Raw genomic sequence first — 72089 nt, 5'->3', positions numbered from 1 at the left:
TAAATCGTATTTAATTAAATTATACTTTTTGAACTATATGTTATAATTATATATCAACAATATATAATAATGATGTCTAAATGCTAAAGTGTGTGACCCCATAGACCTGTATATGAGCGGTAGTATAGCTTTGTGTTATGACGTGCACATTAAACCAACACTTTAATATCTTTATTATGGGTATCGTGAAATTATAAATTGTTATAAAAGTCAATTATGGATGGTAATTTTATTATTATTATATATATTGTATAGTAGATTTTTATTAGTATAAATATATATGTTATGTAAGCTCATAATGTACACTTTGAGAATAAATAAGAAAACACATACTTCTTTCATATTCCCTCTATATACTTATTAGTAGTCTACAGTCAAGAACCAGGCCACTAAAGGTAGTTATAAGCCTACTGAATTATAACACGTTATCAGCACGAAGTGCTCCGTATAATCAAGGTTTATCTAAGCAAGCACACGTCACTAATCAAGGTAAGAAATTATCTAACTTTTATTAACTTCACTAACATTTATATGTATGTTAAGTTATATATGGTCGGTTATACCGCCTGAATTATATTTTCTGTAATCTAACTCTTATTAACTTCACTAACATTTATATTTATGTTAAGTTATATATGGTCGGTTATACCACCTGAATTATATTTTCTGTAATCTAACTCTTATTAACTTCACTAACATTTATATTTATGTTAAGTTATATATGGTCGGTTATACCGCCTGAATTATATTTTCTGTAATCTAACTCTTATTAACTTCACTAACATTTATATTTATGTTAATAAGACCTCATGATTGTACGCAACACGTCATTTGACAACACGGTACTTTATGTACGCAACACGTCATTTGACAACACGGTACCATGGGTCGAGATTAATTCCGATCAATACGAATACGATGGGGTCTTTATATGTTATCTAACATTTATGATTACTTATGCAATTAATCATTATTTATTTCATGCATACTAATGTTTATTCTTAAATTTAAAATCTTAAAAGTTAAAATAAGAAAAAGTAGTTTGTATTTTTATTAAAAGTAAATCTTAAAAGTTAAAATAAAAAAAAGTAGTTTGTATTTTTATTAAAAGTAAATCTTAAAAGTTAAAATAAAAAAGTAGTTTGTATTTTTATTAAAAGTAAATCTTAAAAGTTAAAATAAGAAAAGGTAGTTTGTATTTTTATTAAAAGTAAATCTTAAAAGTTAAAATAAAAAAAGTAGTTTGTATTTTTATTAAAAGTAAATCTTAAAAGTTAAAATAAGAAAAAGTAGTTTGTATTTTTATTAAAAGTAAATCTTAAAAGTTAAAATAAGAAAAATATATTATAATAATATATATTATAACTTAATATATATTATAATAATATTATTAATAATATAATATGAACTTATATTCTATCTTTCCCTTATAGTTTTATTATTTGTAATCATACCATTATTCCTTTGTTTGCTACTTATGAATCTAAACTAATTCTAATTTCATGTTGTTATTTGTCTATGAAAAAAAAATTGATTATGATTATGATTATGATTTATGTTGTTCATCTTTCTGAAAATAGAAAATGTCAAACTTATCAAAGCTTGAGTTTGATGCCTTAGACGTATCGGGAACAAACTACACATCATGGGTTATGGACGTAGAAATAAATCTTGGATCATTGGGTATTCTAGAAACTTTAAAAGAAAATAATACTTGTTCCGATCAAGATAAATTAAAATCAATTGCTTTTATTCGCAAACATATTGATACCACTTTAAAACATATGTTTCTCACTATCAAAGATCCACATGTTTTATGGGAAAGTATCAAGAGTAGATTCGATAATCAAAAGGAAATATTACTCCCAGCTGTGAGGGAAGAATGGAGAAATCTAAGGTTCCAAGATTTCAAAAAGGTAAGTGAATACAGCTCGGCCATGTTCAAGATCCGTTCAAAGCTTCAATTCTGTGGTCAAGAAATAAGTGATGCTGATATGATGGAGAAAACTTTCTCCACAATGCATTCTGCAAACATAACTGTGCAAGAAAATTTAAGATTGCAGAATTATAAAACTTTTTCCAAACTTCAAACTTATCTCTTAGTTGCAGAAGTTAATAAAGAATTACTGATGAAAAATCAAGAATCTCGTCCTACCGGTGCGCTAGCATTTCCTGAAGCTAATGCTATTAACAATAATAATAATAAAAGAAGAAATGCACATGGACGAGGGCGTGGACAAGGTCGTGGCCATATTGGCCAAAACCATCATCATGGAAATTACCATAACAATAATAAAAATCATAACTATGTTCGAAATCACCCTTATGGTAATGGTCGTGGTGGTGGTCGTGGACAAAGAAATAATAATTCACGAAATTATAAAATTCAAACACCATACAATCCCACAAATCACAATGTTGAAGAAGGCTCTTCAAGGAATGTTGAAGATTCTTGTTACCGATGTGGTAAAATTGGCCACTGGTCTAAAAACTGCCGAACAAATCAGCATTCTGTTAATCGGTATCAAGAATCCCTAAAGGGAAAATGAAAAGAAGCAAATCTTGTGGATGACCTTGATACAAAAATCACTGAGCCAACTTGTGACTACTTTAATGAATAAATTTCTAATATCTATATATATAGATATTCTATTATATGTTTCCGTTAAATAAATGGTTGTAGATTTTCAATCTACACCATATCTAGTTTACTACATATTTTCTTATTATCTGCTATCGTTTGTAACATGTTTTGAATGTAATATATTGATGAATTATGTACTCATTATTTGTTTCTCATATTTTTTTTTTGAAGTTCATGATGTATACTGCTGGAGTAAAAAATCAGTCAAATGGTGGAGATATTTGTATTGCAGACAGTGGTGCCACTCATACCATACTCAAATCTAAAAAATATTTCACAGACTTGAAAGAAACGGAAGGAACTATACATACTATATCAGGTCCTGTGGACTTAATAAAAGGAATGGGAAAGGCAAAATTCATGTTACCAAATGGTACGAATTTTCTGATAAATAATGCCTTATTTTCTCCCATGTTAAAGAGAAATTTGTCAAGTTTCTCTGACATATACCAAAATGGATATGATTATCAGTCAGTGACAAAAGAAAATGAAAAATATTTAAGTATCACTGATAAGAATCGTGTAATTAAAAAACTACCAAGACTTCATTCTGGTTTACATTATACACATATAAATGTACCTGAAGTAAATGTGGTAATTAAAGAAAAATCATGTGATCATGTAATGATCAGTTTGTGGCATGAGAGATTAGGCCACCCAGGATCAACAATGATGAAAAGAATAATACAAAATACACATGGACATCCATTGGCGGATCAAAGGATCCCTCATGATGCACTTATCCCATGTACATCATGCTCACTTGGAAAGTTGATAATAAGACCATCACCTCTTAAGGTTGAAAAAGAATCACCAATGTTTCTTGAAAGAATTCAAGGTGATATATGTGGACCAATTCATCCACCATGTGGACCATTTAGATATTTTATGGTTCTAATAGACGCATCTAGTAGATGGTCTCATGTTTGTCTATTATCAAGTCGAAATATGGCATTTGCAAAATTTCTTGCTCAAATTATTAAATTGAGAGCACATTTCCTGATTATACTATTAAAAGGGTGAGACTAGATAATGCCGGTGAGTTTACGTCTCAAGCATTTAATAACTTTTGCATGTCTATTGGGATTATTGTTGAACATCCCGTTGCCCATGTGCATACACAAAATGGTTTAGCTGAATCATTAATTAAACGATTGCAGCTAATAGCTAGACCATTGATAATGCGAACAAAACTCCCAGTATCTGTATGGGGCCATGCAATTTTGCATGCTGCATCATTGATTCGCATTAGACCAAGCGCAAGTCATACATATTCTCCCTTGCAACTTGCTTTTGGCCATCAGCCAAATATTTCCCACCTTAGAACATTTGGTTGTGCGGTTTATGTCCCTATCGCACCACCACAACGCACTAAAATAGGTCCTCAAAGAAGGATGGGAATATATGTTGGATATGAAATATCTTCAATAATAAGATATATTGAACCCATGACGGGTGATGTTTTTAGAGTACGTTTTGCTGATTGTTACTTTAATGAAACATTATTCTCTAGATTAGGGGGAGAAATAAAAAATAAAGAAAATGATGTTTCATGATGTGAACCTCAATTAATGTATCTTGATCCTCGCACAAAAGAATGCGAGACCGAAGTTCAAAAAATAATGCATATGCAAGAACTTGCGAATAAATTGCCTGATGCATTTACAGATACAAAAAGAGTGACTAAATCATATATACCAGCAGCAAATGCTCCAGCTCGAATTGAAATTCCAAAAACTGGCAATAATGTCATTCTTGAGTCTTTGCCACGCCAGAAACGTGGGAGACCAATTGGTTCCAAAGATAAAAATCCTCGGAAAAGAAAATCAGCTGATAATGAGGTAAAAGAAAGTGTTCAAGAAGAACTACAAATCAATACTCCTTCTGCAGAGGAGATTGATGATGTCAATACGGAATTTTCAATCAATTACGCACATTCAAAAATATTATGGAACCGAAATGAAATGAAAAATCTTGATGAGATATTTTCATATAATGTTGCATATGACATCATGAATGATGATGATGATCCAGAACCAAAATCTGTCATGGAATGTCAAAATAGACATGATTGGGATCATTGGAAAGGAGCAATACGAGCTGAATTTGAATCACTCAATAAAAGAAAAGTTTTCGGATCTATCATTCTCACACCTAAAGATGTGAAACCTGTGGGATATAGATGGGTTTTTGTGCGAAAAAGAAATGAGAAAAATGAAGTTACAAGGTATAAAGCTAGACTTGTAGCTCAAGGTTTTTCTCAAAGATCAGGAATTGATTATGAGGAAACTTATTCTCCTATTATGGATGCAATTACTTTTAGATACTTAATCAGCCTGGCAGTTTCTAAAAATTTAGAAATGCATCTCATGGATGTTGTGACTGCTTATCTTTATGGATCACTTGATAGTTATATATATATGAAGATACCTGAAGGATTTAAGGTATCAGAAGCAACCAATGCAAAACTCAAAGAAATGTACTCAATCAAGTTACAAAGGTCTTTATATGGGTTGAAACAATCGGGTCGCATGTGGTATAAACGATTAAGTGATTACTTGATAAGCAAAGGGTATACCAATAATCTTATTTGCCCATGTGTTTTCATTAAGAAAACAACATCCGGATATGTGATCATAGCGGTTTATGTTGATGATCTTAATATCATAGGTACAAATAAAGAGATCCATGAAGCCATTCAACTTCTAAAGAAAGAATTTGAAATGAAAGATCTCGGAAAAACCAAGTATTGCCTTGGTTTACAAATTGAACATATGCCTAATGGTTTACTTGTACATCAAACAACATATACTGAAAAGATTTTAAAACGTTTTAATATGGACAAGGCAAAACCATTAAGTACTCCTATGGTTGTTAGATCACTTAATGTTGACACTGATCCATTTCGTCCCTGTGAAGATCATGAAGATATCCTGGGACCAGAAGTACCATATCTTAGTGCAATTGGAGCTCTTATGTATCTTACAAATTGTACAAGACCTGACATTTCTTTTGCAGTTAATTTGTTGGCAAGGTTTAGCTCAGCTCCTACCAAAAGACACTGGAATGGGATCAAACACATATTTCGATACCTTCGAGGAACTACTGATTTAGGATTATTTTATTCTAACGAATCGAAACAAGATTTGGTTGGTTATGCAGAAGCAGGTTATTTATCTGATCCACATAAAGCTAAATCTCAAAATGGATATGTATTCCTAAATGGAGGTACCGCAATATCATGGCGTTCTCAAAAACAAACACTTGTTGCAACATCATCAAATCATGCCGAAGTGATTGCATTACATGAAGCTACTCGGGAATGTTTTTGGTTGAAATCAATGACACAACTCATTACTGATTCTTGTGGACTAGAACGCGATAAAAGTCCAACAACTATCTATGAAGATAATATAGCTTGCATAACACAGATGAAAGAAGGGTATATCAAAAGTGACCGAACAAAACACATACCTCCTAGATTCTTCTCATACACTCAAAATCTCATTAAGGACAACTAGATTGAAATGAGATATGTTCAGTCCAGCAAAAACTCTACTGACCTTTTCACCAAAGCACTTCCAACTGCTATTTTCAGAACACACGTTCATAATATTGGCATGAGACATGTTCAGAAGATGTAACAATTCAGGCGTTGCCTACTTGAGGGGGAGTCAACTCTATGCTGCACTCTTTTTCCCTTAGCTAAAGTTTTATCCCAATGGGTTTTCTTTAGCAAGGTTTTTAACGAGGCAGTACTAGTTAGTCTCTAATAAAATTGTCATCCAAGGGGGAGTGTTATAAAAGTCAATTATGGATGGTAATTTTATTATTATTATATATATTGTATAGTAGATTTTTATTAGTATAAATATATGTGTTATGTAAGCTCATAATGTACACTTTGAGAATAAATAAGAAAACACATACTTCTTTCATATTCCCTCTATATACTTATTAGTAGTCTACAGTCAAGAACCAAGCCACTAAAGGTAGTTATAAGCCTACTGAATTATAACATAAATCAATTTATCTTTCAATTATTAGAGGCATATACACCTATGTACACATTTTCAAACGCCGATAGTATTAAACAAAGGAAATATCAAATCAGTCTGGTTTTGCTTTTTTGGTTGTGCGGTTTGAGTATAGTCAAGAACTACAGAAGAAAAATGGGAAAATATATTGCATTGTGTTGGGCGGGGCCCACATGACAAATATAAACATGATTACATGAACAATCAAGATTCAAATTTAACAATAACAGGGAAACAGGAAATAAATTTCATAAACACCTCGTCTTAAATTTTATCATTGGCCAGTATTCAATATCTACGGATGGCACCAAAGTTTCTTTAATTCCATCCGTTTTTTAAGAAAGAAGTCATATAATCAAAGAGAGAGCATCGACTTTCTCGTGAGGAAAACTTATGAGCTTGTAAGCTACTAGTTTGGAGTGATCAAGTTTATAGTATTATTCTTGTGACAATAATACCATCCTAGTAATCCAACTTTCTTAAATGGACTTGAAAAGTTTATTGTTTTTTGATAAGAATAATACTTATCTCATTAAAGGTAAAGGTGATCTAAGTAGGTATTGATCTTTTGACAGTATAGAATGATTGTGTTGGTATTGCTTATCAAAGAATAAGAGTTGTAACCGGATCTCCATCGGATTTGGAGAATTTCTTAGTGAAGTTAACTCTTGATAAGGTGTATTGAGGAGTGGATTGAGGAGGATTATTTAGCATTCTCCCCAACCACTATAAATCCTTGTGTTCGTGTACTTTTCATTCATTATGGTTTCAAGTTTAAAGGTGTGCTAAGTGGTTGTTTCAAGAGCATTTATGGAAGAATGGTTTTTGGTTCAAATGCACAGTTTCAATATTTTGGTAGGATATTTGGATTTGTAATGTTTGTAATTTCCTCTTTTTTAACTACTGTATGTGATTTTGTTGGGTGGTTAGGAGTAATGTAAATCCACGCCTCTATGCTTGTATCCTCTTCTTTTCACAACTTAGTGAAAAGTGTTATTAATTTAGTTTTTGTTTTTTTTTGCCAAAAATACAAAAAAATAAAAAAAATAATTCATTACTTAATTGCATTAACAAATACAATTGCTTCCACACGTAAAACTTATGTTTTAATCGTTTAAAGATTTCGAAAAAGTTTTAAGAAATTATTATGTAACTATTCACCATTCTCTAATTACTGATGTGACGACCTGTCCAAATCCATCTGGACGAACACGTCATTCATTGATTTCATTGCGAGGTATTTGACCTCTATATGATACGTTTTGTAAACATTGCATTCTTTTCAAAAGGTACACAATAAATGAATATCAATTTCTAAGGTTTTTAACGTTCAATGATTTCTACATATAGACAATCACCATAAATAATAGTTTACCATAATACATCCGTTGACAATGAAGTCAAAATAAGATACACGGTGATGATTTTGTGAATGCAAAGTTTTCTTGAATAAAGCATGTATGACTCCATGCACATAGCTTGTATCACATATAAGCAAACAGCGGAAGACTTCTAGAAACCTGAGAATAAACATGCTTAAAAGTGTCAACACAAAGGTTGGTGAGTTCATAGTTTTAATGTTGCGCATAATCTGTATATAAAGATGAATCACAAGTTTTTAGTTGTTTCATCCAGAAACGTTTATCAAAATATTCTACGAAATTGAGCACCCTGGTAACTAAACTTAACGTATATATATTTTATACCTTTTGTATAATCATCTTAATAATACACGCAAACCAACGTGTACGCTTCTCAAATAGCATACGTCCGTTAAAAGGCTAGCGCTCTAGCTCGGACGGGGATATCAAGCCCTATGGATCCATATACTACTCGCGCCCACCAGTTCTTATAACTGGCAGTTACTAGTTACCAAAGCTAAGGGATTTTGGGTTCAAACTCAGTGTAGAATTTAGTATGTACTTGTATCCATTGCGTTTAAAATAAAGTGCATGTATTCTCAGCTCAAAAATATATATTGCAAAAGCAATTAAAAAGGGAGCAAATGAAACTCACGCATATAAATATTGTAAATCAGTTAATAAAGCATTTGCATGTATTCTCAGCCCAAAAATGTAAAGGGTAAAAGGGATCATATGAAACTCACCTTAGCAGCATATAAAGTCGTTCACCAAAATGTGACCGAAACTCGGATTACCAAATAACCGTATATCTCAACCTAGAGAACATATGTTGGTCAATAAATGTCTATCAAGCTAGGTCAGGTCATAGTGTATCACAATCCTAATGCTCGAGATCGACATACAAAAGTTATCCAAAGTCGTTTCAAAAAGTCAATTTTGACAATAGTTTAACAAAACGAGACGTGCCTTACATAAGGATTCATTTACTCGGTTGGTAATATTCAAAAATCTAATTTATCAATCTTACAAACAAGTTGTTTAAATATTAATTGCAGATTCAAAAGCAATTCTAATTAACGTCAATCATAATTCAGTTGATCATATCTTTTGATTCGTTCACCGAAATTACGCGATTTCTAAATGAAAAATTATTGATTTTTCGCCAGCTTTCCAAAAACATGCATATCATATACCTTTTATCAGTAATATATGTATTTAATTCGTGATTCATCATAAACTGTTTAATGATGAAATTTAGCATACAAGCATGCATAAACATATATACTCGAGTACTAGACATGGATACATTATTAATATATAAAAGATAAGATATGAATACTCACGTATCAATATTGTGATTCAATATTGCAGGAAAGTACGTAGACGTAACAGAGATGATAAACACTAGGTTTGACTTGCAAAATAATACCCACGAACATTACCCATAACCTCCATAGCTATAACCCATAGTTTCCTTAGCTCTATCCTGCTCGAAAACCATTTTGAAGGTGACACGCTCATAACCTCGTCGTAGTATTTTATGTATAATACTAATTAATAATACTAATAATAATAAGATTAATAATAATATTAATCTTAATAATAATAATAATAATAATAATAATAATAATAATAATAATAATAATAATAATAATAATAATAATATAAGTAAATACTTACGGAGTAATATTAAGAGTGGGAGAAACACATAACTGAAATCGTGCAATTTATAGAACCTTTTCTGAAAAAGTACCACATGCGATCGCATGGGATTTGTGCTTCAAGGCCATGCGATCGCATGGCCCTCTGATCCAGCTCACAAACTTTTATTTTCTTGTTAGTCGACATATTTAAATATAATATATATAATTTAAATAATTAATTATATATTATATTAAATTCATGTGCATAGTTGACTTGTAATTTTTGTTCCGATGACTCGTACGTTGTCACTCGACCTATGTCCCGGTTCCGGTTTCTCGAACGCATTTTCGTACGCTTAGAAAACTCGCAATTTACGTTTTGTGACTCGTATCTTTGTCAAAATATAGTCTTAAATTATCAATAAACTATATCATTCAAAGTGTATCTTAAACTTTCGAGTGTTTTGGTCATTTACTTCTATAAATCATTGTCTCGCTATTTGTTAATATAATAACAAATCGTTTTATGACCAAGCTAATATATATTTTCAACATTCATAAACACGTTTTAAATATACGTCGCAAGTTATTCATACAATTAATATTCCAACTTATCATATATATTCAAATAAATATTTAAACCAATAAGTTTAATGTACGGTATCAAACAATTAATACATTGTTGCGTTTTCAAGTTATAGTATATATATATATCTATATACATATAATTGTTCGCGAATCGTCGAGAACAACCGAAAGGTATTTGAATATATGAAAGTAGTTCAAAATTTTTGAGATTCAGTTTTACAGACTTTGCTTATCACGTCGGAATTATTAATCATACAAAGATTAAGTTTAAATTTGGTCAGAAATTTACGGGTCATCACAACTGACAACATATATATTTCCTAACATGCAACAATTTATATTATGCACTAAATAAACATGTAATGGTATGTAATAGGATAAAAAATGAACATATCCTTATAACCTCGTACTATCTTGTCTGTAAAGCTGAAAAGTGTGCGTGATCCCCAACGCAGTCTGTCAGCTGTCAGCCATAGCTGTCAGCCACAGCCGTCAGCCTACACCACCACTTAACAATTGTATAGTGTTGAGATCGTGCCAACCACTTGTGATGTCCCTTGTTGGTTTGTACTCCGTTTGTTAACCGTACATTACAAACCTTGGTTTAGCTTTCTGGTAGCGCAAGTTTAGTGTTAGTAGCGCCAGCTTTATGAGTGTGTCTACTTGTGGCACCAGCTTTATGAATGCGCATGTTTGTAGCGCCATTTTTACGAGGGCGCCTGCTTGTAGCGCGCTATAATGGTGATGACATAGATAGCGCATTCATGTTTTTACTTAATAATTCGTTGATTATGCAATGTTAGACACGTGATGGTTACGTGTGATGCGTTTGTATGAAACATGCGAGTATACATATAATTATTCGCTCTAATACAATCATTCAAATTACGCTCCAACTACGTCGCTCGACAATGGATAATACCGTTGGTGAAGAAATTAAGTAACATTCTGTCTAGTAAATTCATTATATATAAAAAACATGTTGTGGTCCTAAATTCGATAATACTCATAAACCTTATTCAATCACATTGGTCTTGTTTCTTACCTTCGAAGTTTTCTCAAATTAAGATTTGAGATCTTGTGCAATTTATATTATAGTGGTCCTTTTATAGACTCAAGTTATTATGTAGATATAATTATACGTTTTTTTCCTGTACGTGGTCCTTTTACTTTAATTCTTTCTTGTACCAAACATTGTGTGTGTCAATCACAAAAAGTAAATTAACTTATAAACATATCGCTCTATCAAAGGTACTTATCGAGCTTTGAAACTTGGGCTTACGCATAGGATTCCTCATGACGATAATCAAAGGGTCCAGTCTTTTGGACCAAGGTGGTCTAAAGAAGTCCTTTTTTAAAAAAAATTCGTGTAAAATTTATAAGTCTTAATTAAGAGAGAGGCTAAAATATGACGGAGTATTTAGAAAAAATAAATGCATACTTTCAAAGAAAAAAGCTGCAAATTTAATAGTCTCTCTCATCATCATCATGAATCGCAAGTCAAGTTGGAAGGGATTGAACGATCGATTTAAAAAGCGTCTCTTAAATTGGAAGGCTAATTTTCTTTCGATCAGCGGTCGCTTAACATTAATTAAATCGGTCCTCGGAAGCATTGAGATTTATTTTCTTTCTTTATTTAAGTGCCCCGAATGTGTCATTAAGGAGTTAGAAGGCATACATTCAAGATTTTTTTGGGGTTTGTGTGATAGTACCCGCAAAACACATTGGGTAAGCTGGGATCAAAACACTTTCTTCTCTTGAAAACGGTGGTCTAAATATTGGTAATTTACGGGCGCTCAATTACGCATTTATGTTTAAATGAGAACGGTGTTATGTATCTGACCCGAAAGCTAAGTGGGCTGAGGTAATCACGTCAACTTATGGAGTGGCGGCATGTGTTGATGGTACAATGATAAGGTCTTGGTTTATGGTTTAACATTATTAACCTCTTTGGCATATCAATCAGCAATGGCTTGTTTCCTTCCAATGTGCTACGAAGAAAGCTAGGTAATGGAAATAATGCTTATTTTTGGCTTAACAAATGGGTTGGAAGTGGGAGCTTGAAAGACAGATTTAATAGACTTTACCACTTAGATAATCATCAACTTTGCAAGGTGGCTGGCAGAATTGCATATGGATCGTGGAGATGGGCCTGGTCGCGATCTGAAAATGGGCCAAGGAACTCTCGGCTACTAGATAAAATGATCACAGAAATTGGTCAAGTTTCATTCTCAAGAGAGTTATGATTCGTGGCTATGAGAGATTTCGAATGAGGCTTCATTCAGTGTAAGTTGTACTCGACTATACATTGCCAATATTACTGCACCACAAGCACTTTTGAGCACTAGATGGTGCAAATTCAGTGGCGATTCCAGAATGCAACCTCAATGGGGTCCTAAATTTTTTTCCAGTACTAATTATATTTTAATGCTATTTTAGTGGTTGTTTACTTTCAAAGAACTAGAAGTTCTGAAACTATATTGGGCCCGAGTAGTTAAATATAGGGGTGTCCTATATGTTTTAAAGGAAAAACTATAAATTCGAAAAAAAATATGGGGTCCTCCAGTTAAATTTAGCGGTGTCCTATACAATTTACAGGGTATTTTCTACTAACAATTTTCAAATTAGTGGTGTCCCGTGACCCTATGGGACACTAGGTAGAGTTGCCACTGTGCAAATTGATCCCAAGAAAGATCAATATTTTTATATGGAGAGTGGCGTTAAATCGGTTACCCGCGAGATTAAATTTGTCGAGTAGAGGCATCGAGATTCAAGATATTGGTTGCACGTTGTACAGTGGGCACGTGGAATCCCTCAACCACGTTTTGTTCTGGTGTGAAGTTGTTGTTGATCTTTGGAAAAAGCTTATTTTTGGCCAAAGTTGCGTTTATGGTCCGACATCAACATTCCTACGTGTTCCTCGTGGGATTTTTGGATTTTGTGGTTCAATAGCTTTCAAGCAAACACGGAGATGAAACAAAGATTAAATGTGATTGTCACAAGTATACTTTGGGTCATTTGGAGGTTCAGAAGTAGCTCATTATTTGAAGACAATCCCCCAGTAAGAAGTGCTCGTTGTTTGATTACATTCGTCTTTTGTCTTTTAATTGGTATTGTAATAGAGACAAATTTAACATTAGTTGGAACACATGGCTAATTAAGCTATTGTAATTACCGATGTACTTGAAGTTTGGTCTTCTCTAGCTTCTTGTTAGAGAGCCTCGTGTAATAAAATTTAGCTGTTAAAAGAAAACACATACACTATCCACAACTGTAGGTATTGATATAAACTCGAGTTAAAAGAATACAAAAATTATATACTACATTACATTAAGGCTACCAAAAGTTGTAGAAAAAGTTTACTAATTGTAGGAGGTTGAATATGAAGCAGTTAGAGTTCCATGGTGGGGTGTGCTGTTAGTCTCTCGACAACAACAGAAGGCTTATGGACACAAACAATTTGGGAAAGTTTATGAGTAGAAACTCGATTCATATATTTGTGACACTGCAATACTCCTCTTAACCACCCGCCTCAGTAACACGGAGGTATGCACAAAGCTAAGGTTATTGGTCATTACCTCTAAGAAACTCACCAGGCACACGTGATATTTCCTAAATTATACATATTTTCACACTACTTTTAGGGCAATATCTTTCTCTTTTTATCACCATTTGTAATTGTGATCTTTTTCATATACTTGTATGTAAAATCAAATAAAGAGATTTCTTACGTGCTTGGTGAGAAAATTATATTAGAACAGGTAAAAATTAGGATGAAGTAGCTAAAATTGGAGCAAAAGTGCAAACTTAAAGAATATCATCCACCGAATCCATTTCATATCAACCACCGTATGAAAAATTTATGTTCCTGACAAGATTAAAGCTTACCGTTGGCTAAAGACCTTTCAGCCCCCGGCTATGGCCAAAACAGTGACAACATGCATATTTCTACTCTTCCAAGCCATAAACATACAACGGTTTTCTTTCTAGCCGGCGACTATGGCTTCGCTAGCCGGCGGCTCTTGATGTATGTTGAAACTGACGTTTCTAATTCATGTTTAGCCGGCGGGTGTTGGGTACTTAGCCGGTGGCTAATGTCTTCACCTGCAATGTATGCATTGAATGTAAGACTCTCCCCGACGGCTGAGGTGATTTAGCCGAAGGTTGAAAAGAATCGAGTCAAAGGGTCTTTAATGTCATCAAATGCTCCATCTATTTCATGAAATGCATATGTGCGATGGTTAATCACGACTCAGTTTTAGACATCCAACAAGGTGAACATATTTTCTATAATTGGATTTAAATTTATATTTTATCCGTATTATTAATATAAAACAACTAAAATAGTGTCTTTTAATTTGAATCTCTCTTTGATCGATTAATAATTAAATAACCAAAAACCAAATATCTGTTATTTCTTTTATTTTATTTCATTGCTTTAGCCAATTACATCTAGTAAAATTTTGAATTGCTATATACTGTCATTGGAACGATATATGAATTTTATCATTTGCTATACTGCTACACGATCGGGACACTGTCTATGAGTGTGTTTAAATCTAACAATCTGTATTTTTTTTTATTATAAATTATAAACGCGATTTTACACATCAGGTAGCATGTTGCCTCTTAAGGATTTTCTTATGATGCCTCTAAAGGCTTTTTCCTTGCTGCCTCTTCACGGGTAGCACCAAACATTTAGCCAAATTTCAGCTGACTAATAAGACTTAGCACATAAAACACTTAGTCAAGTTTTAGCTGACTAAGAAGATATAGCACGCAAACACTTGGTCAAAATTTCGAGTAGACCAAGTCATGATAGTAAATAATAAAATACCACTTTTGAGTTCGAGTAGTCTATCACTTAATGAGTGTACTCCGTACCTCCTAACTCATTTATAAATGTAAACTAAATCTCTCTATTACACTAAATTTCAACGATAACTAGCCTTATTTTTAACAATTTCCATAGTATTGACGGTGGTGAGGGTGGGTACAACAGCGATGGTACGACTTGAGTCAGATTGCATCAAATCTTAATTAATCGACCGAAACCATAATTTAAGCACATATGTTTCGTCGATTCAAATAAATTAGGTAAAACCCCTAATTTTGTTCCCATCAGAATACTGACTATTTATGCCAGATCATTAATAAATAAATAGGTTCTCTTTTTATCGCATGATGGTGACTTTGTATCTCGAGCAGTCGAGCTGATTTAGAAAAATCAAGCTGTGAAAAAAGTACTCTGTAATACTGAGAAGGCAAATTGCATGTGTGAGCGAGCAAACAATTAAAAATAATTGAAAAATAAAAACACCCTAATAAGCATGAAAGGAACACACCAACCTAAATAATCCACTAACCGAATGTTATAAATACGACAATTAATCAACACCAAAATAAAACCTAAAACGGCAACTACCTTTTTGTGGTTATATATTAATTTAATTTAATTTAATTTAATTTAATTTAATGTTAATAAAATGAAATGTATTCTAAAACTTAATTCAAGGAAACTTTCAATTTTTACTCTTTTGACTCTAAATGAAAACTCATATGAAGTTGACATCTCTACTAACGGTGCATTTGATAAAACTGAATGATTAAGCGCTGAATAGTTCATAATCTAAATGATTTAAAGGTTCTGAATGTAATTGTTTCCGAATGACAATAACCTGTTTGATAATCATTTTGACCGATAAATGTGAATGATGTAAAATTACCCCATTAACCTATTACACAAATAAAAACAACAATATAGTTGTTTAATAAATGTTCTTGATATAATTTACAGAGAATATTACATACATTTTAGGTGCTTAATTGTTAAGAGAGAATTTCAGCTTTGAATGGTTCAGTACTGAATGTTGAAACATTCAGCTGTGTCATTTAGAGGTTAGAAACAAACTCTCTGAATCCTGGATGATTGAGCATTCAGTGCTAAACCATTCACTTAAGAAGTAAACAAACGCACCCAAGTATATATGACGAGCCTTTCACTTTTCATGCTAGAGAATCAATAGCCCATTACCATATAACTTATGCGTTAGATTAGAGCCCATTACCATATAGCTTGGGTTACCGTTCGTTAGTTAGATTGGCCCGGTGTGACATGTATTGAAAATTCGCATGTTTTAGTTTTTTTTTTTTTTTTAATTGTTGTAGTTTATGTCGAATTACTAGTTGTGCCTCTAAAGTTTTTCACAATAGCAACATTCTTTATTGACAGGACATATAGTTATGTGTGTTGTACAAAAAGTTTTTAAATGTTTAATACTAGCTAATTTATCAAGCTATTCAAATAAATAAAAGAGTAAGGATTTACTAATACAATGTTTTTAAATCTTTCTTAATACTAACGAATTTCACAAGGCATTCACAACAAAAAGTAATACTACTCTATAGAAACAAATAAAGCAATTTAAACCTCGGAGCATTTCCAATAGCTCCGCCCTCGAGAGTACCATTGACATTCTCATGCCTTCACTTATGTTATGGCTCTGCACTAAAACTTCGCCCTGCACAATTTTCTCGGATTGCATACTGAAGCACAAATCTCTCTCCTACACGTGCTTTATTTATTTGTACCCAAAGCTCAAACAATTGTAACATATTTAATTAATTAATTTTTGTGGGTATGTGATGAAGAGAAAGTATTAGTGGTGTGTGATGTGTATGTGATGAGAAGAAAAATGTGAGAGAAGGCTGATATGACGCTGATGTGACGGTCTGTCTTAATGAAAAAGAATGTCATGACTGAGAATGGTCTTATCAAATTCTAAGAAACCCGATGCATACAATTTTAATCCTTCTAAAGACTCAAGATATAACTATGACACTATGTAAAGTCTAAGGACTGAAAATGATACTTTATCGATAACTAAGGGACCATTTATAAAGTTTTGCTATACAGCAAAAACCCTGTTGTTGATAATCCTATTACCATTGCAATTGCTATCGGTACGAGAGAATTTAGGGTTTCTATTGGTAACACTTTGCCCTGTTACACACAATTTGAAGTTTCAACTATCAAATTGTAACTAAAAATAAGGTTAGCTAAAAAATTATTGCTTATGTATTTGTAATTTTTAGTTTAATCGTTTTGGATTAAAAGTTGAGTACATTTACTCTCTTTTCCCTAAAATTTTTGAAATTTTTATTTCAATACTAGTTGAATTGTGGGTGAAACCTGAATTTATGAGCTTAATAACAGAATAAATAGTTATTTTTTGTGGATAATGGTTTATAGGTTTTTGTTACATGAAATTTACATCGTTCTATATGTTTTTTGTGACTAAATTTAGGTTTATTATGTTGTTTTTTCTCGATATTTTCAGGCGTAATGGCGCGTGAATGGAGTGGGATTCAGAACTTTCCTCTTGCTACCCAGACCAAGTTGCTGGAACTATTGGGAGAATTTAAGAACAAGGTCTAAATTAATCCCTCTAATTACATTTGATTTATGTCATTATGTAAACTAGTTTTTGGGCTGAAATGGATTTAATTAAATTTTGTGTTTTATCTTGTAAAATCTGCTTTCCAACTAAGTTAGCTGTTTGGTTGGCTCAAATGACGATGTTGTTTTAGACTTTTAGTATTATACCAAGAACATTAGTTGGTGAAAATTGTAAAAAGAATTGTTGGTGTTAAAAAAGATGATGACTGATTGAATTTTTTTTACCGCTTTTTTTGATTGTAAAAGTTTATGTAATGCCACAGGAGAGGCAGAGTTTGACGGTTCTTGTAATGGGAAAGGGAGGTGTCGGGAAGTCTTCAACCGTGAACTGTATTCTCGGGGAACGAGCAGTTGCAGTCAGTGCCTTCCAGGTATTTCCTATATTCATTTATAGTTCTAGGATGAAACCCGCATGCTTATAAATGAAGCTAACGGGTAGAAAGTTACCTGAACCATATTTATTAAAGTGCATACAACCTCGTTAATCACTTTATTCAAAACTTTTGGTTATTACTGGATGTTATAGATACTTGATAAGTTGATTTAAGTTCAAATTGAACCTGAGTTGACCTTGTAGATTCTTACTCAACACAGTGACTTACCCATTTTGCCACTGTTAACGATGATGCTCTTAATTTTGAAGTAATAATACAGTTATTTCATTTTGCAGTCTGATGTGCCACGGCCCGTGATGGTTTCACGCGAGCGTTCAGGGTTCACGTTGAACATCATTGATACACCTGGAATTGTTGAAGGAGGATATGTCAACGATCAGGCCCTGCAACTAATCAAAAGGTTTACACTGACTTTTTATACTTACGTATGTAAATAAGAATAGCCTGTTGTGATATTAGCAATGTGTTTGTGTGTGTCAATACTAGCCTTCAATCGTATTTTAGATTCAAATTACCTAATTGTACACTAACGGTTTTGGAATGCCGATGGTTTATAAAATGCTACTAGTCAAATCACAACACACTTTTCTTAAGATGATGACAAGTACCACGATATATAAATTTTATATTGTGCTAACGTGGCTATGTAAAATGGGCGAGGAAGAATCATTCCGCAATGGGTCGAAATGGGCGCTCTTTGTGGTACGGGATGTTTGACCGGGATTGGGTTGAGCAAGCAAGTTTTATTGTCTAAAGCTCTAGAGTTTTATAAATATTTGATTGCAAAAAAGACACTTTTACAGTTATAATCCCATTTCTTTTGTAAAATGTCTTAGGAGGTTTATGCATAAAATTGCACTTTGGGCTACCTTTTTCACCCCAAAATCCATTCAGATATTTTTTTTTCCCATTCTTCTGATACTACCTGTTAAAGTAACAAAACTTTATTTCATGCTTTCATAAGTAATCTGGCTGAAACCGATACCTCTAGGCTCTTATAAAGATTTGTGATTTCATATGAACAGGTTTCTTTTGAATAAAACGATCGATGTTTTGCTATATGTGGACCGTCTGGATTCATATAGAGTGGATAACTTGGATATGCAGATAGTTAAGGCAATAACTGAAAGTTTTGGTAAAGAAATATGGCATAAAGGAGTGGTCGTGCTAACACATGCTCAGCTTACACCACCCGATTGTCTTAGTTATGAAGAGTTCTCTGCGAGACGATCTGAGGCTCTCCTTAAAGTTTTGGACTCTGGATCTCGGTTCAAGAGACGTGAAAGTTTGGTATTATTCGTTAATTGTTCTGTTTGATTTACTTATGTAACTGAATCTTAATATTTGAATAAAACAATCTAGTAGCTTGTATGCATTAAAACTAAACGTGGGAAACACAACGTAATTTACTCATTTGTTTGACATGACTCATTCCTTATTCAGTTATATTATCTTTTTAATTTGACCCGTTTAGGATAAAATAAACTCAAGTCAACCCATTTAATAAGATGTACAAATAGAATTAGAAAGAATGATCTCTTCTGCGTCCTAACTTCCTTAATGTTGCTGCTGCTGTTGTATATTGCAGGCTCATTATGTTCCTGTTGTCTTGGTTGAGAACAGCAGCAGGTGTAATAAAAATGATAACGAAGAAAAGGTTAGTCGTCTTTGTTGTCCTGTTTTACTTGGAAATTTATATTTTTTTATCTTTAATTTTTCATTATTTTTGTGCTAGATTCTTCCAAATGGAATTGCTTGGATTCCCAATTTAGTAGAGACGATTACAAAGGTTGCTACCAACGAAAGCAAAAGCATTTTGGTTGACCAAAAGTTGATTGATGGTCCGGATGCTAATGCTAGGGGGAAAGCGTTCATCCCTCTCATCTTAGCTTTCCAAGTAAGCTATAAAACTGATTTTTTGAAAGTCTTATATAACGGTGGCAATATGGGCGGGTTAAATTGGCCGGTTTAATGGGTACATTCATATTATTTTTAAGTGGACAATAGATAGAAAAGTGAAGATTCTATTGTGACACTAAATTGTATTTATAGTTTTTTTTGTTTGATCTCCAGATACGGAGTAAAAGATAACTTAAATCAACCGATATTTAAATTACTTTTTTGTCAAATTTGCCACCCTTGCTTTCGTAGTTTATCTAAATTGATCGTTCTACATTTTCTGCATCTTTTTACAGTACTTCTTTATCGTAAAGGGAGTTCAAAAATGGATCAAGGATGATATTGCTAAAGAACCAAAGTCATCTTGGGAATGAGCGCTTGTTCTTCGATTAAAACATGTTTTTATTGTTGAGTTAGACTGTTGTTCGTGGCGGTTATTATTTTGTTTTGTATCTTTGAAATCTTGATGCTATATTAGACATTATTTTGTCGGTTCCAATAAGTATATGTGCCGTTTAACTTGTACATGACTTCATGTGCAGGAAGTATGATATCTGTTTGTTGCATTTCTGTTCTTTATGTGTGAACCTGAAGTTTTAAATATATAAGAGAAGTAAAGTAAAAACTGGATCTTGAACTGTTTTGGATCCGAATTGGATCTTGAACCAAATAGGAATTCAAAACAAATAAAAATCAATTTGGATAAGTAGATCTATGTCAGACTTTATGAAGTTTAGTTGCATATAAAACTATTTAGAACCAAATCAGATGATAAACAAAATACAAACATGAGTTTTATTAGATTGTAAATATGGAAAATGATAGATACACCTAGGCTAAATTGCCAAACTTGAGAGTAGGCCTAAGAAATAATTGATATTCGTAACTGATTCATTGACAAGAGCGAAAGCCCTTCCACACGAGATTCCTGGATCACTGTGGCCGAATTTCGACTCTTGATCACTATGGCACTTGCGTATGGTATTTTAACAACTCTTCGTGTACCGATTAGGATCGCAAAAAAATTACATGTGTGCTGCAAACTTATTATATGTTATGTCTGCGCGTCCGTCAAGTTTTTACTACAGACTGTTTTTCTGAAGAGTGAGATAAAATAATATCTTATTTTGTCTGCATTTGCAGACTTAGAAATATACTTCTAAGTACTTAGTGTTGTAGTCTTGTAGACATAATTAAGTTATTTTGCAGACATAAAAACAATCAGTCTTCACTATTCAATATACTTATATTTAGGTCACATCTTCTTTACAAAGGTGATCTGCAAATTTACAGACAAAAACATTTTAGAAAAAACAAACTGCACCCCCATGTCTTGAGTCATGGATTCAATAGTGTTTCGCCCTTTCTAATTTCTTTCGTCCAAAATAGTGTTTCGCCACTTTTTCATATAAGCTTTAGTTTCTTTAGAGAATAAAAGACAACCGTTGTGTGGCGCCAGTCTCCTTTTGGTAGAGCTTTCCCCCGGTTCAAGTTTGTGCAACAGTTGACTCGATTGAAGACACTCAAACATAAAAAAGTTGCAGCTCGAGCAATCGAAAACTTTGACTCCATTGGTTTGATGGCAGACATTCATCAACTCTCTGAACCAACAATATTACCAACTAATTTCTGGCAATTAATTTGTGAACTATATTTTAGTGTCTACTAGAGTCCTAGATATATGTCACTACATTTGTCACTGAATCACCAACACTTCACGTGTAATAACTGACTATTTAATAATGTAGGCAGTCATGTTAATTATTTCAGCGTCTCCTAGATATGTCATTACATTTGTTACTTGATCACCATTCACCAACACTTCATCTGTTATAACTGACTATTCATTATTCTCGTGAACAATGGAAGAGTTATACCAAGCAAATATGTTAAAATAAATTCCTATTTACATAAATTACATTACAAATTACATTACAAATTACAATGATGCTTATAGCAAAAAGATTATGTTACTTGCACGAATCTCTTTGCAAACAGATCGAAAATAGTTTATATTTATTTATATATTTATAATAATAGTATAATATATATATAATAAATTAATTATAATTATAATTATAATTATAATTATAATTATACTATAGATTGAAAAAGAGTTTACGATATTCATTGGATATTTAGTTTGTTACTGAGAAATTAGCAAAAAATCATTTTTCTGTAAAGTTTTTATTAAAAAATACATTATATTAAAATTACGTGCCAAAATACAGTATTGGTTCGAACTAACTATATATGTATATATACAAATTCCAAGAATAATTAATCAGATATACCTTCCAACTTAAAAATACCGATAAAAATGTTTCAAACCCCTCCCTAAGGATAAATTAAAATGACCATCTTATAACATTACTACAGTATTATTTATATTAATTAATTTGGAGATTGAGAGAGATAATAGTGAAATATGTGAAGGTGTGATCAATAATCAAACAGAACAATAAATATATTGGTGGAAACAATCTATTCGTCTCTGTTTTCAAACATCCTCTCTTTCTTTCTCTATATATACATGTTATGTATATATTTATATTTTGTTTAGATAAACTTTCAAATTGAACTATCTAAACATTCCAAGAAGGAAAGATTTATATACCATAAAAGGGGGTGAAATGGTAAGATATATCTTTCTGGTTGTTTTAAACACCCTCTTGATCATTCTTCCTTTAACGGTTTCAAACGATAGTGTACCAATCCCACGAGAACGGGCCCAAATTAAGAAGTGGTTTGAAGAGAACGTAAAACCTTTAAAAGCCCGGAGAGGGACCATTGACCCGGAACTAGAGGCTGCAGAGGCCAAGCCGAAGGTCATACGGGTCATGAAGAAAGGGGGTGGCGATTTTACAACGATAAATGATGCTGTAAAAAGCATACCTCCGAAAAATGATAAAAGGATTATCGTGTATATAGGGCCAGGTGAATACCCTGAGAAGATTAAAATGGAGAGGGATAAGAAGTTTGTTACATTCATTGGAGACCCAAAAAATATGCCTACGTTGGTTTTTAATGGAAATGCAGCAAAGTATACCACAGTCGAAAGCGGAACTTTAACCGTTGATGGTGATTATTTCATTGCTGCTAATCTGCATATTAAGGTCAGCGCAATATTAGATTCTTCTTCTCCTTCAAGAAATTGTATTTATGCATATATAGTCTTGAAGGTGGCAATTTCGACCCATTGGGTTAACCATTAGATGATTCGGATAATGTTTCATGTAAGGCTCAAATTAGCTTTAAAAAGGGTGAAAACAAATGGGTCAAGAGTCAATTCAAGTGTAGCTTTAGTGCATAAACCTCCTAAATCAATAACACAGGCTATATCACATTCTTGATAAATTTATGTTGAAAAATTTAAAATCTAATGACAGTTTTTGGGTCTTGCAGAATTCTAGCCCAAGACCTGATGGAAAAATGAAAGGGAGTCAAGCGGCAGCAATGAGGATCGGAGGTGACAAGGCAACGTTTTACAATGTCAGATTCTACGGGTTTCAAGACACCTTTTGCGATGATCGTGGTAGGCATTTTTTCAAAGATTGTTACATTGAAGGCACTGCAGATTTCATCTTTGGTAATGCAAAGTCTATCTACCTGGTACGCTAACGATCTTGATGAATCTATAAATTTCAAATGTTTATTAAGTTCTATTCTAAAAGTTAATCGTACAAGGGAATTGCAGAACACGGAGATTCATTGCATTTCAGGAGAATTGCAGTCATGGATAACTGCAAATGCTCGAGAAATGGCTGAATCAGAAACAGGGTATGTGTTTGTGCATTGCTCGGTTACTGGAGTCGGGCAAGGGTGGTACTTAGGACGAGCATGGAAAGGGTATTCAAAGGTGGTGTTTGCCTACTCAGAATTGGGCCCACTTGTTGACCCTAAAGGGTGGAGCTCAAGTAATCAGCCTTCACCTAATAAGTAAGTTACATAATCAGTTGACTTGTTCCATTCAAACAGAACAAAAACATATTACCCTAATACATTAAAAAAATCGATTTAACACTTCATTTTGATCTATTACTCAACTCGACCATTTCACAACCTATGATATTTAAACTAGCTTATAGCTTAGTTTTATGTGGACTGACAAGTGGTATCTATGTTTGTGTAGGAACCTGTTCTTTGCAGAATACAGGAACAAAGGACAAGGTTCGGATATGGTTGGTAGAGAAGACTTTGTAAAGAAACTTACAGATAAAGAAGCAAAGTCTTATCTTAGCCTTTCTTATATTGACGGTTCAAAATGGCTTCTTCCACCTCCAAAAATACCACGAAAATAGGTTGAAAGGTTTAGTGGATATAAAAGTTGCAAATACTGTAGGAGGGAGTGTGTATATGTACAACTAATTTTTGCTTTTTGTTTGTAAGCAATTGTATGAATAAAACAGGTATAAAAAGTTTAGTTTTCTTTACGCACATCACTTCGCTGAATCATAGATACAACCATACAGGTTTAAACAAGAAACAAGATGACATACCTGAAGTAAGGCCAATCGACAAGATACACTTTCATCAACCAAGGCTGATATTAGGGAGTACCTGGCAACTCGGGGAGTACTCGAATGTTTGACCAAGTTTGACTATATCCAGTTTCGACCGATTTTGACTGATTTGCCGAGTAATCCCAAGTTTGACTGATTTTCCGAGTTTGGCCGAGTTCTTGCCAAGTACTCCCCGAATAATTCCGAGTTCTGCGCCAATGCTAAAAAACAAAAGACAATAATTGTCTTACACTAGACGATTGCATTGTTTGTTTTCTTGGATAAACGTTTTAGATTTGGATTATGATTACACGATGATACTAATATTCAAAGAAACTGAAGAAAAAAGTTTAAAGGTCATTTTTTGGACTGATGACTATGAGTTCTGGGTTTAAAAGTATGTTAAAGTGCATACAATATAAATCTTAAAAGAGAAAGCTAACGAAGAATCCAAACAATACTACATAATGATACATGATCTAAGACTATAGAAACCATCTTTTAGACTCAGTATGAGCATTTGCCTCTTTCGGCCACTAGAAAAAAAAAACACCCGGAGACTTGATTAATATGGCCGGTACCGCATTGGCCTTCTAGCTCTTGGAATCCTTCTGCACAGTAGCAAAAAACATGTTGGTTTCTAATTATAAGATGCTATTAACTACAAATATCACATTGATAGTAACTATTAATAAAGTAAATTCACAAAATTTCCCTAACAGGCGTGGAATTGAAATTAATTAACTAGTCCATAAAAGTTAAGAAAGTTGAGGCTAGTATCTTGTTTCACTACCAATATCTTATGTTAACTAGTAATCAAAATGGATTTAGATGAATATAGACAATGTCTAGATAATAGTAGGGAGCCATATGGAATTTAAGCATATTTGGCCTTTAAAAACTCATCTGCTTGATGCTTTGGACTTGTAAAGTCACAACAATCAGGGCTTTATTTATTCTCATTAACATCTTCATCAATATATATCCAGATTTCAATATATAATTGATCTAATGTTAGTTCTAACGTTAATATTACCATTGGTTTACAGTAAAAATAAAACTACACAACTGATGAGGATAGATCCTGATACATACCCATAACCATAAGGAGAATACATTGGGCCACCCATGTAAGGTCTTCGTGGATTGAATCCAAGATATGGGTTGGGACGCCTCCCTCTAAATTGTTTCAACCCAGGAACATTGGTCCTCTTAGCAGCAACCTGCACAGTTTGAAAATTCAGTAATGAACGTTTGATGTCAGATTTTATAATATCACAAACTGAATAGCACGAATATAGTTGGGACCTTGAGTTGACGACCATGCAACTCTGATTCATTCAAAAGAACAGCATTCTGAACAGCTTCAAGTTCCACAAATTCCACATATGCAAAACCTTTTGGTTGACCAAATTTGTCTGTTAATATAGTCACCCTATTTACAGTTCCACATGATTGAAAATGTTGCTGAACCTCCTCAGGTGTACATGCATAGTCTACCTGAAATTCAGAACATGTAAAATGAAGTTTAGTCCAAGTATCTAAATCACTGGTAAGAATAAACAGGGCCGTTGAAATATATTGATTTAAAGGGGGATTGGATGTAATTAAAGGGACTAATTATGTATTTCAACCATATACACAGTGAGATCAACATTCAATACACTTTGAAACACCCTTTCATTCTTGTTTTTGAGTTGATAAACAAGAATAAATCAATGCATCTTTGTTTAAATTATAAAGGATACATCCTTTTGTATTAGAATAATGCATAGACACAAGCAAGGTCCTCTGGTCTCAAGCCTGCTTAGCTTATCGTGTGATACATTAAAAGACAGACTAACAGATCATACTAGATTACAGTATATATATGTTTCATACTTTCATTCCTAAAGGTATCTTTCTTTAACCAAAAAGTCCAACCTTTTGATTAACACAAAGTTAAAGTGTACGCCGTAATGCTCTCAACAATAGTTGTGAAACGAAATATTAATCAAACCATAGCATTTTGTTCATATAAAGCATAGCCACATTCTTGTTTTTGTGTACACCATACCATGTCAAAAAAAAAAAAAAAAAAAAAAAAAAAAAAGGAAATAAGAAAAAGAGAAAAGGGTGAAAGTTCATAGAAACTCACATTACCAACATATATTGAACGGGCATCCGCCTCCTCTTTTTCAGCCTGAGTTGCAGAAGCCCCGTTTGTATCATCTAATAATGCCAATCAAAAGCTAATAGTGTCAGGAAACACATTATCTAGTATAGATAATGAATCATTGTTGATGACAGTGTTTATGTTTTACAACTCATAACATTGCAATCTTGCACAAATAGCAGGAAAAAAATGGTACAGAGCAAGATGACCTATCAACCAGGCATCGGTTTCTGTCTTCTTAGAAATCAAGAATACAAACATACGTGCCTATAGAAAAGATCTTGATCCATAGATTATATCGATGATTCCTTTCTTTCTAAATTGTAATTTTGTAAATGTTAAACAAGCACAGACGAAAAGGGTAATTTGTGTAATTATCCGAAATAGAAAACGTTTGTGTAGCTACTATATCAAGTGCTGGATTCACCAGCCTAACAGAAATAGCTTAAGAGGCAATAGACAGACTATATAATCCACGCGAACTTTGCTCGCTATTCTGTTAAATGATTAAAATAAATAATACTTTTATTGTTACAGCCTTCGTTTCAGTTCTACTAAATAAATATTAGCTATAAAAGCCATTACATATGATTCTATGATCTACATCCAATATAATATAATTTTAATTCGATATGATTTTGATGCAGTGGTATGTAACAAAGTCCTTATTAATAAGTATAAGTCCAAATTTTCAATAAGTACTCATAGAACATAACAAAACTATAAAAAAATGAATCACAGAAAAGAAAATATAATGCAAAAAATAGTAAAACTAGAAACAAAGACCTTGAACAGAGCCCATCTCCTTCTCAACTTTTGCTTGCATTTCTCTAAGTGCTCCTGCTTCTTCTTCAATCTCTTTCAATCTCTTCTTCATATCCTCCAACTCCTAATTCAAAATCATAAAAACCTAATTAGCCAAATTAGGGTTTAAAATCACTTCACACAAACACATTCAATCGGAAAACAACATACATCACTACATCAACTTTTAATGTGAAAAGATAAAATAATTGACAATTAAATAATATAAAAACCTAAAAGAAACCTTGGAGTTATTATTATCTTCGACTTCCGTATCGTTTCGTGACATCTCAATATCAGCATCCATTTCAGCTTCATCAGGTATATCTTCTCCGTACACTTCGTGTTCTTGATCTTGATCTGTTTGATCCATTACTTTTAGCTTCCGATTCGGTAACTATATGATTGTGAGTGCGTGATAAACACACGCAGTAGGTTGTTGAATTGTGATTAAAACGAGATTTTTGTGAAGATGATGATATAGAGGGTAATATTGTTATTAGAGTTTTCGATAGGGGTATATATGGAATTTTAGACATAAATTTAAACCGTGTTTCAAGTAATTTATAAGCCCATTTCAAGCCCAATACTATACATTTTAAGCCCAATACTATACCTTTTAAGCCCAATTTGTGTGAATATATTCTACTTTACTCAGTTTTTACTGACGACGTTGACAGTGGTGATTTCTCCGGCGCCGGCTACTTCACCGGACAGTTATCCAAACCTTGTAAGTTATTATACGTATTCACATAAGGTCTTTTTTTTTTGTCCATGCTCGTTGGTCCTGAGACGTGTGTTTCTGAAGCTAAATTTGAATTTGGATGCCGAAACCCTAACTTTAAATTGTTATTAGCTTTTGAATTGAAACCCTAAATGAAACTGTGGATCGTAAACTATGAAATTATGATGTGTAAGTGAAGGTTGAAATGTTAGAAAAAAACTTAGGAATTTAGGATGCAGGAATGTTAAATTTGTCCATTATTTGTATATTTATATGGTGATTATTTAATTTAATTTAATTTAATAATGCTGAATTCTGTGTATAAAGATACAATCTTTTTTCATAGTATTCTGGTGGCGTTTATTGTGAATATGAAACTTCAAATTAATAGGACCTTCTACACCATAATTTGAAATGTGGCTCATTATATTTGTAGCAATTAGCTGGTATTGTTTCTTCTATTATTTACTGAAATTCTTAAATTAATTTTACATCTAGCTACTGATGTTGTAGAGGTCGTTATCTTGAAATTGTAGGCCCGTGAATGCATGGCTTCAGGTCAAGAAACCAATGACTCCTTGAATGATCACAGCTTGTAAGCTTCTGTTTCTCATGTAATCTTGATATGTGATCAATTTTATTTCCATGGAATCGATATAAATAGGCATGTGATATTAGTATATGACTATGTTTCTTAACTGAAAATGTTTCAGACCTAAAAAGGTATACAAGGATCCAGATGATGGGCGACAAAGATTTTTGCTTGAACTGGAATTTGTACAGTGTCTTGCAAATCCAACTTATATTCACTGTAAGTTTGAGTTATCTTGAATTTTACATATACCATCGTATGATGTGGTTTCCACGTTTTAATATGAACAATGTTTAGGAATTTTAAACAGATAGTATAAGTGGTAACTATTTGTTTTAGGAGAATTATTATTCACAAATATACAGATTCGGAGTAAAACGTAGATGATGTTTGAATGTGTGTTTTGTTAGTGAATATTCAATATTAAATGACTTTTAAGTTGAGTTTCTGTACCCTTAAAGTTGTAGTAATCAGAGTATCTTGTGTTTAGCAAATACCGATTTTTATGGAGTGAATAGATTAAATTACTAAAAAGGGATATTTCTTTGAAGACGGAAGGAGGGATGCTTTAAACGTGACCAAAAGTCTCTTAAATTATTATTACACTATAAAAGTAGGTGTAAATAAGTAACCCTAGTTTCCCCTAAAATATCATTTTTTATATTTACAGTTAAGAAGATGCGAGTTTTATTGATTGGGCATAAATAACACTTATAAGTATTAAATTAATGCAGATTTAGCTCAAAACCGTTATTTTGAAGATGAAGCTTTCATTGGCTACTTGAAGTACCTTCAATATTGGCAACGACCAGAATACATAAAATTTATCATGTACGTTGTACATGCATATTATGCTTATAGTCTAACAATTTAAAGTTTTATAATATTTATATTTACAGTTGTTCTTGATTTAGTTAAATAGTTTGTTAAATATGCATATTTTATTGTTGGAGAAATACAGGTATCCTCATTGTCTCTACTTTCTGGAACTTCTCCAAAATGCAAGCTTCCGTAATGCAATGGCACATCCGGCAAATAAGGTTTCAACATTAAAAATTACTTGTTTATTCATTTTTCTGGTCAGTTCTTGCTCATTTGTTATGAAATCATGAATCTTTTCTAATGTTTCTAATGACTATAATTTCTTTGATAACAACGTTTGAATTGATACTTATAAACCATATGGATAAATAATCAAATATGTATAAAATTAGAAAGGAAATGTGAATATTTTTGAGTGTATGTAGCTCTGCTAGTTGACTTTCTCCTATTGCCTTGTGTTGTTTTCCCTTTTTTGTGTGTGGATAGCATAGTCATATCAGAGGTTTAACATTTTTTTGCCAATCTTCTTTAATTTATATAGAATATATAGATAGATAATTAGGTTAACAAATGTGATCGTAAAAACCATGTTACTTAAAAATAGTTTGAAAACATGGAATATGCCCATTATTATTTATTACTTGAATTTACTTATTTTAAATTGTTCTGATTTTCTTTGTATGTCATGGATTTTTTAGGAATTAACACACAGGCAGCAGTTCTATTTTTGGAAGAACTACAGAAATAATCGGCTAAAACATATATTACCAAGACCCCTTCCCGAGCCTACGGCGGCACCGCCATCTAATGCGCTTCTACCGCCACCTATGCCGCCTGCCACCAACACCATGGCCGCCGCTTCTTCTGTTCCTGTGTCTGCACCTCCTGTACACTCACCAATGCAATATGGGATACCTTCTGGCCCACCTGTAAAAAATGACCCAAGGAGTGGGATTGATAGAAGAAAGAGGAAGTAAAACCTTTTCTCTGTATGTTCATACTGTTGGCATAAACAATCTTCTGTGTTGACATTTTGTTAGACGTGGCAAAATGGGTAGGGTGAGGTAACACGGGTCGGGTTGAGTGAACACACAAACATTTCGTCGTCTATTATACACCCTTGACTCCTTTTTTAAGTATATAATGAAGAAAAAAAAAATCGTATATCCAACTTAAAAAATTGAATGATTATGGAGGTTTGACCAGTAAACATGTCGAGGCAAAGTAAATTTCAGATCAGTTTGACCCCTTCACAAGTAAGTGGGTCAAAATTGGCACCTCTACTTTATTTTCAGCTCTTAAAATGTGTTAAATATAACTCTTTTGTTTACAGGAAAGAAGGATAATTTGGCAAGTTAATCTGTCATATTTACTGGTTGATGAAACTGCATACTTGAAGTGGTGTGGTTTCTTACATCTTGAAGCTGAGCTGGCAATGTATGCCCTAGTAGTGTCTTTAAATCAAGAAAGAAAACACCATATCCAGATTTTGTAATTGATGGTTTATTGGAACAATATTTATAATATGAAAATAACTGATGGACTTTTGAATCGATTGAGTCATAACTTGTATGGTTTACCATTTAAGCATTATGTTAATCGTTACCCATTAATTCAGAACTCTTATTTGATTTATCGGCCAGAATACTAAAGAGTTTAATGCGATTAAAAGGTAATTACATTTATATACGCGATTACTTAGAGCGATGGAATTCTGAAAATGTTAAGACTTAAGAGTTAAGTATTGAAGAGAATGAAGATGTTGCAAATAAGATGGTGCTTTTCTTGTGCTTATTAAAACATATTTTTGTTCGATTTATGAGTCTAATGGGGTACATAAGATTGTTCGATTACATTAACATATTTATATTTATATTGCAATATATCAAAACAAATTATTGTAGTCACTGTTGTAAAAAGCCCAATTACTCGCCGATTAATTCTCGATTAATTATTTTTAGGAGCAATACGTTCTGATTTTTCAAAATTCGTTTAATTAATCAGTCAACAGGTAATAAAAGTCGGTGAAAGTTAAGACTTGTTAACATTTTAACATGAATTTAAACTAGAACTTTATATATTTTTTGAGCAAAATTAACAATTTTAAAAAAATTTGTTAAAATATATGTTTATAGATTTTTTCTATGTTTGCACATATAATTTTTGTAATTTAATATTTAAATTTATAAAATACAATCCGATTAATCCCTGATTTAATTTCCGAATTGCGGATTACTCGTTCCAAAATCCCGACCGATTTATATCCAAATAGCGAATTTTGCAACCTTGATTGTAGTTATGTTAGTACCAATTACAGTTTTTTTAGCGAAAAAAGGAACATATTATTAAAAAATCACCTCATCAAACTGATGATGGATCTGATGAAAACGTACAAAACATACACTTGAGAAATAACAATTACAAGTACAAAACATTGAAATCATAAATAAAACAACTAATTTAAAACCTCTCTCGAACTTCTGCTCCGTCGTAGCCCTAGATCCGGCCACAGTTCAGCCACCGTTCAGCCACCACCGAAAAAAGGGTAGGGATCCAACATTTGAAGATGGATTAGAAAAGGCTTGAAAAGGTTGGGATGGGATTTTTAAATTTTGAATTTGAATATGGACGTTAGAAGCGTTCATAACCTAAAAAAGTCTTGAAGTGCAGTTATTGCTTCCAAACCCTTGATTATTAAGTTAAATAATTAAATCACCATAAGACAAATAAAGTAAAAAATCATTAACGATATACAATACAAACTCCTTACAAAAAATTTAGAATTCCACCATTTTCAAACGGTCGATTCTATTAACTCGTTATTATCTCTTGAGTGTTAATTTTTTTTTTTTTTGAACTGCGTCTTTGAGTGTAACCAACGGCCATTAATTTGTTGACCGGTAACCAACGCTAAGATTTCGTTATATTATATATACGAGTAGTTATAGTTATAGTTATTTATTCTTTCGCTCTCAATTTCAAACAACATAATCAAGGATCAAACCTGAGAAGAAGCTAGAAAATTTAGATATACAATAATAATAACTCAAGTTTAGAGAATATGGCTTCACATTGCAACAATAAGTTGGTGGACTCGAATAACTTTCGTGTTCAGAATAACAACAGTAATTTTGATTTTGATAGAAACATTCCTGTTGGCGGTTGTAAGTCGCCAGCCGGGAAGGTAGTATATTGAGATCCCAGATCATCAAAGCAAGGTTGCTCCAAAAAACCAGAAGTCACCGTGGGTGTTGTTTCTCGGAGGAAGCCGTTTAACAACTTGACAAATGTTTGCGATCGCAGTCCTTTAATGGTGACGCCTGAGCAAGTTATCAAGCGACCACTTTACAATGTAAATGGTTGCAAGGTTGATGATCACAAAAGGCCTAAAGCATTAATGTCAAATTCTCTAGGCGAAAAGCCAAAAGTTACCACCAATCTTTTAATCGCGAAGAAGCTTTCTATAAATTCAACCGATGTAGACTCGAATCTTGATGAGAATAATAAAGTTAAGAGGTGCGAGCCAAGGGAATTGGGAAGAAAGACTTATCTCGACTCAAGGCCAGCCAGCAAAGTTAAATTTTGGGACCCAAGGTGTTCAAAAGATGGTAATGCCCAAAAGTGGAAAATGGATAATGTTGCAAATACATCAAGTAATGAGCTCGCTAAGCGTGAAAAGATCAAAATAGCTATGAGCTTATTTAATGAAGTTTACGACTCTCGTTATCAAGAAAAAAATAGGTTAAAGCCGAATGAAGACAAGATTGCAAATTGGCGATTTCCTCAAGAGGTTGCGAAGATAGTTAAGCAACGACTAAATTGGATGGATCATGAAAAGGTATTAGGACCTGTATGTGGGGTTCAAGTTGGCGACAAGTTTAGGTTCAGATCACAACTTCAAATGGTTGGTCTTCATTGCCAACTACTATGTGGTATAGATTATACCAATATTCAAGGTAAAAATCTTGTTATCAGCATTGTCGATTCTCAACGTTACTCGAACGAGAGTGAATGTGGTGAAAAGTTAATTTATTGTGGTCACGGGGGACATGGATTTTTGGGATGTAAAAAGCCACAAGAAGATCAAAAACTTGAAAGGGGTAATCTTGCTTTGAAGCATAGCATGGTTGAAAAAAAACCGGTTAGAGTAATTCGCAAAGTTGGCAAAAATCAGCAGGTATTTGTTTACGACGGGTTGTACATTGTAAACCGTTGTACACAAGAAAAAAGTGAAGGAAAGTTAGTGTTTAAGTTCAAGTTAAATAGATTACCTGGCCAACCATTAAGTTTGCCAAGTGTTCTGTGTTAACTAGGTTATGATTATAAGTTAATTGTTTGATTAACTAGAGCTGGAATTACTATTTCTGTTTGTGTTTCTTGCTTTTTGTTTTTAGAAAGCGTTACATAAGTATCTCTTTATGTGTAGGGTTTATAGCTTAAACCAAATCTTTTCATGTGTGACGACCCAGAAATTTCCGACCAAATTTAAACTTTAATCTTTATATGTTTCCGACACGATAAACAAAATCTGTAATATTGAGTTTCGAAAGTTTTGAAATCCATATTCATGTAATCAATTACCCTTTGACCATGCCTAACGATTCACGAATATTTATGTGTATACTGATATGTATATAATATATACTTATTAATTGAAAACGTTAACAAAGTATTAAATATATAATACTTTACATAAACGAGTTTGTTTCGATATTTGTTCAATAAAGTTATTGACGGAATTAAAAGATAATATCATATGATTGAATTATTAGATACATTGAATCATGATTACAAGTCTCTATTACGAAGCCCACGTTAATTTGAGAAATCGTTTCTTTTTAACGATATTCGGAATAAATGATAAAGTAATTTACAAGTAAGAACAAAGTATCACCTAACCATAGTTAGACAAAAGTTAGTGGAGATTCCTGTTTAATCTCTAATACGTATTTTACAAAAAATTTCTCGTGCTGTTAATAAGTTAATTATTCGACTTCATAATGATTGATCATATAGAAAGAATAATTGGGATAAGGTTAGTCGACTAGACAAACCCATTTGATATGTTACATTAAAATGATTATGTACGTTTGATTATCCTTTAGATTTAACCTTACGATACACGATTGAACTATAAGTTAGAAACTGGGAACCATTATGACTTATGTATTATATGACTTAACTTTATTAAACGAAAACGTTTCTCGATAGGATAGAATTTGTTATTTAAAAAGGTTTTGTTTAAATAACGTGAATTAAATATATACAACAGGTGGAAATGGTAATTGTTAGAACTAAGTACATAAATAACTTGCAATGTGTGTTAACAACGTGTTTATTAAAAATATATTATTTCAATTTGTTAAGAAAACGATAGTAACATTTGTTTATTTGATTCTATAGATATTAAGATATATTATTTAGAAAGTTTAAGGAAATTAAAAATAAACATTGTTACATAAAAGAATATTATCAAATTAAGTTTTAAAGCGTAAACGTTATATGATATAATATATTCGATTATGTAAATGATCTTAAATTATACTTTGAAATATAATTAGTTTTGAAAATCTAAATGTTGTATTATTGGAAAAATATTTCAAACCTATATATATTATGTATATATATATTTTTTAATTTAGTCATAAAACGTTTTAAATTAAACTAATATCATTAAATAAGTTTTGTTAAATAACGAGACTTTGATTTATAGAAGTAAATGACCAAAACACTAAAAAAATTAAGTTACACTTTGAGTGGGTTAGTTTTCCATTAATTTAAGTCTAATTATTAATAAAGGTACACGTCGCGTAACGTAAAAGGCTAGTTTTCTAAACGTACGAAAGTGCGCTCGAAAAACCGAAAGTGGTACATGAGTCGAGTGACAACGTAAGAGTCATTTTAGTAAAAATTACAATTTAACTATGCACGTAAATATAATATAATATATAATTAATTATATAAATAAAATATAAGTTAAATGTTAGCAGCCATTGTATGATTTGCGAGTGAATTGGGCCAGAGTAGCTCTGCAATTACGTACCATTTACTAATGAACCCTCCGTGATTGTGGGTGTGGGTCCCGGATCTGGTCTATAAAACTCAAATTTGTTCGGCCGGATTCATTCATCCTATATCACTCGATCTCTCTATCTAGGATATATACTCGGTATATTATTTATTTAAACTATTATTATTATTATTATTATTATTATTATTATTATTATTATTATTATTAGTATTATTATTATTATTATTATTATTATTATTATTATTATTATTATTATTATTATTATTATTATTATTATTATTATTATTAAGATTATTATTATTATTATTGTTATTAGTAGTAATATTATTAATTAGTATTACACATAAAATACTACGACAAGGGTACGCGCGAGTGATTTTAAAACACGTGTTGGGAGCGGGATAGGGCTAAGGAAAATATGGGTTATAGCTATGGAGGTGATGGGCATGGTTCATGGGTATGCTCGTGAGGTCAATTTAGTGTTTGTCATCTCCGTTGCGTCTACATACTTTCCTGCAATATTGAATCTCAATATTGATACGTGAGTTATAGTCTCACTTTTAAAATCTAATATTTTTGAGATGAGAATACATGTAGGTTTTATAAATGTTTTACGAAATAGGCACAAGTACTAAAACTAATTCTACGTGGGTTTAAACTAGAAATATACCCTTAGCTTGGTAACATTAAACTACTTGTCTATGTACGGTATGCGCGAATCCTAAAGATAGATCTATTGGGCCTGACAAACCCCATCCTGACTATGGGATGCTTTAGTACTTCGAGGTTATTTTAAACACACCTGATCTGGTGTACTTCAGAGGGTAAAACATGAACGTTAAGGCTTGTTACCGGGTGCCTAAAACTTATAGAATACTTTTATACACTTGCGAGTGTACATATATTTATAAACGGAAATCTTGTGGTCTATTAATATATTGAAATGATTGTTATGATAAACCTATGAACTCACCAACCTTTTGGTTGACACTTTTAAGCATGTTTATTCTCAGGTATGAAAGAAATCTTCCGCTGTGCATTTGCTCATATTACATGGAGTCATTCATGGCATATTTAGGACAGCACCTCGCTTTGGAACCAAATGCTGATGACTTCGTCCAGGTGGATTAGGACGGAAAACTACAGGTGGTATCAGAGCGGTGGTCTTAGCGAACCAGGTCTTGCATTAGTGTGTCTAACTGATAGTTGTTTAGATGCATTAGTGAGTCTGGACTTCGACCGTGTCTGCATGTCAAAAGTTTTGCTTATCATTTCTAGTCGGAAATCATCTGCTTATCATCCTCAGGAAATTTCCTGCTTATCATTCTTAGTCTAGACATGTCTTACTGCCTCTATTGCATAGACAATGTATAGATAAATTCATATCTTAGCGTATCTGTTATTGTTACCTTTGCCTGACAGCTTCCGTAGATTCCTCCGTAACTTATGGGATTTTAGTATTATATATGCATATATGTAAATTATGTATTGCAGGGTACTAATCTACATCCTATTCTATTCCTTATCAAAAATCCTTCATCTGATCGTACGAGATGAGTCCCTCAACCAGTTCGGGTCCCTTAGATTCCGATAACTATTCCGATTGTTATTTCGACAGCTATTCCGACATAGAGTTTCACTCAAGCTCCTAAAGCAGTGTCACCGAAATGAATCAACCAATCAGCCATAATCAATTCTGGATGAATTGGGGCTGAGTTCGTAGTCGACTCAATCAATGGAGACGAGAAGAAGGCGAAACTTTCCACCAACTAAATTTCCCTCTTGGCGAAGAACCTGAAGCACTTACCGGCGAACCTGCTCGTAATACCATTTTCTCTCTCATTTCCAGAGTACCTCGTCTTGATTATATACTATCTCGAATTCTAGATCTTATTCATCCACTCGTTCCGACTGATAATCAACCCGGAATAATAGAAGAAGTCAACGAACTTCGCGCTCGAGTAATCAATTTGGAGAATATGGTGCAAAATTTACCAGCATCAGCAACATCACCAACACCAGTAACATCACCAGCCTCAGCACCAATGGCACCCGTACCACCAACAGCCCAAGTTTCAACAATCCATGTCTCAACATCTCATTCTGTATCTCGAGTATAATCATCGTCCTACGAATCGTTCTACATCATTTATCTTCGTTCGACATGGCGATTATGTAATCTCTAATGTTTTAGAGATTATATATTCTTGTTCTAACGGTAAATCAAATGAGTTTAATATCATATTGACTCATTAAATCCATGATTACATCTGAAGAAAATATATATGTATATATATTTTCATAAAGATTGTAATTAAAAATTCTTTTGTACAAACTGTTAATGGTGAAAATATTTTAACGGGTAGGTAATACCCGAGGAATATTTAGATTTCACATTAATAAGTTACACTGTACATTCTTCAAATCTGATTCAACGGTCATTTACTATCCTACTTACACCCACAAATATACGAATCCGTTCATCACAGAATAACCATTTTCATTCAATTTTATATTTGGATTTTGACCTATCAGAATCCGACAAGTGGCATAGTGAAGAAAACATTGAACAAAATAAAATTTGTTAGAAACAAACAAAATAACTATGAGAAATTTTGTTAAGAATCCACGCTAACGAAATCCTAACTAACTGTTCCTAGCTAACTGATTACATTTTATTTATCGCAGTTTATTTATCGCAATTTAATTATCGTCATTTAATTTCTGTTATTTACTTTACGCACTTTATTTATCGTCATTTAATTTCTGTTATTTATTTTACGCACTTTAAATATCGGGACACGTATACAAGGTTTTGACATATCATATCGACACATCTATATATATTATTTGAAATCACCATAGACACTCTATACGCTGTAATGATCGAGTTCGCTATACAGGGTTGAGGTTGATTCTATAATAATATATATACTTTGAGTTGTGATCGAGTCTGAGACATGTACACGGGTCACGATACGTATTAATTAATTCGAATATTATATATTAAATTATATATGAATTATTGGACTGTCAACTGTGGACTATCGACTGTGAACTAATAACATTGGACAATTAAAATGAATTAAAAATAATAAATATAACATATAAAACTAAACATTTCTTCAAGTTTACCACTTGATTTCATCTTAAACCTCATTTGCATCTTGATGATTACAATCTGCGTTCAAACCTTTCATGATTCTTGAAAACACCTCAATCGAGAGGATAAACCAACCGCACTTCATCTACGGGAAGGAAAGATTGATGCATATAGTTATGCACCTGAAAACTCTCAGAAACTGAGTAAACGTTTAACGCGCAACTGTGCTAATTCTTTTAACGTTATTATTACCGAAAATAACTTTTCAAATCTCTTTCCAAATTAGCCAACTTTGTCACAGCTCCAGCAAGTCAACTTCGACTTTTCGTTTGAAACAACCTTATTATAACCTTGATATATATGCGTGCTCTTTTATTGTTACCGGGGAACCTTTTATATTCCATCATATTACCAGCAGACGTACCAGCAACCTCGTTGCTCCTTGGCTTAAATCCCTCCGAAAAATCACTATATTTATCTATTGAAGTCTCATCATGTACTCATTCGCATCTTGTAACAAGAATTGCCATACCAATTACCGGAAATCAGCAATCGGTACTTTGAAAACTCACAGCATATTTACATCAGCAGTTATATGTATAACATTTATCTCTTAGAATTATGATCTTTCATTCTGAAATTTTGAAAAGCACTCAGTCTACAAATCAATACTCTAAATGTTGAAAAAGCTGAATGAAGCAGCAGAAACTGTAGGCAACCGTAAACGACCTTAATCTCTGGAAATTTGATGATAAAGAATAGTATGTTGGAAAAACTCAGAAAAGTTGTAACTGGAAAACGGATTGAGATAACCACGAAGGAGTCTAAGGACAATTACAATGACCATACCCTATATTCAAAGAATCCAGGTAATTCTGGATCCAATAAAACCTTCAACGAATATCTTGCTCCGAAGTCATGTTAAAATCTTGCGGAAAATTTTTCTTTATCAACCTTCGAACTTGGAAATTCCAAAATATCATCGTAAATATCTTCGATATTTCTGAGGATATTTTCATAAATATTCTCGTCCGAAATTATATACCTCTTCGTGCTTCCTGTGTTTCATTATATTGAAAACTTCTGTAAAATTTAAGTTTAATTTATGAATGAATTCTGGAGAAATGTGAAGAAATTGATGCATGAATTAGTATAATATAATGACACTTGATCAACGTGATTATATTACAGTAAGTCATGCTGAGTTTCTAATGGAACATGATGATTCACAGATCATAACGTCATCATGTGTCATGTCACACGACTCTTTCATTCTACTTAACCTCTAAGCATATCACGGAAATATTTCCTTAATATTTTTGTTCTTTCGTAATTCCAACAGTTGCTAATAATTGGTGCTAATACATTTTCTTTCTGATTAGAGGATTTCCTTAAATCTCTTGAATTTTGGAATTCAACCAAGACAACGTCAAAAGTTAAGACGAACCTCTATTTACATCATTTCACTCTTTTGTGATAGCTTCACTCGTACGCTTCGAGTAACCAAATCGTTTTATCCATATTACTCAATGATGATAAAACTCTGATTATCAACTCAAATTCGTTATAAAAACATTCTTATTGTTAGCCATGACGACCTAGATCAAATTTCGGGACGAAATTTCTTTAACGGGTAGGTACTGTGACGACCCAGAAATTTCCGATCAAATTTAAACTTTAATCTTTATATGTTTCCGACACGATAAGCAAAATCTGTAATATTGAGTTTCGAAAGTTTTGAAATCCATATTCATGTAATCAATTACCCTTTGACCATGCCTAACGATTCACGAACATTTATGTGTATACTGATATGTATATAATATATACTTATTAATTGAAAACGTTAACAAAGTATTAAATATATAATACTTTACATAAACGAGTTTGTTTCGATATTTGTTCAATAAAGTTATTGACGGAATTAAAAGATAATATCATATGATTGAATTATTAGATACATTGAATCATGATTACGAGTCTCTATTACGAAGCCCACGTTAATTTGAGAAATCGTTTCTTTTTAACGATATTCGAAATAAATGATAAAGTAATTTACAAGTAAGAACAAAGTATCACCTAACCAGAGTTAGACAAAAGTTAGTGGAGATTCCTGTTTAATCTCTAATACGTATTTTACAAAAAATTTCTCGTGCTGTTAATAAGTTAATTATTCGACTTCATAATGATTGATCATATAGAAAGAATAATTGGGATAAGGTTAGTCGACTAGACAAACCCATTTGATATGTTACATTAAAATGATTATGTACGTTTGATTATCCTTTAGATTTAACCTTACGATACACGATTGAACTATAAGTTAGAAACTGGGAACCATTATGACTTATATATTATATGACTTAACTTTATTAAACGAAAACGTTTCTCGATAGGATAGAATTTGTTATTTAAAAAGGTTTTGTTTAAATAACGTGAATTGAATATATACAACAGGTGGAAATGGTAATTGTTAGAACTAAGTACATAAATAACTTGCAACGTGTGTTAACAACGTGTTTATTAAAAATATATTATTTCAATTTGTTAAGAAAACGATAGTAACATTTGTTTATTTGATTCGATAGATATTAAGATATATTATTTAGAAAGTTTAAGGAAATTAAAAATAAACATTGTTACATAAAAGAATATTATCAAATTAAGTTTTAAAGCGTAAACGTTATATGATATAATATATTCGATTATGTAAACGATCTTAAATTATACTTTGAAATATAATTAGTTTTGAAAATCTAAATGTTGTATTATTGGAAAAATATTTCAAACCTATATATATTATGTATATATATATATATATATATATATATATATTTTAATTTAGTCATAAAACGTTTTAAATTAAACTAATATTATTAAATAAGTTTTGTTAAATAACGAGACTTTGATTTATAGAAGTAAATGACTAAAACACTAAAAAGATTAAGTTACACTTTGAGTGGGTTAGTTTTCCATTAATTTAAGTCTAATTATTAATAAAGGTACACGTCGCGTAACGTAAAAGGCTAGTTTTCTAAACGTACGAAAGTGCGCTCGAAAAACCGAAAGTGGTACATGAGTCGAGTGACAACGTAAGAGTCATTTTAGTAAAAATTACAATTTAACTATGTACGTAAATATAATATAATATATAATTAATTATATAAATAAAATATAAGTTAAATGTTAGCAGCCATTGTATGATTTGTGAGTGAATTGGGCCAGAGTAGCTCCGCAATTACGTACCATTTACTAATGAACCCTCCGTGATTGTGGGTGTGGGTCCCGGATCTTGTCTATAAAACTCAAATTTGTTCGGCCGGATTCATTCATCCTATATCACTCGATCTCTCTATCTAGGATATATACTCGGTATATTATTTATTATTATTATTGTTATTAGTTGTAATATTATTAATTAGTATTACACATAAAATACTACGACAAGGGTACGCGCGAGTGATTTTAAAACACGTGTTGGGAGCGGGATAGGGCTAAGGAAAATATGGGTTATAGCTATGGAGGTGATGGGTATGGTTCATGGGTATGCTCGTGAGGTCAATTTAGTGTTTGTCATCTCCGTTGCGTCTAAATACTTTCTTGCAATATTGAATCTCAATATTGATACGTGAGTTATAGTCCCACTTTTAAAATCTAATATTTTTGGGATGAAATACATGCATGTTTTATAAATGTTTTACGAAATAGGCACAAGTACTAAAACTAATTCTACGTGGGTTTAAACCAGAAATATACCCTTAGCTTGGTAACATTAAACTACTTGTCTATGTACGGTAGGCGCGAATCCTAAAGATAGATCTATTGGACCTGACAAACCCCATCCTGACTATGGGATGCTTTAGTACTTTGAGGTTATTTTAAACACACCTGATCTGGTGTACTTTAGAGGGTAAAACATGAACGTTAAGGCTTGTTACCGGGTGCCTACAACTTATAGAATACTTTTATACACTTGCGAGTGTACATATATTTATAAACGGAAATCTTGTGGTCTATTAATATATTGAAATGATTGTTATGATAAACCTATGAACTCACCAACCTTTTGGTTGACACTTTTAAGCATGTTTATTCTCATGTATGAAAGAAATCTTCCGCTGTGCATTTGCTCATATTACATGGAGTCATTCATGGCATATTTAGGGCAGCACCTCGCTTTGGAACCAAATGCTGATGACTTCGTCCAGGTGGATTAGGACGGGTCACTACATCATGTATGCAATCAATCTCTCGTTGTAAAGTATGGAAGATGCGTTTTGAGTTATAAATTGATTTAGTGTCTAAAACAATTGAACTTTGATTTATTTATTTTTGTTATGACTGTTAGAATAAAGAAGAGAGGATCGAAAACATCAATGTCTACATCACTTCCTCATATCGAAGATCATAAAACCTCATAAAAGGCTCCAAACGTTGGTTAGTTCAACGATAACTTACCATATTTGTATTATGTATAGGATCCATTCCTTAATGAAGAGCTTCTTGATTGGCACTTCGGGTGGGGATACGTCGATCCCGTTGGTGTTGGAAAGTTTGGTTAAAACAAATGAGTTTTTACCAACTATAGACACGTATTAATATATGATGAATTACTATATATATAACTATTTAGTGGGTTTAGTAGTTCTTGAAAAGAGATTAAAACGAGCTAAGGTTTGTCAAACGGATAAAAGGTGAATTTCGCATCTTAAAATTGGGTGTTTAGTGCGCAAAAGATGAGAAACGTGTGATCTTATCCCACATCACCCAAAGAGTGGAATTATGGGTGGTTTATAAGGTATTGACTTCAAGCTATTTTGTATGGTTTATTGTATATTGATGGTTTATTGAACAATATTTATAATTTGAAAATAACTGATGGACTTTTGAATCGAACGGAGAGTAGATTGTTGAAGAGAATGAAGATGGTGCTTTTCTTGTGTTTATTAAAACAGATGTTTGTTTGATTTATGAGTCTAATGGGGTACATAAGATTGTTCAATTACATTAAGTAACATATTTATATTTATAATGCAATATATCAAAGTAAAGTATTGTAGCCACTGAAACCCCGATTACTCGTCGATTAATTCCCGATTAATCTTTTATGAGAGCAATATGTTCCGATTTTTCAAAGTCTGTTTAATTAATCGGTCAGCAGGTAATCAAATTTAGCAAAGTCAAGATTAGTCAACATTTTAATATGGATTTAGCCTAGAATTTTATATTTTTTGAACAAAATCAACAATGTTAAACAATTATGTTAAAATGTATGTTTATGTTTATGGAATTTTTTTTATATTTGCAAATGTAATTTTGGTAATCAATAATTAAATCTATAACTTACAATCCGATTAATTCTCGATTAATTCCCCGAATTGTCTGTTACTCGTTTCAATATTCTGACCGATTAATCTCCGAATAGCGAATTTTACAACCTTGATCGGAGCTATGTTAGTCCCAATTACAGTTTTGGGTCATACTTGTTGAATCATTTAATTTAAAACTGTTGGAAGTTTTAAATACTTTTGTGTAACGTAAAATAATCGATGACCGGATATATCACTGGATCGTGTAATCACTTTACGAAAAGTAATTATTTGACCCTTATTGCCTGGGTTACACAAATATCACTTTGGGATAAGACAAAGATGATGTTCTTGATTTTGGCAGAAAATAAGAACCTTTTGCTAGAGAGTATTTTGTGTCTTCTTTGTCCTTCTCATGAAAATAGTTTATCCTCTTATATAGGCACCCAGAAGATGAAACACATTATGAGACTTAATGGCTAATTAATCACTTATAATAATATTTCATTATCAGCCGTTACAAGACAATATAAAAATGTCTTATTAAACCATAGGAAATGGTTACAAGAATATATCTTTTAAGGCATTAACCCACAAGATGTAGTTACAACATTATTTCATAATAGTCATTAAACCATTGGATGGTTACAAGACCAACCTTAATAACATTAAACTTATCGTAATAACATTTATAACAACTCTCATATTTCCATACCTGAATTGACTAATTTGACAATAGAGTTGTTATCCATACGTAATATATAATTAAATTTGACATTGATCAAATATTTATTTTTAGTCGACACTTTTTGTTAACTAAAGTTTACACTAATTATATAAAATAACTTTAGTTAATATTAATATTAATGCGTATTATATTTAAAACTATATGAAACATAATTATTAATTAAATGATAAGTTATTTTAATCATTATATATATATATATTTTTAGCTTATAAAAAAGTGATTTTTTTTATAAATTAAATAACGAGCCCATAAATTTTGACTAAATATTTTCAATAACAAAAACTTATTAAAAACATTTTTAACATGTTTTTATTTTTTGTCAAAATTGGCACCTTTATTTTATTTATATTTTTTCTTTTCACCAACCATTTTATTCCTATAAATACCCACTTCCATTTCATAAAAACTTCTATCAAATCTTTGGAAAAACTCTCTCACAAACTTGGGAAAGTACTTGAGGTATTTTCTATATTTTTTATCGAATTGCTTTTATTTTTTTGTATATTCTTTAAAAATTATAATTTAATATATATAAATTATTTTTACATGTTATAATTAGTATTATAAGTATTATGATGTATAAAAATAATTTTGATAATTTATGGAATATTATTTATAATTAAATACGAATTATGTAGTATTTAAACATAAAAATAATATAAAATTTGCAATAAAATATTAAACAATAATAAAAATCATTATAATTTTTTTTTGAGATTATTATACTTTTATAAACAAGTGAAAATTATAAAAATTAAATAAATGGGACGATTATTATTTAAAAAGAATTTACTTTTACATTATTGTAAACCGAGAGAAATAATAAAGAAAATACAAAATAAATACAAACGTGTATTAAATATTTTTATAAAATTTTTATATGATTAGTAGCATCACTATATACTTTAAAAAATATAAAAATTAATTTTAAATTATTTTTCCTATTTATTTAATTATAGGCCAATTACAATGGTTAAATAATTAGAAAACATTAAATAAATAATATTTTGATATAAAATTTGATTTAATAATTTTTATAACATTTTTACATAATATAGAACCTGTAAAAAATATAAAATTATTTATTTAGGTCGATTTAATATTTATTACCTAATTAAATTTGATTAATATAAACTGAGTATTTATATAAAGAAAAGTGGGAAATAAATACAAAAACTTGATAAAATTATTTTTATAAAATATCCTTCTGAATTGTATAATTAAATAAGTTTATAAAAAATTATAAATATAATATTTAATGAATTAATATTCGAATTAACATATATTAGTATGATTTTCGATTAACATAAGTATATTACATATACTAAATTAATATTATTATTATAACTTACGGTTAATAACTAAGTATACTATATAATAAAGTATAATGCTTATAATGTAAGTTAATAACAATACATTATTAATAAACACTTATTTTATAACTATACTAATTTAATAATAATAACTTATAGTATATAATATAAGATAATCAAATTGTTAATACATTAATAAATATAATATAACATATATAATAACATATAAACCTAAAGTGAAGGTTAATCAAAGATAATGTACAATTCATGTGAACTTCATCGCTACTCACGGTCGTAAGTGAATGATTTCTAGGTTGCCATTTATGGGTAAGCTTGTGGATCTCGAATGCCATGACTTAGATTCTTGTCAAGAGTCCTGGGCCCCCGGTTACATCTGGTCATTCCTGACTTATTTGATAGCAACGAAGCTTGAGTAAAGTTATACAACGTCTTGCTAAAGATTAACCCGAACTTTCTAAAATTGGAAAATTTCTATAAGTGGAAACTTTCCATAAATAGTAACCTTCCGAAAATGGAAATTCTTTAGTGAACCATTACTATCAATATAGTACTATATACTATTGTCTGTTAGGCAATGTCTGATCATACGTTCTATCTCTAGGTTGAGATCTCTGTCACGTCCTTCCGTTCAATTCTTTCGTGGAATACTCTTTTGTGCTACTAAGGTGATTTTCATAGCCCCACTTTTACTGTTTACTTAACTATTTATAACTTTTGGGGTGAGACACATGCTTGCTTTATAACTGTTTTACGCTTAGACACAAGTACTAAATTGTTAATTATGCTGTCATGCTTTGATTCATGCTAAATCGCTACTGTAATATCGTCAATTGCTACGTTTAAATGCAAACTTAATTATTGTGAGTAGGCCTATTGAGAGTAACGTCTCTAACCATTCGACCGTTGGTCTTTGGTTACATAATAATGATTCTATGACACTGACAGTACAAGGTGTCATGGGGTAAATTGTTTAGTAGCGATATTACAAACTGCGGCAACACTTTTAGATTGATATATCTATATTGATCAACTTTAAACTAAATCTTGTGGTCTAAAACTTTGGATATTATTTATAAACCTATGAATTTCACTCAACCTTTTTGGTTGACACTTTAAGCATGTTTTGTCTCAGGTAATGATTGAGCTAGCTGCTACTTGCTACTAGATGATTGATGTATACTTTGCTGCTTGCATGGAATCCATCATTCATATTTATCATTTTGTTTAGACATTTCCCATTTACTGTACTCTTATGATGTAAAACTTGAATAATGCTTCCGCTATTTATTTAATAAATAAAACGTCTCATTTAGAGTCGTTCTCGTTTGTACAACTGTGATTTGATATAATTAGTCACAAATACCCTAGGCCCTATTTGGGGCTGTGACATATTGGTATCAGACCAGTGATGTTGTAGAGAACCAGGATTGCATTTTAAGTGTGCCTTATACAATTAGGTACCTTAGCAATGTAGGACTACAACTTTCCTTGACTATAGTGCCTTTAATTGTTGCCTTTAATTGTTAAATGTTACACTATACTTTAGAAACTTTACTTATCTTAGAATGCCAAGTCAATCTAAGAACTCTGTTCACTTTTCTAAGTACTATCCAATTACGCCACCGCGTTTAAATGCGACACTACGATTTCTGAAATTCTCGACATTCCTAAGTCATCTATCATGGTTTGTGTATTACATATGTATTACATGAAATATTATCCATGAATTTTGAAACTCCTATATTTGTTACTATTCATGCTCAAACGTATATAACTCCCTGTTATATCACGTACCTATATGCCTTATGCCTTTATGCATCGATTTGCGAACCAGAAAATGTTATTGAGTTATCGAGAATCTCAAAGACATTATAATGTCATCACTATTCATATTCATTACTTTCTTTGCTTTCTTGTTGTTTTGATCATTGAATTTTCTTGACGGATGACGTCTACGAAACTATAGAATAGAAAGCGTTTGGATTACTGATTTAAAGGATCCTATAGCTTAAGCCCCTGGACCTAAATAGGACATTACGAATTGAAAATCTTTAATCAAAAGATTATCAGATTACATACTTATCATCTAGACACGTCATACTACCATTATTAGAGTATAGATACATCATATCTTATTATATCTTATCGTATCTATCCCAATAATCTTTGTCTAACACTTTTCCTAAATTTCCTCCGTAAATTACGGAAATCTTTTTGCTACATATACATATTCAAGGAGATGAATATATCATCCAGTATTCAACACTAATCTCATATCAAACCCTAATTCAAATCACATAATATGGATTTCTCAACTGATTCCTCGAGCTCCAATGGCAGCGTAACCGGAACAAACGAACCAATCAGCCATCATCTATTTTGGATGAATTGGGGATGGGTTCGTAGTAAACTTAATCAATGGAGACAAGAAGAAGGTAATCCCTTCCGCCAACCGAATTCACCTCTTGGTGAAGAACCTGAAGCACTTACCGGCAAACCCGTTCGGAACACTATTTTCACCCTCATTTCCAGAATATCTAGTCACGAATATATAATATCTAAAATTCTAGATCTTATTCATCCACTTGTCCGAACCGCCAATCATCCCGGAATAATAGAAGAAGTCAACGAGCTTCGCGCTCGAGTGGTGGCTCTGGAGAATATGGTGCGAAACCTACGAACACCAGCATCAGCACCAGCAGCATAACCAGTACCATCAGCATCACCACCAACATCATCAGTTTCACCAACAACAACATCCGCATCCCACGCCTCAACATCACACTCAGTACCTCGAACATCAACATCATACGCCCCATAGATACTAAGGAATATTAGTAATAATGAGTTAAGATGTATTGACTCATTCTTCCTGAAGAACTATATATGTATACTTTATATATATGGATTGGAACAATAATAAATCTTTTCGTACTAAGCTATTACGTGTGAATCTTAACTAGTATGTACTACTTGGTTAATTCATATCACAATATGCTATGATGTATATCCTTTGTTAACGACTTAACAATCGTTAATTACTACTTCAACAAAATAAACTCTGTTTCATATTAAACCAAGTGTATTACTCATATACAAGATTGATTGTATACTTCCATTTTTGATATACTCGAAACTTTTTAGAAAAACATTATTCGTGTCTTGTGAATTTCACAAGGATTACACGAGCACCAACATCATACACCAAGGTATATCTATAACAATGAACGATGAACAATTGAATCATAACTTCATTAGCGAAATATTTCGCGACAATTATGAAATCTCTAAGATTTTGGAGATTATTTACTCTCGTTTCAACAGCAAATTAAATGAGTTTAATATTATATTACTCATTAAACCTATCTGAAGAATACATATATAAATGTATATCTTTATAAAGATTGTAATTCTTTTGTACAAACTGTTAATTGTGAAAATATTTTAACGGGTAGGTAATACCTGAGAAATATTTAGATTTCACATTAATTTGTTACACCGTACATTCTACAAATTCTGATTCAATAATCAGTAACTATACATCCACAAGATATATGTATCATTTCACTAAAAAGAACAACCATCTTCATACAAATTCAATTATCTATTCTAATTTTGACATATCAGAATCCAAGTAAAGCTTTAGCAGGTGTTATCCTTCTAAAAAATCACTACATTCATGAATTATATTCATTCGTATTCTATGATGAATTATCACATCAAACCACCGAAATTATCGTTCATTTCTTTTGAAATCAACAACGCATATTCATCAACCATTAGATCCGTTGACGATTACAATCAGTGTTTAATCATCTAAAAACGAAATTTCTTGAAACCATCTCGGATTGATAACCAATGATTCAAATATGACCGCATTAAATGCAGAGGAAACAGCAAAATTGTAGATGGTCTCAATGGCAAAAAGTTTTATAATAAAGAATGTTACGTTGGAAAAGCTCAAAAGAAAATTTGGAACTGAAAAACGGATTGAGCTAACCATAGAGGAGACCAAGGACAAATACAAGGACCAAACCCTATATTCAAAGAATCCAGGTAATTCTGGATCCGATGAATTCTTTAGAGAATATCTTGCTCCGAAGTCATGTTAAAAGCTTGCGAAAAATTTTTCTTCATCAACTTTCGAACTTAGAAATTCCAAAATATCAACATAAATATCCTCTATATTTCTGATGATATCATCATAATGATTCTTGTCCGCAATTAATTATCTCTTTGCGATATCTTTATCACATCATAAAGGAAACTGTATTAGTTTCTATATTCTGTAAAATTCAAGTTTAAATTATGAATGATTTGAAGAAGTGTTGGGAATTGAAGCATGAGTTAGTATAATATAATGACGTCAGGCCAACGTGATTATATTACAGTAAGTCATGCTAAATTTTTAATGGAAAATGATGATTCATAGACTGTATAAATCACCATTCGCCATGTTACACAACTCTTACATTCTATTTAACCTCTAAACATATCAAGAAAATATTTTTCTTGATGATTCAGTCTTTTCCGAATATTCTGGTAATTTGACAAATCAAATCGTGCTATTACCTTTCCTTTCTACTTTATAAATTATAATCATTCGAAACTTCATACCTACGAGTTCTGGACCATTATTCGCTTGACTTGAAGTCGGGAAGAAGAAACAAAAGCATAAAGCTCCGACATATAAGGGAAAATATAAAGCCCGATAACGACTCCGAAACTACAAACCGTGTATATCAATGCGTATACCAATATAAAGACACGGGAGAATTAAAAATAATATAACCCCAAGAGCATAGTAGAAGTAAACAGATTCCTCTGGTGGTAAAAGAAAAAGAAGAATGACTGCATATATGGTCAATATAATAACAAGTATCAATACAGGATTGAGCATATTAACAAATCTTTTGGAAGTATGAATTTAGGAAAAAATTATAGAAGTGGTGAAGATAATGAAACGGAAGAAGCTAATTTATAGCAAAATTTCCAAACACGTCAATCAAGGCAATTCACTGCATTTAATCAAAGAAATCTCAAAATTCCGTGAATACCGGAGAATCAAATCTTATAGATTACGAAGATTTCCTTTAATCCCTTGAATTCCTAAAATCAATCGTGACTACGTCAAAAGTTAAGGCGAACATTTAATTTTCTCATGCACTCTTTTACGATAGCTTCGTTTATACGCTTCCTATAATCGAATCGTTTTATCCATATTATTAAATAGTAATAAAACTTTATTTTTCAACTCATATTCATCATTAAGATATTCTTGTTGTAAACAATGATGATCTCTATCAAATTTCATGAATATGATTTCACGAAGTCCTCTCTGTCTTATCTGTCCCAATATTGTGGCATAAACGCTCAAGATTTTAAATAAGCACAATATTATTCATAACATATTTTATGTATCCAATTTACTGAAATGACTTGTATAACATCATCATTTTGAATGATCACCGCATTAATAATAAAATGCACTTCGTAGAAGAACTTGTAGAAATTATGGCTTGTATGATTTTAATTCTTGAAACAGAACAATATTCTATCCGTTGGAATTCACGCAAGGCCCCGAGCATACCTGGGAACGTGAAAACCAAATAAAACGTAAATATCCTCGTCTATGTACGAACAACACCGATTAATGACAACAACTAAATTTCGGGACGAAATTTCTTTTAACGGGTAGGTACTATAACAACTCTCATATTTCCATACCTGAATTGACTAATTTGACAATAGAGTTGTTATCCATACGTAATATATAATTAAATTTGACATTGATCAAATATTTATTTTTAGTCGACACTTTTTGTTAACTAAAGTTTACACTAATTATATAAAATAACTTTAGTTAATATTAATATTAATACGTATTATATTTAAAACTATATGAAACATAATTATTAATTAAATGATAAGTTATTTTAATCATTATATATATATATTTTTAGCTTATAAAAAAGAGATTTTTTTTTTATAAATTAAATAATGAGCCCATGAATTTTGACTAAATATTTTCATAAACAAAAACTTATTAAAAACATTTTTAACATGTTTTTATTTTTTGTCAAAATTGGCACCTTTATTTTATTTATATTTTTTCTTTTCACCAACCATTTTATTCCTATAAATACCCACTTCCATTTCATAAAAACTTCTATCAAATCTTTGAAAAAACTCTCTCACAAACTTGGGAAAGTACTTGAGATATTTTCTATATTTTTTATCGAATTGCTTTTATTTTTTTGTATATTCTTTAAAAATTCTAATTTAATATATATAAATTATTTTTACATGTTATAATTAGTATTATAAGTATTAGGATGTATAAAAATAATTTTGATAATTTATGGAATATTATTTATAATTAAATACGAATTATGTAGTATTTAAACATAAAAATAATATAAAATTCGTAATAAAATATTAAACAATAATAAAAATAATTATAATTTTTTTTTGAGATTATTATACTTTTATAAACAAGTGAAAATTATAAAAATTAAATAAATGGGACGATTATTATTTAAAAAGAATTTACTTTTACATTATTCTAAACCGAGAGAAATAATAGAGAAAATACAAAATAAATACAAACGTGTATTAAATATTTTTATAAAATTTTTATATGATTAGTAGCATCACTAGATACTTTAAAAAATATAAAAATTAATTTTAAATTATTTTTCCAATTTATTTAATTATAGGCCGATTACAATGGTTAAATAATTAAAAAACATTAAATAAATAATATTTTGATATAAAATTTGATTTAATAATTTTTATAACATTTTTACATAATATAGAACCTGTAAAAAATATAAAATTATTTATTTAGGTCGATTTAATATTTATTACCTAATTAAATTTGATTAATATAAACTGAGTATTTATATAAAGAAAAGTGGGAAATAAATACAAAAACTTGATAAAATTATTTTTATAAAATATCCTTCTGAATTGTATAATTAAATAAGTTTATAAAAAATTATAAATATAATATTTAATGAATTAATATTCGAATTAACATATATTAGTATGATTTTCGATTAACATAAGTATATTACATATACTAAATTAATATTATTATTATAACTTACGGTTAATAACTAAGTATACTATATAATAAAGTATAATGCTTATAATGTAAGTTAATAACAATACATTATTAATAAACACTTATTTTATAACTATACTAATTTAATAATAATAACTTATAGTATATAATATAAGATAATCAAATTGTTAATACATTAATAAATATAATATAACATATATAATAACATATAAACCTAAAGTGAAGGTTAATCAAAGATAATGTACAATTCATGTGAACTTCATCGCTACTCACGGTCGTAAGTGAATGATGTCTAGGTTGCCATTTATGGGTAAGCTTGTGGATCTCGAATGCCATGACTTAGATTCTGGTCAAGAGTCATGGGCCCCCGGTTACATCTGGTCATTCCTGACTTATTTGATAGCAACGAAGCTTGAGTAAAGTTATACAACGTCTTGCTAAAGATTAACCCGAACTTTCTAAAATTGGAAAATTTCTATAAGTGGAAACTTTCCATAAATAGTAACCTTCCGAAAATGGAAATTCTTTAGTGAACCATTACTATCAATATAGTACTATATACTATTGTCTGTTAGGCAATGTCTGATCATACGTTCTATCTCTAGGTTGAGATCTCGGTCACGTCCTTCCGTTCAATTCTTTCGTGGAATACTCTTTTGTGCTACTAAGGTGATTTTCATAGCCCCACTTTTACTGTTTACTTAACTATTTATAACTTTTGGGGTGAGACACATGCTTGCTTTATAACTGTTTTACGCTTAGACACAAGTACTAAATTGTTAATTATGCTGTCATGCTTTGATTCATGCTAAATCGCTACTGTAATATCGTCAATTGCTACGTTTAAATGCAAACTTAATTATTGTGAGTAGGCCTATTGAGAGTAACGTCTCTAACCATTCGACCGTTGGTCTTTGGTTACATAATAATGATTCCACGACACTGACAGTACAAGGTGTCATAGGGTAAATTGTTTAGTAGCGATATTACAAACTGCGGCAACACTTTTAGATTGATATATCTATATTGATCAACTTTAAACTAAATCTTGTGGTCTAAAACTTTGGATATTATTTATAAACCTATGAATTTCACTCAACCTTTTTGGTTGACACTTTAAGCATGTTTTGTCTCAGGTAATGATTGAGCTAGTTGCTACTTGCTACTAGATGATTGATGTATACTTTGCTGCTTGCATGGAATCCATCATTCATATTTATCATTTTGTTTAGACATTTCCCATTTACTGTACTCTTATGATGTAAAACTTGAATAATGCTTCCGCTGTTTATTTAATAAATAAAACGTCTCATTTAGAGTCGTTCTCGTTTGTACAACTGTGATTTGATATAATTAGTCACAAATACCCTAGGCCCTATTTGGGGCTGTGACAACATTAACCCACAAAGTAGGTTACATGACTAAGTTAAAGGTCATCAAACCATAAGATGGTTACAAAAATAACTCTTAATGTTATTAGTAGTTGCATGATTAATATTAATGCCTTTAGAGGTTACAAGACTAGTCTTAATAACATTAACACAAGTGGTTACAAGACTAATCTTAATATCATTAACCTCAAATATGTAAATGTCAATAAATAATATTAAGACAGTTACCAAACCGCTTTTGGGTCAAGGAAGTCTATCACTTAATGGGTGTACACTCCATATCTCTAAACCCATTTACCAGTGTAAACTAAGTCTCTCAATTACACTAAATTACCAACAAAAATCTCTCCCCGAGCTTCTGCTCCGTCGTAGCCCTAGATCCAGCCGCCGTTCAGCCCACCGTTCAGCCACCACCGAAGAAGGGGAGCTATCCAACGTTTGAAGATAAATTAGAAAAGGCTTGAAAATGTTGAGATGGGATTTTTGAATTTTCAATTTGAATATAGACGTTAGAAGCGTTCATCAGAACCTAGAGAAGGCTTGAAAGTGCAGTTATTGCTTCCAAACCCTTAATTAATAAAATAAATTAATTAAATCCCGATAAGACAAATGAAGTAAAAAACCATAATCGATATAAAGCATGTAAATCCATGCCATTTCATTGTGTAATCTTTGATTTTTCACCACTTTGTGAAAAGTCTTATATATTTCATTTATGTTTTTTGCGAAAAAAAAAGTAAAAAATCATAATCGATATACAATACAAACTCCTTACAAAAAATTTAAAATTCCACCGTTTTCAAACGGTCGATTCTATTAACTCGTTATTATCTCTTGAGTGTTACTTTTTTTTTAACTGCATCTTTGAGTGTAACTAACAGCCATTAATTTGTTGACAGGTAACCAACGCTAAGATTTCGTTATATTATATATACGAGTAGTTATAGTTATAGTTATTTATTCTTTCGCTCTCAATTTCAAACAACAGAACCAAGAATCAAACCTGAGAAGAAGCTAGAAAACTTAGATATATAATACTCATAACTCAAGTTTAGAGAATATGGCTTCAGATTCCAACAATAAGTTGGTGGACTCGAATAACTTTCGTGTTCAGAATAACAGTAATCCTGATTTTGATAGATACGAACTCAAACAATTTCGAAGAAACATTCCTGTTGGCGGTTCTAAGCCGCCAGCCGGGAAAGTAGTATATTGGGATCCCAGATCTTCAAAGCAAGGTTGCTCTGAAAAACCAGAAGTCACCAAGAGAGTTGTTTCTCGGAGGAAGCCGTTTAACAACTTGACAAATGTTTGCGATCGCAGTCCTTTAATGGCGACGCCTGAGCAAGTTATCAAGCGACCAATTGACGGTGTAAATGGTTGCAAGGTTGATGATCACAAAAGGCCTAAAGCATTAATGTCAAATTCTCTAGGCAAAAATCCAAAAGTTACCACCAATTTTGTAATCGCGAAGAAGCTTTCTATGAATTCAAGTGATGTGGACCAGAATCTTCGTGATGAGAATAATAAATTTAAGAGGTCCGAGCCAAGGGAATCAGGGAGAAAGACTTATCTCGACTCAAGGCCAGCCAGCAAAGTTAAATTTTGGGACCCAAGGTGTTCAAAAGATGGTAATGCCCAAAAGTGGAAAATGGATATTATTGCAAATACATCGAGTAATGAGCTCGCTAAGCGTGAGAAGATAAAAAAAAGCTATGAGCTTATTTAATGAAGTTTACGACTCTCGTTATCAAGAACAAAATAGGTTAAAGCCGAATGAAGACAAGATTGCAAATTGGCGATTTCCTCAAGAGGTTGCGAAGAGAGTTAAGCAACGACTAAATTGGATAGATCCCGAAAAGGTATTAGGACCCGTATGTGGGGTCCAAGTCGACGACAAGTTTAAGTTCCGATCACAGCTTCAAATGGTTGGTCTTCATTGCCAACCACTATGTGGTAGAGATTATACCAACATTCAAGGTAAAAATCTTGTTATCAGCATTGTCAATTCTCAACGTTACTCGAACGAGAGTGAATGTGGTGATAGGTTAATTTATTGTGTTCATGGCGGGCATGGATTTTTGGGATGTAAAAAGCCACAAGAAGATCAAAAACTTGAAAGGGGTAATCTTGCTTTGAAGAATAGCATGTTTGAAAAAAATCCGGTTAGAGTAATTCGCAAAGTTGGCAAAAATCAGCAGGTATTTGTTTACGAATGATTGTATATTGTGAACCGTTGTACACAAGAAAAAATGAAAGGAAGTTGGTGTTTAAGTTCGAGTTAAATAGATTACCTGGCCAACCTTTAAGTTTGCCAAGGGTTCTGTGTTAATTAGGTTGTGATTATAAGTTAATTGTTTGATTAACTAGAGCTGGAATTAATATTTCTGTTTGTGTTTCTTATTTTTTGTTTTTAGAAAGTGTTACATCAGTATCTCTTTGTGTGTAGGGTTTATAGCTTAAACCAAATCTTTTCAAGTATGCAATCAATCTCTCATTGTAAAGTATGGAAGATGCGTTTGAGTTATAAATTGATTTAGTGTCTAAAACAATTATGAACTTTGATTTATTTTTAAGTTATGACTGTTAATAAAGAAGAGAGGATCGGAAACATCAATGTCTACATCATTTTCCTCATATCGAAGATCATAAAACCTCATAAAAGGCTCATAAAAGGCTCCAAACGCTAGTTATTTCAATGATAACTTACCATATTTTATAAATATAGGCTCCATTCCTTAACGAAGAGCTTCTTGATTGGCACTTCGGGTGGGGGTACTTGAGTACTTCGATCCATTGGTGTTGGAGAATTTAGTTACAACAAATGAGTTTTTACCAACTTTAGAAACATATTAATATATGATGAATCACTAATATATATATATATATATATATATATATATATATATATATATATATATATATATATAACACTATTTAGTGGGCTTTGTAGTCCTTGACAAGGGCTTTAAAATGGGCTAGAGTGTGTCCAAAATGGATAAAAGGTGAATGAGATATCACATCTCAAAGTTGGTGTTTAGTGCGCAAAAGCTGAGAAAAGTGGGAACATATCCCACATCGCCCAAAGATTGGAATTTTGGGTGGTTCATTGGGTTTTGACTTCAAACTATTTTGTAAGTATCTATGTGTTTTACTTGTTTTCCTGCGCGTGTGGGGTATAGAAAAGTGGATTTGGGCTTGAGATTACTCTGACCTGCAGACACAAATGCATCTTTGAAAATCCGAGCACGTGCGAGTAGGTTTTTGGCAATACGATTATTGAATTTTCAGTCAAGAAAAATGATTTTCTTGTCCACCAAGGAAAACGATTTTTCTTGTTCACCAAAAATAAATCGTTTCCTTTTTTGTTGATATTGTAAATCGTTTCCTTTTCTGAAGGATTGCGTTTGCATTATAAATACTGAAAGGTACAAAATCTGATTTAATTCATGTTTATGATCATGAATTCGAGCTTGAATGATGAATATATGATTATGTATGTATACCAAGATTGTAAAACTAGCGACTTGGAGAGAACTAGGCAGGAGGTTTTTGAGGAGTTCTCGGGGAGAACCCGGATGTTGACTTTCGTTGACATTTTAATATATATATATATATATATAACAGGGACTTTTATTTCATTTTATTAAAGGTTCAAGAGTGATTATCAAATTTGTTTTTGTTATTAAAGCTTGATAAAAGTTAAGGGCTGTTATTGCCATTTGATAAAAGAAAAAAAATTTATTAAACTATTTAAATATCACTCTTTATAAATGTCAAGATCTGTACATTGTACCATATCTAAAAGGTTGAAACTCACTTTTCCTTCCCTCTATATCCGTATACAATATCACCTAAAAATTTGCTACAAGAAGATGTGGTTCGGCTTGATTCATTTCACTTGTTTCCTTCCTCTCCTCTCCTCCTTCCTTTTCTTGTTCTCCTTCCTTCTCTTCAAAAATTTCAGGCAAGATCTGAGCAAACATTTCAGGCAAGATCCTAGTTTTCCGACGTTGTCAAATGAAAAAATAAAAATAAAAAATTGAGCGAGTTAGACACCGATTTCTCGTTTGGACAATTTTGCCGAGTTATCGTCGAGAACTTGGCCGAGTCATCTAAGTTTTGCAACCATGATGCATAGTGTATATATGTATGCAAATGTATGTGTATTGATGTATATGTAAGTTGTTGTATAATTGAAATGATGATGGTGATGATTATAAAATGGGGATCAGTAGCAGTAGATGTATATCAATATCATTGTGTCATAATTACAAGATAAAGTTTGAGAGTGTTTGTGTAGGTGTATGTTTTCAAGGTCTAGAGGTGTGTGGGTTATGAGGCTTAGCTTCAAATCTAGGCTATCACAAGGTATTTATATTCTACCATTATCACTTAACAAATTAATGTATTTTGTGCCTAACAATCTCCTCCTTAGATGTGATTTGTTGTTGATCATCTTTTGTCTTTAATCTTTTGAGGAAGACTTGTTAGAAAGCTTTGAAGATGATGTTGAGGTGAAAACTTGAAATGTAGGGAATTCTTTGTTTGAAAATTCTCATAATCTTTGAAACCTTTGTGTAGTTGAAATTGTTGAATTTATTGGAAACTTCTTCTTTAGGAAGATCTTTTGTCTTTATGTAAATGGTGACCGGTGATGTTGAGTCATGTTGAGAATCTTCTTCTTATAAAGATTCTCTTAATCTTTGAATAGCTCTTGAATGTATTGTCTTAAGTTGATGAGAAGTTGTGTCGTCTAGTCTTGTTAATGAGAGAGAACTTTGTATTACGAAGCTTGAAATGTGTGATCTTTTTTTTTAACAGCGATATCGACATCGAATATTCTCATTTGTCACCCACACACGCGTTAGGAGGAAACCCAGTTCGCGACGATGTTGCCAGTACCATCGAAGGTTAGAAAAATCCCCTCAGAGACCTTCCCAAATCGCATCGATGTTGGCAGGACCATCAAAGGTCGGAAACTCTCTGCTTGGAGTGAGAATCGAACATGGGTTGGCAGTACCCCAGTTGGATCTCACCCCAATACCCCTCAAGCCAAGCTTCGGTGGTGATGTATGACCTTCTATTTCTCCCCCTAGATTGATGCATTATCTTTTACTCCCCCTCAATTGGACATTGGTTGTTTCTTTGAATGTTTGTTGTATGAATTTGATTTGATCTTCAAGATGTTGGTGCGAAAGCTTGTTTGATTGATAGGCCTGAATGATTTGGTTAAAGATCTTGATTTGGTGTCGATCTTTGAGTTGATAAGAAAGGGTCTTGAGTTAATGAGGGAAACATTTTTTCATTTTGAAATATCTTCTCGAATGTGAGTATCAACTTTAACTTTTTCTCCCCCTCATGGATGTGTTTGTGAGACGGATACAACATGAAATAAATTGTTGATAAGATGACATGAACCGCATAAGTAAGTGATAAGAACCACTTGTAAAGGGATGTGTCAACTACAGCTATTCCTTGTGTTTTAGGAAAGCAGCACGAGCATTCACATGCTCTCGTCTATTCTTGTGATCTAAAACAGAATGAATACGTGAAAGGAGGTTCATGGTTATAGTCCCATGTAACTTAAAGGTAAAGATGTGTAATCCACAGTAAAACCTTGGTTTTACGTTTGCGACACGGTGCAAGTATCATGTCTTAACAGAATCACCCCAGGTTAAAAGAGGCAATATTGACAAAACACCAGTTGGTAATACATCGTGAAAACCATTAGAGTACTCATTCAAAGAGTTAAATTCCTTTTAACCAAGATCCGTGATCAAACCTCGGCGCAATTCATGGTCAATTAATACTAAATCATGTCTACAAAATATACACCAAAAATTGTGACAAAGCAAACCGAAAATCCACTACTCAAACTTCCACACCAAATTTCTGACACTCTAACTCCCTATGTATGATTGAGGGGGAGCAATACGATTCATCTTTCAAGGGGAAGCTTAAGAAAATCGTCAAGCAAGCTCTCTCGAACTTTTGCTCTGTCGTAGCCCTAGATCCGGCCACCATTCAGCCACCGCCGAAAAAAGGGGAGCGATCCAACATTTGAAGATGGATTAGAAAAGGCTTGAAAAGGTTGAGATGAGATTATTGAATTTTGAATTTGAATATGGACGTTAGAAGCGTTGATCAGAACCTAGAAAAAGCTTGAAGTGCAGTTATTGCTTCTAAACCCCCTTAATTATTAAATAAATAATGAATTCAATCACGATAAGACAAATAAGGTAAAAAATCATAATCGATATACAATATACAATACAAACTCCTTACAAAAAAAATTAAAATTCCACCATTTTCAAATGGTCGATACTATTAACTCGTTATTATCTCTTGAGTGTTACTTTTTTTTTTTGAACTGCGTCTTTGAGTGTAACCAACAGCCATTAATTTGTTGACCGGTAACCAACGCTAAGATTTCGTTATATTATATACTAGTTTTATGAGCCCGTGCGTTGAACCGTAGTTGTACAAATTAGTATTCAATAATGTTAGTATTAATATTTTATCAAATGTATAATACAATTACAATGAAAAAAATCATTTATTACTAATAATATTTGTATCAAAAGTATTAATATTGAATACTAACATGAGCCCGTACATTGCTCGACAGTTCTATAAATTAATATTCGATAAATTTAGTATTGATATCAAATGTATAATACAATTACAATGTAATAAACCATTTATTACTAATAACATTTGTATCGAAAACGTTAGTATTTAATACTCGTGCGTAGATTAGGAGCCCGTTTATGTACTATATTGTTTATTTAAAAAACTAAACATAGTAGCCTTTAATTATTAAAATATTAAATTTAATGAATAATAATTAAAATTTGAAGTCATATGATATTAATATTAATGGATAAGATATTAGTTCTTATTATATTTAAATTATGATTATGATTCTAAACGTAATTAAATAGAATATTAGAAAAATTATATACCTTTGAACATGCTTTTAATTATTTGTAATTAAAAATATAAACATAGGATTAAAGATGGGAATGAAATTTCACGGATATGCATCATAGTAATTCGGTTATAAACATAAATTAAGAATCGTATGATATTACACTATTAAGAGTCATACAATTCATAATATATACATAAAATTAAGAGTCGTGTGCTATTACAATATTAGCCATATTAATTATTTTAAGGAGTTATTAATATAATTTACATAAATTTAAATGAGTTTTTAATTATTTGTAATTAAAAATATAAACATAGGATTAAAGATAGGAATAAAATTTCACGGATATGCATTATAATAATTCAGTTATAAACATAAATTAAGAATCGTTTGATATTACACTATTAAGGGTCGTACAATTGTTAGTATATACATAATTAAGAGTCGTAGATATTACAATATTAGCCATATTATTTATTTTAAGGAGTTATTATTAATTTATTCAGTTTAATTAAGGAAACGGTACTTAGGATTATTTAATTCAGTTTAATTGAGAAATTGACACGTGTGTAATAGTAATTCAGATTAATTAAAAAATTAACACGTAGGATTATTGACACGCGCTTTATAATAATGTATAGATAGATACAATTAGTTATAGTTATAGTTATTATCTTTCTTTCTCAAATTCAAACAACATAATCAAGAATCAAACCTGAAAAGAAGCTAGAAAACTTAGATATACAATAATCATAACTCAAGTTTAGAGAATATGGCTTCACATTGCAACAATAAGTTGGTGGACTCGAATAACTTTCGTGTTCATAATAATAGTAATTTTGATAGAATCGAACTCAAACAATTGCGAAGAAACATTCCTGTTGGCGGTTCAAAGCAAGGTTGCTCCAAAAAACTAGAAGTCACCGTGAGTGTTGTTTCTCGGAGGAAGCCTTTTAACAATTTGACAAATGTTTGCGATTGCAGTCCTTTAATGGCGACGCCTGAGCAAGTTATCAAGCAACCACTTGACGATGTAAATGGTTGCAAGGTTGATGATTACAAAAGGCCTAAAGCATTAATGTCAAATTCTCCTAGCGACAAGCCAAAAGTTACCACCAATGTCGTAATCACAAAGAAGCTTTCAATGAATTCGACCGATGTGGACTCGAATCTTGATGAGAATAATAAAGTTAAGACGCGAGCCAAGGGAATTGGGGAGGAAGACTTATCTCGACTCAAGGCCAGCCAGGAAAGTTAAATTTTGGGACCCAAGGTGTTCAAAAGATGGTAATGCCCAAAAGTGGAACGTGGCCAATGTTACAAATACATCGAGTAATGAGCTCGCTAGGCGTGAAAAGATCAAAAAAGCGATGAGCTTATTTAATGAAGTTTACGACTCTCGTTATCAAGAAAAAAATAGGTTAAAGTCGAATGAAGACAAGATTGCCAATTGGCGATTTCCTCAAGTGGTTACGAAGATAGTTAAACAATGACTAAATTGGATAGATCTTGAAAAGGTATTAAGACCCGTGTGTGGGGTTCAAGTCGGCGACAAGTTTAGGTTCAGATCACAGCTTCAAATGGTTGGTCTTCATTGCCAACCAGTATGTGGTATAGATTATACCAACATTCAAGGTAAAAATCTTGTTATCAGCATTGTTGATTCTCAACGTTACGAGAACGAGAGTGAATGTGGTGAAAGGTTATTTTATTGTGGTCATGGTGGTCATGGATTCTTGTGATATAAAAAGCCACAAGAAGATCAAAAACTTGAAAGGGGTAATCTTGCTTTGAAGCATAGCATGGTTGAAAAAAATCCGGTTAGAGTAATTCGCAAAGTTGGTAAAAATCAGCAGGTATTTATTTACGACGGGTTGTACACTGTGAACCGTTGTACACAAGAAAAAAGTGAAGGGAAGTTGGTGTTTAAGTTCGAGTTAAATAGATTACCTGGCCAACCATTAAGTTTGCCAAGTGTTCTGTTTTAACTATGTTATGATTATAAGTTAATTGTTTGATTAACTAGAGCTGGAATTAATATTTCTGTTTGTATTTCTTGTTTTTTGTTTTTAGAAAGCGTTACATCAGTATCTATTTATGTGTAGGGTTTATAGCTTAAACCAAATTTTTTCATGTATGCGCAATCAATCTCTCGTTGTAAAGTATGCATGATGTTAAAGAACAACAAAGTAACTGAATTACCTCTTAAGGAAAGTGGACGTTTGGATCAGAGAAATACATTCTCATCATTTCCAAGTTTAGAGGGTGTCAATACTGTTCCAGGTCAACTATGTCAGCCACAAGCCAAGACAAGTCAACGGATACATAACCTGCAGCTTTCCCCAAATACAAAAGTGGCTCCAAAAAGTGAAATGGATCCATACTTAGATTAAGAAATAACTGTTAGGTTTCTTTTGTATATAACAAACTGCAAATGTAAATGAAACTTCACTTCACAGTTTGAAATAGCTGTTTTATCAATAAAAATCAGTTTACAATTGTTTTAATCACTTGAAAACATGGTATCAGAGCTTATGGTGTAGATCCTAGATCAATACACTCATATTCAAGCTTCAATCATTTACCATTTTTTGATTGGGGGTTACAATGTCTGAAGAAGACATCATCCACACCCAATCTGTTAACCAAACAACTGATCTTGCTACTCAATTAAGCCACTTGTTAAAAACCAACATGAATCACAGCCCAAAACTCTCTGATAGTTTAAAGATAAACGTCAATTTAACAAGTCAAAATTATGCTTTATGGGCTCGGATGATTAAAGTGGCAATATGAGGTAAATCAAAACATCTCCTAAAACACTTGACATCAAACTCACCCGAAGAAAGCAGTGATGAATTTGACCAATGAGAATAAGATGATTTAATCGTGTTCTCATGGTTAATTCAAAATATAGAGCCAAATTTAGCTAGCAACTTAACCGAATTTGCTACGGCCAAGCTACTATGGGATGCTCTTGTTACACATACAGTAGTGGTAAAGATAAACTACAAAACTTTAACTTACATGTCAAAGCTAATGACATCAAGCAAAAGGATCAATCACTAGAAGATCTGTAGATCACGATGCAGGGTATTTGGGGGAAAATCGATAGATGAGATCCGAACCCAATGAAGTGCTCAACCGAAATCATCATCTAGAGAAAAATCAGAACAAAACAGAAGCTGTTCCAGTTCTTAAATGCTCTTAATCAAAATTATGATACAATTAAAAGAGAGCTTTTAAAGTTAGATCCATTACCTACACCGGAAGAAACGTATGCAACGGTAAGGAAAGAGGTGGCACACTGATACATCCTTGGGCAAACCAAAAACGATTCAAGCCATCAAGGGATTGCATCGGGTCTCGTTGCAGCTAAATTTTTTCAGAAGTTTTTGAAAAACTTTGTCATTTTTATAAAATGGTTCAAACCCAATTTTACAAAAATATACAAATTTTAAGATCGAATAATGGGGAGGAATTTGTAAACACACCCATCAAACCTTTTTGTGAAGAAAAAGGAATTATTCACCAAACCACATGTGCTCATACCCCGGAACAAAATGGTAAGGCCGAACAAAAAAAACCGGATACTTCTAGAAATGACTAGAGCTTTAATTATTGAACCCAAATTTTCGAAAAGTTTTTGGCCTGAAGCACTTGCTACTGTAACCTATCTTATAAACCGGTTACCCACTGTTCAAAAACCCCTCGAGATGTCTTATCTCAAATTGTGACTCTCCCGTCCTCACTTAACCATGAACCTCGGGTTTTTGGGTGCTCGGTCTTTGTTCACATACCAAAACATGAGCGCACAAAACTTGATCCATGTGCCGAAAAGTGTGTTATGGTTGGTTATGGTGTCAACCAAAAAGGATACCGATGTTATAATCCCAAAAGACGGATCATTACTACCCCAATGAACTGTGATTTTATTGAAACTGAATATTTTTACAATAACACCCAACTCACGAGTGAGGGGGAGAATGAAGGTAATGACACTCTAAGTTGGATGACATGGGTACCACCTCAAACACAAGACCCTGAACCAATACAAAATTCAACAAACTCAACACCAAACTCCGAAACGACAGAAACTATCACATTTAACCCCGAACCTATACAAACTCTAACACCAAACCCTGATCCAACACAAAACCATGAACCTACATACACTATCCCATTAAACTATGAGACTGAAACTTCCTCGAGTAATGAATATCAAACCCAAGAAGAACAAAATGACATAAATCCCGATGAAACCATCCAACGATATGTCCTACCTCAAAGAGCAAATAGAGGTGTCCCACCAAAACGGTACTCACCAGAGAAAGAAGCGCAAAGATCTAGATATCCTATGGCTAATATAGCACAAGAAAATCTATCAAAAGAAGCTCGTCAATTTAATTTCGCAATTTACTCTGAAAATATTCCAACTTCCGTTGAACAAGCCCTAAAATCAAAAAGCTGGAAAAAGGCAATGGAAGTTGAAATGAAAGCCTTGAATGATAATGATACATGGAAAAAATGTGTTGTGCCTCAAATAAGAAACCTGTGGGATGTCGATGGGTATTTACAATAAAACATAAACCAGATGGTACTATTGAAAGATATAAAGCTCGACTGGTTTAGTCCTTAATAATTGATGATGAAGATGATACGATACAGTTGTCGTTATTTACAAATTTAGTCCTTATAGTTCTAATTTTATATATTTTGAATTTTATAGAATTTGAGTTAGTCATTTAATTAACAATTAATAAAAATTAATAATAGTACAAAATATTAAAATTTAAAAACTACATATAATAATAATAATAATAATAATAATAATAATAATAATAATAATAATAATATAAATAAAATAAATAATATTGGATGTGGGGTCAATGTGATGGGTGTGATGGATGTTAGTGAATGTGGTTGGTAAAGTGAAAGGAAGAAGTTACTGAGGTGGCGCTGATGTGGCAGCAATGTGATTCCATGATAGGTGTCATGGATAAGAGTGGTCGAGTATCAACTTGAACAAATCATCATTTTATTCAACTACAAAGCAATGACAATTAGCAGAGTTGAAACGACTCAAACCCGTTTACGAAAAACGACACCTTTTTTTTAAAGGCTGACCACCTTTGTCAGCGCACAGGCGCGACGCGCCATCCCAAAGCCGCGGCGCTCACGCTTGTTGCTGAAGGTCAGCAACCTGAAAACCTTCTGCCACCAAAATAAACTGAAACCCGATGCGCGGCAAAGCCGCTCGCAGCGCGGCCCAAGCTGCAACTTGTTTTTGACACTAGTAATCATTTTCGCATCCCACAATAACTCAATTGACTCCATAACGTGTTCAACAACATAAATACATAATTTAGGTTACATTAATCAACGACACGGGTACGACGACCCCGAGAACACAATGACCCGTTTTAACATGACCCAAAAGACAATTTCGACCCAAAGTGTTTAAACTTTACATAAAACCGAGCATGGCGATTGGGGACACACTACCCAATCCTAAGTCAATCAGAAAGTACGTCTTCTAAAGCAACCTACAAAAGTCCACTAGTTCCCACGCTTACCCGAGCCGCCACCTTGCGAACCTATAAAAATAATATCAACGAGAGGGTAAGCTATAAAGCTCAGTGAGGATATATATACTATATACATACATATGCATAAAATGAATACGTATCACCAACACAGATAATAAACACATACCGCATCCAAGTATAACTAGCAAGCTATACATTACGTACCACCATGCCAAATCCGCAAGATTAGCTACAACACAACAATATATATATACATATATACATATATATATATATATACATATACATATACATATATATACATATACATACACACACACACATATATATATATACACGTCTACCCAAAGTATATACATATATATATATACATATACATATACATATATATATATATATATATATATATATATATATATATATATATATATATATATATATATATATATATATATATACGTCTACCCAAAATCCCGAGGTTAACCCCTTAACCTCAAACGCATGAAGGTTGGCCGAACTACACGTGCCTAAGTGAATCCGAAATCACACGCGGTTCACTACCTTCCTCTCAACGACAATAGGGATGTTTGAACTACACGCGACATTGTGAATCCGAACTACACGAGATTCACTAGTGAAGCCGAACTACACGAGAATCACTACCCTAGGCTGCAACAACAACAATGGGAACGTTCGAACTACACGCGACATTGTGAATCCGAACTACACGAGATTCACTAGTGAAGCTGAACTACATGAGAATCACTACCCACCTCACCTCATCACATCAACGGGGTTGACCTACTTGTCAATGTGAATCCCAATCTCACGAGATTCACTACCCCAAGGGTGGTAACCCAAAATGCACAAACGTGCTACACGGACTCAAAAAGCATAGAGTCCATCATCCCACGCACATGTAAAGTGAACCCGAATGCCCAAGGATCACTCTAACCCACCCACACCCATCCTATGCACACATACGCATATAATATATTTACACTCACCTTAGCGTCTTGATGGATGAAACCGAATAATCCGCAACACGTCATTGGAAAGTACCTATTCCATTTATCGCATAACAAACAACACAATTAGGGTAGATTACAAACCAACCCAAATTGACACTTAGTGCAATTTTGACCCAAATGCACTTCCAAGCACAAACCGTGCCCAAACTAACCAATAATCACTAACACTAGTGAAAATGGTCCTAATACGCCAATTAAACTAAAATACAAGTATTAATACTTGTCTTTTTGTAAGACCCGATTATTTATAGTGTACATATGTGTATATAAGTGTAATGTACGGTACTTGAAACGGGGTTCTGTTGCGTGTATTTAAAATACAAAAGGAGCTGAACTGGCAGGGTTGCGCGCCGCGCGGCCTTGTGGCGCGCCGCGCCAACTGTCTGTGACAGATCCCTTTCTCTTTTTAAATTAGATATTTTGGGGGTATTTTGGTAAATTCACATCAAGGCCGAGTTTAATGCTTGGTTCAGTAGTTTGGGAGCTCATTTACTCCCTTGTTCACCAACCTTATCACCTCCCAATTTATTTTAGTGAGAGAGTGAGTTTTAGAGAGGGAAAGCTCACTTTGAAGAGGAAGAAGAGGGTTTCTTGCTAAAGCCCAAGTTCTAAAGTTGTTCATCTCGTCAATTGCTACATTTTGATAGTTGTGGTATGCCTTAACTTTCAATTCTTGTTTTGTTTTCGTGTATGGGTTAGGGTTTGTGTTGAAGATGAACACTAAGACCCATTTGTAGGTAAATTGGGTGTTCTTGGGTAAATTGGGTCATGTAGACTCAATTATGTGTAAGCTAGGGTTTTAAAGGTATTAATTGTTGTTATGAAACCCTAATTGGCTAATAATTTGCTAGAACACCTTAGGGAAGTGTAAATGGGTGTGATTTGGGTATAAATGACCCAAAATGGGTGTATTGACTTTTATTGAGTCAAACGGGTCAAAATGGACCAAGATTGGTTAACGTTAGTGTTTTGTGTTAAAATCTAGTGATTTAAAGTGTATGAAGGCCTTGAGTGCCAAGAGTTAGGGTTTTTGGTAAGAATGACCCAAATTAGGGTTAAGTGTCAAAATGGGTCAAGATGACCTAGGATGATGTGTGTTATGAGTTTAGGCCAAGTCGATTGATTGATTATATGCTTGTGAAATAGGTACGTTACCTCGGAATTCAAGCTTGGTTTAGTAATCACCGACGGCATAAGGTGAGTGGAATAATTATGCGTATGTGTATATAATGTATTTATTTGTGTTGCATGAATGTGGCATTGTCGCGTTGTTTAAGACACCACATTGTAAAGAAGTGGATGTCGCGTTGTTAAGACACCACATGGTATAGAAGTGGATGTCGCGTTGTTTAAGACACCACAATGTATTGGGGTGGATGTCGCGTTGTTTAAGACACCACCCATCGTATTGAATGGCATGTGGAATCGTCGCGTTGTTTAAGACGCCACATTGGAAAGGGTGAGTGAGTCGCGTTGTTTAAGACATCACCCGGGGGATTAGTGACTACGCGTTGGTTAAGTAGCACTAACGGATGTTATGAACTCCAACGGGCTCTTAAGCACCGTTTCCCTTGTTCGAATTGGTTAACCAAGGTTATGTGATTTATGTATTGAAAGTATTTAATCATGAAATATATGCTATTGTATTACTAGCTATTGTGGTATTGCGGTTATTGGTATATGCTTAGTATTGTAGCATGCTTGATGAATTGTTAAACTCGAATATGATGTTGTGTAAGTGATGCGAGTAAGTAGATTATATATGTATATGTATAATTATTTTGCTCACTAAGCTTTGCTTACCCTCTCGTTGTTTACCTTTTTATAGGTTCGTGTGTGGACAAGGGTAAGGGCATTACCTTGGATTGAGTTTCCCGCTTCGATGATTAGGACGCACTTTTGGGTTATGGCTTGGAGTTTGACCGAGACTTGGGTAGTTTAACCCCAAACACCATGCTCGTTGTGTCGTTTGGCAATTAAACTTTTGTGGTCGAAACTCTAATTTGTATTAAACATTGTATTTTAAACTTAGTGGCGTTTTGGGCACGTGTGGGCCCCACTTTGTAAAACTCGCTCAAACCTTAGTTATGTGCTAGTTTTACATATATGAATGTATGGTTAAAAGCGTTTTGGCTAAAAATGTCGAGAACTAGTCAAACATTTTCGTTAAATAGACTTCCGGGGACAGCGGGCTGTCCAGGTGGTTTGGCGCGCCGCGCGGCCACCTGGCGCGCCGCGCAGATGGTCTGCATCAGAAATTTTTTTTTGTTTGAAATTTCGTCGTGTTTGGTCGGTTACGGTTTGGGTTGTTACAAGTGGTATCAGAGCATGGTCTAAGGGATTTAGGTGACTTGAGATAGGCGCCTAGACTTAGACTTTTGTGTGTGCATTGTGCGGGACTTGTAGGACTTTGGGTCGGACCGGGTCTTGGTTAGTACATAGGTTTATGTGAACTAATCATGCATTATTGGTTGTGTTGTATAGTAATCATCGAGCGAAATGGACATTGTACTAGCGCGTTAGCGCGACGTGCTCGCGTAGTAATGATTAGCTACCCTTACTACGGGTGCAAATCGTGTCAAACAAGCGATGTACGATGATCGTCGAGCGAGATGAGTATTGTCATGTCTTTCGTTTCGTTATTTAATCTATTCCGTTTTATAGAATGAGGACGCGAAACGGACACGACACCGAACTTGATAATGGGGGCACGAGCGAGGACCCCGAGTTCACGGCCAAGGTTGAGGCCATCTTTGAACGCCAAAAGGCGGAGTTTCGCGAGGATGTTAAGAAGATGTTTTTAGAGACGATTGACGAACACGTCGTCACTATGGTTAAGGAGCAAATTAAGATTGCTCTTCAAGAAGAAAATGTGGGAAGACGAGACTTTTTCTTCAAGAACTTTAAGGACGCTCAACCTCCTACTTTTGAGGGCGATAGGGACCCACTCAAGAGTGCCCGATTCATCTCCGATATGGAAGGGGCCTTCCGTACTTGTGAGTGTCCACCCGACAAGAAGACTAGGTATGGTTGTAGCATGTTAAGGGGTGATGCGAAATTGTGGTGGGATGCTAAGATCCAACTCTATGGTGAAGAACAATGTATGGACTTCACTTGGGAGGAATTTAAAGCGGAGTTCTTCGATGAGTACCGAACTTCGGCCGATCTTACAAGACTTAAGGACGAGCTACGTACCTTGAGGCAAGGGTCGATGGACTTGAACACTCTCAAATCCGTGTTCTTGTCCAAGACGCAATTTTGCCCGGAGTATGTCGGGAATGATAAAATGTTGAAAGAAGATTTCTATCGAACCTTGAATGACAGTTATCAAGAAAAGATTAGCGTAAATGTGGTGAAGAGCTTCGATGAGTTGTTTAATATGGCGAAAGGGTTTGAAGCGATTGTGTTGAGGAAGAGAAAGTATGAAGGTTCGAGTCACTCAAATTTTTCAAGCAAGAAGTCAAACTTTTCAAAGAAGGGTGCAACCGAGAGTGTCGGAAGTGTCAAGAAGAGTGCGCCGGGAGAGTTTCGTTATACTTGCCATAATTGTGGGCGAAAGGGACATATGGCCCGTGATTGCACCAATCCCTCTACTACACCCAAGTTTACTTGTTTCAATTGCGGTAAAGAAGGGCACAAACGGCCCGAGTGTCCCGAGTTGCGTAATGATAATGCTAAGCGGATAGAGAAGGCGGCGGGTACGGCTAGGGGTCGTAACTACTTGATGTCTAATGAAGAAGCTAAACAATCCAATGAAGTCGTTTCAGGTACTTTCATGGTTAATTCTAATCCGGCTCGGATACTTTTTGATAGTGGTGCTAATTTGTCTTTCGTATCTCCAAGATTTGTGCCTAAGTTAAATAAACCGCTAGTAAAGTTGAGTCGTCCGGTAGAAGTTGAAATAGCGGATGGCAAGACGGCGCTAGTGGTTGATGTGT

At 32.7% G+C, this 72089-nt stretch overlaps 5 protein-coding genes and 1 pseudogene across 5 annotated transcripts; 5 read left to right on the top strand and 1 right to left on the bottom strand.

Annotated features, from left to right (window-relative positions):
- The first annotated feature begins 17199 nt into the window (after positions 1–17199).
- LOC139893453 (translocase of chloroplast 34-like) lies at positions 17200–20580 on the top strand. The gene is made up of 8 exons (XM_071876615.1): positions 17200–17330; positions 17617–17708; positions 17999–18106; positions 18406–18530; positions 19156–19420; positions 19719–19787; positions 19866–20027; positions 20326–20580. Exons 2-8 carry the CDS (start codon positions 17622–17624, stop codon positions 20401–20403), a joined length of 894 nt encoding a protein of 297 aa, XP_071732716.1. The 5' UTR covers positions 17200–17330; positions 17617–17621; the 3' UTR covers positions 20404–20580.
- A 2042-nt stretch (positions 20581–22622) lies between these two features.
- Positions 22623–24330, top strand: LOC139889990 (pectinesterase 2-like). The gene is made up of 4 exons (XM_071872899.1): positions 22623–23145; positions 23435–23641; positions 23727–23968; positions 24162–24330. Exons 1-4 carry the CDS (start codon positions 22663–22665, stop codon positions 24328–24330), a joined length of 1101 nt encoding a protein of 366 aa, XP_071729000.1. The 5' UTR covers positions 22623–22662.
- Positions 24331–24449: 119 nt separating this feature from the next.
- LOC139889989 (polyadenylate-binding protein 2-like) lies at positions 24450–27924 on the bottom strand. The gene is made up of 7 exons (XM_071872898.1): positions 27735–27924; positions 27473–27575; positions 26669–26742; positions 25840–26031; positions 25579–25754; positions 24590–24752; positions 24450–24476 (listed from the first exon to the last, which is right to left on the bottom strand). Exons 1-7 carry the CDS (start codon positions 27861–27863, stop codon positions 24450–24452), a joined length of 864 nt encoding a protein of 287 aa, XP_071728999.1. The 5' UTR covers positions 27864–27924.
- A 771-nt stretch (positions 27925–28695) lies between these two features.
- On the top strand, positions 28696–30758 carry LOC139893451 (mediator of RNA polymerase II transcription subunit 31-like). The gene is made up of 5 exons (XM_071876614.1): positions 28696–28809; positions 28928–29025; positions 29541–29637; positions 29768–29846; positions 30327–30758. Exons 1-5 carry the CDS (start codon positions 28763–28765, stop codon positions 30603–30605), a joined length of 600 nt encoding a protein of 199 aa, XP_071732715.1. The 5' UTR covers positions 28696–28762; the 3' UTR covers positions 30606–30758.
- Positions 30759–32938: 2180 nt separating this feature from the next.
- Positions 32939–33937, top strand: LOC139889988 (YDG domain-containing protein At5g47150-like). Its single transcript, XM_071872897.1, has one exon. It carries the CDS (start codon positions 32939–32941, stop codon positions 33935–33937), a length of 999 nt encoding a protein of 332 aa, XP_071728998.1.
- A 21757-nt stretch (positions 33938–55694) lies between these two features.
- Positions 55695–57097, top strand: LOC139889987 (uncharacterized; annotated as a pseudogene).
- Positions 57098–72089: the final 14992 nt, after the last annotated feature.

The sequence above is a fragment of the Rutidosis leptorrhynchoides genome, chromosome 2 (genome assembly GCF_046630445.1).
Source record: "Rutidosis leptorrhynchoides isolate AG116_Rl617_1_P2 chromosome 2, CSIRO_AGI_Rlap_v1, whole genome shotgun sequence".
NCBI lineage: Eukaryota > Viridiplantae > Streptophyta > Magnoliopsida > Asterales > Asteraceae > Rutidosis > Rutidosis leptorrhynchoides.
The sequence above is the reverse complement of the archived record's forward strand: the minus strand, read 5'-3'. Positions and strand labels throughout refer to the sequence as shown.

Coding starts and splice junctions, on each gene's coding strand:
- LOC139893453 (XM_071876615.1), top strand. CDS start 17,622: ATGGCGCGTGAATGGAGTGGGATTCAGAACTTTCCTCTTGCTACCCAG. Junction 18,531..19,155: donor GCCCTGCAACTAATCAAAAG/GTTTACACTGAC, acceptor TCATATGAACAG/GTTTCTTTTGAATAAAACGA. Junction 20,028..20,325: donor CTCTCATCTTAGCTTTCCAA/GTAAGCTATAAA, acceptor ATCTTTTTACAG/TACTTCTTTATCGTAAAGGG.
- LOC139889990 (XM_071872899.1), top strand. CDS start 22,663: ATGGTAAGATATATCTTTCTGGTTGTTTTAAACACCCTCTTGATCATT. Junction 23,146..23,434: donor CTGCTAATCTGCATATTAAG/GTCAGCGCAATA, acceptor TGGGTCTTGCAG/AATTCTAGCCCAAGACCTGA. Junction 23,642..23,726: donor ATGCAAAGTCTATCTACCTG/GTACGCTAACGA, acceptor AGGGAATTGCAG/AACACGGAGATTCATTGCAT.
- LOC139889989 (XM_071872898.1), bottom strand. CDS start 27,863: ATGGATCAAACAGATCAAGATCAAGAACACGAAGTGTACGGAGAAGAT. Junction 27,576..27,734: donor AAGATAATAATAACTCCAAG/GTTTCTTTTAGG, acceptor ATTTTGAATTAG/GAGTTGGAGGATATGAAGAA. Junction 24,753..25,578: donor TGTGTAGTTTTATTTTTACT/GTAAACCAATGG, acceptor TTTGTTTTTTAG/CATTGGCGCAGAACTCGGAA.
- LOC139893451 (XM_071876614.1), top strand. CDS start 28,763: ATGGCTTCAGGTCAAGAAACCAATGACTCCTTGAATGATCACAGCTT. Junction 29,026..29,540: donor AAATCCAACTTATATTCACT/GTAAGTTTGAGT, acceptor AAATTAATGCAG/ATTTAGCTCAAAACCGTTAT. Junction 29,638..29,767: donor GAATACATAAAATTTATCAT/GTACGTTGTACA, acceptor GGAGAAATACAG/GTATCCTCATTGTCTCTACT.
- LOC139889988 (XM_071872897.1), top strand. CDS start 32,939: ATGGTGACGCCTGAGCAAGTTATCAAGCGACCACTTTACAATGTAAAT.